This window comes from Chelonia mydas, chromosome 9, assembly GCF_015237465.2.
Source record: "Chelonia mydas isolate rCheMyd1 chromosome 9, rCheMyd1.pri.v2, whole genome shotgun sequence".
NCBI classification, from domain to species: domain Eukaryota; kingdom Metazoa; phylum Chordata; order Testudines; family Cheloniidae; genus Chelonia; species Chelonia mydas.
The window spans coordinates 96,869,974-96,934,531 of NC_057855.1; the positions used below are offsets into that span (position 1 = coordinate 96,869,974).

Here is a 64,558-nt window from a genome sequence, read left to right on the forward strand (position 1 = left end):
CATCATCCGCTATAAGGTGGGGTGGGGGGCTGAACCCTAGAGCTGTGCCAAGGCGCCAGCTGGCTGTTCCCTGGAAGCTGCTGGGGCTCAAAAGCGCCTGCAGGGGCAGCCGCTGCGTGGGGCTCCGCCATCAGCCCTGGGCGCAGTGTCCCGGCCCGCTGGGGAGACTACCTGGGAAAACGGGGCTGCGCGCTCCCCCGGAGCCGCCCCGCAGCTGGGGGGATGGTCCGTACCGGGATCGGTTCCAGGGCCGGGCTGCTAACGCCAAATGCCCCGAGCGGCCGGGGTGGCGGCTACGCCCCCGGCCTGGGGCCCCCTGGTCTCTCCGCGGGGCCCTGCAGCGCCGCCCGAAGCCGGCAGGGGGCCGGGCGGGCGAGCGAACGCGTGTCCCGGGGAGCTCGGCCCGGCCTCCCCGGAGCTGCCGGCTCCCAGCCCGCTCTGCCCATCAGCCGCCCTGGGGACCCCCGCAGCCCGGCCGGGAGCTCCCCGGCGCTGCGTCCTTCCGGCGGCACCTCCAGGGGTCCTGCCCCGGGGGCGCTCGGCCAAAGCGCGGGCCCCGCTCCCGGTGGGCGCCGGCGCTGCGGGCAAAGGCTCTGCCGGGGCGCCCCGCGCGGCAGTCGGGGTTCGGGCGGCTGGGCCGGGCCGGGCCGGGGCTCAGCGGCCTCCCGCCGGATGCGCGGGCCCCGGCTCCGCGGGAGTCTCCGCCAGCTGCGCTCTGCCCGCGGCAGGGGGCGGTCGCGCCGGCTCCGGCGGCAGGTCCCGGCTCCGCTGCCCGCCCGTTCACACTCGCCACGTGCTCGCCGCCGCCGGGCTTCGGCGCCAGGAGCCGCCGCTGCGGGGTCCCTGCGGCCGGGGGGCGGTCGGGGTGCGCGGCTCGCTCAGGCTGGAGCCGCGCTGGCGGGCAAAGCGGGCGGAGAGTTGAGCGGAGCCGGCGGCGGGTCCGAGGCAAAGGTGCCCCCCCTCCAGCCGGGGTGCGGACCCGACCCGACGCTGCGGGGGAGAGGCGGCGCCCGCCAAGCCGGGCCCGGGCGGTGGGAGGCCCCGGGCGTGGGGGAGACCGCGAGGGACGGGACAGCCCAGCCCCGATGGCAGAGACGTCGGGCAGCATCCAGCCCTAGGCGCTCAAATCTTGAACCCCGAGCCCCACGGTGCGGGGACTCGCTCCTCGCCCTGGAAGGGCTGAGCCCGGCGCAGGCTGCGACCCGCCCGCGGCTTGCTCCGGGCTACCCCGCTCTGATTTGCAGCTCCCAGGGGGGCTCTCGCCTCGCCTCTCCAGCCCCCGCGGGGAGCGGCCAGTGCTGGAGCTCCGACGGGCGCTGCGATCCCTGCTCCGGGCTGTTCTCGGAGCCCGAAGGTGGAGAGCAACGCAGGGGCCGGCGCTTCTGAGGTGCGGGCGGGTGAAGCTGGGAAGTTTCTGTCGAGGAGGCGGGAAGGCCCGGGGAGCGGAGGGTTTGGGTGAGCAGCGCGTCCGAAAGAAAAGGCAGCAGCCGCCTCCCAAGTGCAAGCCCTTAATAGCAGTCAGGGCTGCTCAGTGCCTCTGAAAATCGGGACCCCTCTTAGGCACCCGTGTTTGAAAATTTGGTCAAAGTGTCCAGTCCTAAGAGCCCGTCTCTGGCAAACTCCTATTCAAGTCCATGGACATTTTGCCAGTACAAGCTTGGTGGCTGGGGATGAGGCATAGGTAGAGAATAACTCAGCTTGGCTTTCAGACCCCAGGTAATATTTGCTGGGTTGGCAGAAAAATACCGTTTATCACAGAGAGTATATGAGATCTGGAGCCAGATCCTGCAACCTGCCTTCTCAAGCCCATTTTATGTAGCTGTTCTTTGAAGCACCCTAGCCATTCACCTTTCAGGAGCAAGTTGTTGCAGTCTTTCACCTTCAACACCTTGCCTAGCACCTCTCAACCCTCCATGGTTCCTAGGCTTCCCATCTGGCATGATGCTTTTACCTGTAGCCAGCAGGGCAGCAGCTGAGCACTTCCCATGAGTGCATTAAGTAATGTGAGTAGCACCTGTGATTGATGGTTCTTTCCTCTCTTTTTCCCATCCTGTCTGTCGGAAAGCGATTGGTCACAAGAGGAGCTGGTCCCCTTGGTGGTTTGCGGCTCTGAGAAGGGATCTCCCCTTGCTAGGGTGGGGAAAATCACAACTAGCTTTTTAACCTCAGGGCTGGGGTCAGCAGACAGTTACCAGTGAGAGGTCCAGCCGCTACAGGACTCCCGCTCTGTGCAGTCGCCCACTTGTCCTCAATTAATTCATTTGTCAAAGACAAATGTTCCCTGCTTCTTTGCTGCAGCGTGGGTACATCGTTCCAGCAGAGCAGCTTTGCCATTCTAACTTCTCACAATTCAACCATTTCTTTCTCAGGCTTTAAGATGGGTTGGCTAAGTTCTAGCTTTGCATATTAACATGAGAAAGAGAACAGGGATTTTCTAAACCTCCCGCAGCTTCCAACAAACACACACTTATGACAGTTTTGTAAATTCTCTTTGCTTTTTCCTTTAGTCATTTCTATAGAAACCTAGCCACATACTAATCATGAAAGTCAAGGTAAGCAATGCAGTGGGTTCCATAAGTGAAATTGCTAAGGCTGTTGAATATACAGAGGATGGCTCGTCTTAACTGGGTCATACTTTCTTGATGTGTACCACAGTAGCACCCAGACATCACCATCAGGGTTGGGGCTTTGTTGTATTTGCTGTTGTACAGACGGACAAAAGAAAGAGCCCCTGCCCTGAAGAGCTTATGCAGTCTAATCTTTCCTGCTGGATTTAGATCTGTTAGCCACAGTTTACATTTGGTTCCCTCTGCAGAATACAGCCCTGAAGCCAGCCAAAGAACCCATTCCTACAAATTATCCATATTTATATTTAGTGCACAGGAACGCAGAGCCTGCAGTGTAGCTGAGAGCTAACTGGTGATGTTACCCCTCCAAAGGAAATGGTGATTTGCTCAGGGTCCTCTTTTGTGGGAGGGTAGTTGCTCTTTTACGTTGGCTCACAATCTGAGGGGCTTCTTGGATCTCCAAATCCTATGCTCAGACTAGCATTTGCTGGAGCTGCTCTTTAATCACCTGCACTTGGCAAGGAGGTTGCAGCCTTTTCTTTCAGAGGCACCGCTCATCCCAGCCATCCACTCCTTTTGGGAGCGTGAAGCTGAAATACAGCAACCTTCCAGTAGAGAAACGGCAGAGGGCACGGGTCTAGTGGCTTGAAGGGAGGGCCTGTGAGCCTGGATAGGACCCAGTTTAAGTTCCACTGTGGAATTGGCTCATGGGTCTGAGGGTAAAGCCTTTCTAACCCTTTAAGAAAGTGTATGGACGTGTCGTGCGAGAAGACGGATCTGCCGCTCACCAGCAGATGGAACGCTGAGATCATCACTAGATGAAACTTGTTAGATGCGAGGGCCAGACCTTGTTCCTTCAGATGGAGCAGGTTTTCCAGCATAGATTGAAGGGAAGACTAAACGGAGAAACGTTTCCATTTAGCCAGGTAAGTAGCCCTGATGGACTTGTTCTTAACAGGCTTGCTCCTCTGAGTTCCACATGGTCAGGTCAGGGCCAAATTAATCTTTTATGGGCCCCAGTGCCCACCCCCTGCTTTGCCCAAGCTCTGTCCGTGCTCAGTCTCTTCGCCCCAGAGCCCCGCCTGCTGCTTGCCCAGGAGGGGAGGGTGGGAAGAAGTAAGCACAGGAGGGGGCAGAGCAGAGAGGGTTGGCGCCACAGTCTGGGTGCTGCGGCCCCTTCTTAGTATTGGCCTGGCACCACTGTAAACTCGGTACTGGGTCAGGTGAAAGGCCCCGAGGTTTGGGTGAAGTAAACGTCTGTGGTCTTGTGAGATCAGATCTGGGTGGGGCAGGAGTGGTAGCGGGGGTGCTACTGAAAAGTCGAATAGCCGTCCGAACCAGCGCAGACAGCATGGTATAGTTAACTTTCATGTGTCCAGCGATTTTGACAGTACTGATGCAATTCCACTCCTGGAGAATCACTCTGGAAAGTAAGAGATAAATGGGAGAATTTTCAAAGGCATAAAGGGCAGTTAAGCACCCATCTCCCAGTAGAAGTTGGTGGGATCTAGCTACCTTACCCTTCTGTGACTTTTGAAAATTCCCTTTCAGTCCAAGATGGGGCAAAGTTGTGGTATAAATGTAGCTCTATAATGATGTTAGATTATTAATCAGAAACTGAGGGAGCTGCTGTAATATAATCAGTACTTGTAAGGCTTTCATATGAAAGCAACAGCTTGATTGTTCTTCATAACACCCACCTCTCAGGACACAGTTACCGGGGGGGTATTTAAGAAGTGCTTGTGAGAGAGTCTAAATATTTAATTTTCTGTAAAATAAAGTTGAAAAATGCAAGTAGTTCTAACTGGAAGACCACAATCACTAGACAAAAAGCAAAGGAGTACTTGTGGCACCTTAGAGACTAACCAATTTATTTGAGCATAAGCTTTCGTGAGCTACAGCTCACTTCATCGGATGCAATCACTAGACAGGTTAGCAGTTAAAATTCAACATGTCAAACATTGGGTTAAAGCTATGCTGATAACTTTAGAATCCAGTTTCAAAGGCAGAAAATGTGCTGGGAGCCATGGCAGGTACCGTTATGGTAAGAAATGTGTAAGTGTAGTAGAGTGGTTGGCAGTGATTTCACAGTAGGTGAATCATGCCATAAAGATAAGGGGGTTGACTCTTCCTTCACATGGGAGAAGTCAACAGGATTACTTGCATGAAGTAAGTGGTCTTTAGTCTAGGCTGTAATAATCTTTAGATATATTTTCCTACTCAGATTTGTGGTTGAAGTGAAATAGCTTATTCTTTACATACAATGTCTGACTGACAGAAATAACATAATACCACATTCATTATTTAAAAGCTTCAGTTTAAAGCTTGTAAATTACCACCCTAAAACACTTTTCAAATATGTGGCATAGTGTTAATAAATCAAGTTAAATAATGGATAAGCAGAAACCTTCATAACGGTAAGGGGGGATGTAATTCTCTTCTTTACACACACACACACACACACACACACACACACACACACACGCTCTTCAAGTATTATAATTTAGTTTAACTCTTTCACTTTACATTGCTAGTCTTAATACTATTGAGTGTAAACTCTGGTAATGCCACAAAGCTGTAAGTAATGCTTACAGTACAATAGCGAATCAAAATAAATGCACACATTTGGGACTTGATTTTATAGAGGCCTCACCTGACAATTTTGCAGGCACAGTTTTGTGCCCCAAATTAGTTATAGGTACAAATTGTAGTATTTGGACATCTAGCTATCTAATTACAACAGCAAATCAGGCAGATTTGTCTAGCCTTTAATTTGCATTTGCAAAATAAGAAACTTTTTGAAAATCAGTCACTGTGAAAAACGTATTTCCCTGCTAGTCATTTCACTTGAACATAGCAAACAGAACTGACCAATTTAAAGTGGAATTAGTCAGAAAAGTGATTAAGTAATTCTGAATTTCCATATTTCTTCATTACTTGCACATCAGATTTGTTTGGTTTTCAGGTCAAAGAATGTTTTGAATTGGTAGTCCTACCTGTTGGGTCCGGATTTCTTAAATAATCACCAGTGATAAGATTCTGCAATCAGAACTTGACAATTTTGTTCAACATGTAGGAGGTAAAATCTGTTTGAGTCTTCTACAGCTGTAGTTGTTTCACAGCATTAACTCAAGCAACAAATTTATCAGCAACTGTGACAAACACAGGGAAGAGTGTGGTGCCATTTTTATCGTCACTTTTCTGACCATGGCCAAACTTTAACTGGTAAACTAAAGCTTTACATTTTAAAGTTAACTCACATGGAGTCTAAATGTTACAAAATATAAGGGTCCTTTTAGGTCGCTACGTCCACTTGCTGCAAACACTCAATGTAGTCTACCCCTAGGGGGATGTTACAGGGTTAAAGTGATATTACACTTGTGCTGAACAAAAAGGAGAAGAAGCTGTAAGAACTCTGAACAAGCAGGCAATTTTAGTGGATAAATCAAGCCACCAGGAAATATTGTACCATAGTTAGTACACTACGGCCCTCGTAAAAACCAATTTAACGGAAGATGTTTACCCAATTAACATGGCAAGTCTCTATCTAAAAGAATAGTGCATAATTGAGTGGAAGCATGATTTGTCAGAAATTAGATGTTAGCTATTGTCAGAGTGGAGGTGTTAGCTGCCGTGAGCACAGCAAATCAGGGGAACTGTTACATCAGGATAGCTCACTCACGGGTATTATTTATATACTTGTAACTTCACCGTGAAGTAGGCACTGTACAGACACATAGGACTATATATAGTACCTGCTTCAAAGAACTGAAGGTATTTCTAAGCATAAGAATATTTGTGCATTCACAGCAAGGGGAACGTAAGGATGTGTTTCTGTGCCTTTGTTCTGTTGAAAGGGATGGAATGGAAACCCTTACCCATATTTCTGTAAAAGAGTGTTTTTCAATCCATGGGTCACGACCCAGTAAGGTGCTGGGTCCCTTGCTGTGAGCAGCTCCGCCGACTGGGCCGTTGAAAGTCCCGTCGAAGGTGCTGCCCAGCTAAGGCAGGCTAGGGCCTACCTGTTCTGACACCGTGCGGTGCCCTGCAAGTGGCCAGCACCAGGTCCGGCTTCTAGGTAGGAGGGGCCACGGGGCTCCATGCGCTGCCCCTGCCCCAAGCACTGGCTCCACACTCCCATTGTCTGGGAACTGGCCAATGGGAACGGGGGGGGCGGTGCCTATGGGCAAAAGTCACACCGCACTGCTTGCGCGCCTCCACCTAGGGGCCAGACCTGCTGCTGGCCGCTTCTGGGGCCCAGCGCAGTCCGCAGTGCACCCTGGCTGAGCCGCTGGAGGTAAGTCCGTGCCTGTGCCCCAATCCACTGCCCCAGCCCTGAGCCCCCCCCAAACCCAGAGCCCCTCCTGCACCCCAACCCCGTAACCCAGCCCAGAGCCCTGTCCCCCCCCACACTGCAACCCCCTGCCCCAGACCTGAGCCCCCCCCAACCCAGAGCCCCTCCTGCACCCAACCCTCATCCCCAGACCAGAGCCCTGTCCCCCTCCCACACTGCAACCCCCTGCCCCAGGCCTGAGCCCCCCCAAACCCAGAGCCCCTCCTGCACCCCAACCCCGTAACCCAGCCCAGAGCCCTGTCCCCCTCCCACACTGCAACCCCCTGCCCCAGACCTGAGCCCCCCCCAACCCAGAGCCCCTCCTGCACCCAACCCCTCATCCCCAGCCCAGAGCCCTGACCTCCCTCCTGTACTTCAACTCCCTGCCTCAGCCCTGAGCCCCCCCAAATCCCAAGCCCAGACCTCTCCCACACCGCAACCCCCTGCCCAAACCCGGAGCCCCTCCTGCACCCAACCTCTCATCCCCAGCCCAGAGCCCTGACCCCCCTCCTGCACCCCAGCCCTGAGCCCCCCCAAATCCCCAGCCTAGACCCCTCCCACACCCCAACCCCCTGCCCCAGACCTGAGCCCCCCCCAAACCCAGAGCCCTGACCATCTCCTGCACCCCAACCCCCAGTCCTGACCCCCTGCATCCTGGAACCCCTTCCTGCACCCCTGGCCCCACCCCAGAGCCTGCACCCCCGGCCCAGAGCCCTGACCCCCTCCCACACCTCAACCCCCGGCCCAGAGCCCCTTCCCACACCCTGAACAAAGTGAGAGTTGATCCAGCATCATGTTTATGAAGAGCTCATGGTCACAGTGCTGCAGCAGGCTGAGCTTATATAAGAAAAGGCCTTGCCCCAGGAATCTTTGCTTTTATACATAGTTTTTTCAATACTTGTCTTTAATGCACATACGCTCATTAAAATCAATCAGGTGGAACAGTCCCAATACAGGTTTATAAAAAATAGTAAGTCTGATGCCATGGAAACGTCATAAACTCATGCAATTGTATGGCTGTGGAATAAGATTTTTCAATTTGTCTTAGTGATCGGTTTATAAAGTTGCAAACCTGAGGTTCTTTATGATAGGTTAATGTACATCCCACTACGTCACTTCCATTTAATTGCTGGGTTTAGGATGTAGGGTCTAGACAAGATGATCTGCCACTCATGGTTTCACTAGTCTTTGATCTAGACCGAATACCAAGTGACACCCAGCGTCCGCTGCTGCTTATTTTAACAAGGTTATGTTCTGAGATCCATGTTAGATTCCCGCCCCCATGTGCCAAGCTGTCTCATTGTTCTCCAGTTCCTTCGATAATACTCTCCTTTGCTGGGATACCTATAACCTTCCCCCCGCCCACCCCACACACTTGACTGTGGTTAGGCTCCTGATGCACTGATACCGTTGTCTATCATGCTGACCTATCTTGTCTCATTGCATTCCCCCATCTACCTGTCTGTATCCATCTGTTATCTCTTGTCTTATACGCAAGTTTGTAAGCTCTTTGGGACAGAAGCGCTTTTTGTTCTGTGTCTGTGCAGTGCCTAGGATGCTGGGAACTTGGTCCATGGCTAGGCAATATGGGAACACAAATAACGATTATTAATTGGGCCTTATTCCTTGCACCAGTGGGGCTGGGAGTGCTGCAAAAGTGCTTGGAAAGAGAGTGAGGATGCAAGAGGTGCCTCCTTTTACTAACAGTACCACCTCTGCTGAGACCAAGAGGGCATCCTATCCAGTATTCTCTGGCTGGCATGACAGTGTCCATGACATGAAACCATGAGAGCTGCAAAGTGAGATACAGCATCACGGCTTAAAGATCTGGAAGGCCCACAAGCATCAGGCAAAACAGAATGCAAGTCAGAGCTAATAACAATAAAGCCGAGCCCCCTATAGCAAGACTCCAGTGAACTATTCACAGAGTAAGTGGTGAAGGGTCTGCTGGATGCAGTGGTAACTGAAGGGGTCTTGGAAATTAACTCACTGTAAGAAAAAGAAAAAAAAAGTACAACTTGAAACCTTACTTTTCTGGATTGAAAACTGTCAAGTATCATGAAAGCAGCAGACTGCACTTACCTTACAGAGTCCCGCACGTATGAGGGAATGGTTTTCATGCTCAAATAACAAAGGAGGGTATTAAAAACTACTCAAAATACAATTCAATATTCAAGTTCAATATAAGTCTCTATATAAAAACTATCCAATATCTCGGGTCTCAATCTATGCTGTGCTAAACCAAATAAGAGCATGCCTATAGCCTTACCCATAAAATGAAAACAATTACTTTTGAGTGTGCATAACTGTCAGGAGGTGTATCAGACATGCAGAGAGGAGAGTATGGAAGATGCACAAAGGCTGGTGCTCTGTAGCAGACAGAAAAGCTAACTAACTTGTGCTGTTACTAGCCAAAAAAGTTAGTCATATAATGCACACGGCATTCTAATACTAAATAACCTTTCCTTGTCAAATCCCTGTAAGTAATTTTTGGTGTGTTTGGAACAGGGAGGGGGGAGAGAAGGAAGAAATGCCAAGAAGAGATGTTTAACGGACAAATGTCTGATAAATAAATATATTGCAACATTTTTTAAAGGCGACCCTTAGCACCTGAGTCTGCCGGAGGGTCTGCAGTGCACAATGAAGCCTACTTGTCACTGGGTGGCAGCAGCAGCTTCTAAAGTGGAGTGGTTAGACACCAAATTGAAAATTACTTGGCAGCCAATGTTATCTGGGGGAGAATCATTCCTTGGAAGGTAAATAGCCTCCGTTTTGCCCTAATGCTGTTTGCAGTTGTACACTGAAGATGGGCTTTTCAGAGGGGCTCCGTGTTGGCCTAAATCTGTTCCCATTTCAGTCAGTGGGAGTTTCACCCTCTCTCGAGCAGAGTTAGGTGGACACGGAGCCCTGTGAAAAGCCTGACCAAATGCTTGAGCACGTTTACAACAGGCACTGTTCAGCAGAGGGCGATCTCCTCTACCAAATGCAGGGTCAAGACGAAAACCTCCGAGACCAGGGATCGGCCACCTTCCAAAGAAGAGCCATTTTTTGGTTTTTGCCTTTGATCAAAATATTTCGAGAGCCACATCACACGCAAAGCTACTTGTAGAGTTAGAATTTATCAACTAATAATAATTGAGCATATTAAAGTTATTTCTACTCACCAATCCTTTTTTTTTTTGATTGAAGGTATTTATCTGATCTATTTTATTTCTGGCGTTAGACTTTTTACACTGTTGGACGTTGGAACATACTAGTAAAGGCAGAGCACATCCAGTTCCTTTTCACAAGAAATTCCAAGAGTTTTATTGGTAGACAACAGTTGCCTTGGTAATGAGCTGTTTGAATTTGATTATAAACAGGAGGCGGCTCTGGGCTGAGGCAGCGGATTGGGGTGTGGGGTCTGGGGTCTGGGAGGGAGTTTGGTGCAGGAGGGGATTCTGACCTGGGGCAGGAGGTTGGGGTGCTGGAGGGGGTGCAAGGCGCAGGCTCTGGCCGGGAGGCACTTACCACAGGTGGCTCCCATCTGGCAGTGCAGTAGGGCTCAGGCAGGCTGCCTGCCTGCCCTGGCCCCACACTGCTCCCAGAAGCGACTGGCATGTCTCTACGGCCCCTGGTGGGGGTGGAAGGCAGCTCTGTATACTGCCCCAACCCCCAGCACTGTCCTCACAGTTCTCATTGGCTGGGAGCCAACCAATGGGAGCTGCAGGGGTGGTGCTTGCGGGCACAGACAGCGCATGGAAACTCGCTGTCCCCCTCCCCTCAAGGGGCTTGCAGAGACATGCCAGCAGCCAGCCAGCCGCTTCCGGGAGTAGCATGGGGCCAGGGCAGGTGGGCAGCCTGCCTGAGTCCTATTGTGCTGCCGGCTGGGAGCCGCCTGTGGTAAGCGCCTCCCGGCCAGAGCCTGCACTTCGCACCCCCCTCAAAAAACGGCTGCCCATAAGGTTGCCGACCCCGTCCTAGACCCTAAACAGTACGGTTCAAAAAGTTAACAGCATTTACTGCACCCACGCAATTTAATAGACTCTGGAGTAAAGGTGTTTAAACATCTGTCATATAAAATAGAAAAAGCTACCACAGAAATAATCAACATTCCGATGGAAACCGGTGACCGGTTACCACTGACAGAGCAAGAAAAAGAAATGGGGCCAAATTCTGACCCCACTGATATCCTGTGGCAATCCCAACAACAGAAGGTGTAAACTGGGCAGTGGACAGGTTGGGGACTAATTAGCTAATTGCAGAGGCCAATTTACCATGGATACGTGTGGTAAAAGTTGGACATAGATGTGGAGTTAAAAAGGGACCTAGCAGGACACTTGCTGTGTATTTGGTTCTTTTTCTGCTGCAGTTGTGAAAGGAAAAAAAAAATCAACACCGAGCCCTCTCACAGGAAGTGGCTCTCTCCTGGGAAGAGGCCCTTCCTAATGCCACAGTTTATAGTTCACCAATAGGCAACTGATTGACAGCAAACTGAAGACACTTGACAATCACAGCAGGTTTTTTTCTGATTGTAGCTGGAAGGGAAGAAGCCAAGAATCACTTTTTGTTACTTAAATAATAGCAATTGCAAGGAAGGGGAGGATCCAGCTACATCTGAACTAACAGACGCTGGCGGCCGAGGGCCCGCTGCCAGTCCTGCATTCATTTTAGTGTAATACTAGAGAGGTTTTTCAGCATCAGTGACTGATTAACTCAGAGCGGAGTCAAGTTTAAAGAAACCTGTCCACCCTAGCCATCCAAAGTAGCTTTTTCTTCACCAGCCTGACAGTGGCAGCAGCTACTTTTGTTACCTGACCACTGTTAGTACATTCTGTCCCACAGCAGCTCCCCTTGTAAAAAATCCCTCACCTTTGTCTCTGTCCTTTTCTTTGCCCCACTCTTCACATGGCTCCTCCTGTCTTCATTTTCAGGCCTGCATCAGTTGTGACCATGGTGGATCCTGGTACCTTTACAGAGTCAGGAAGCTATCGCAAAACAAAAGTGCTACCTTCTTCTTTCACTAATAAAAGAGGGCACCCACACTTTTGAAACCTGATCCTGCAAGGTGCAATTGGGAATAAGCAGTTTGCACCACACAAGAACAGTCCTTTGGGGAACCCTGGGCACCTACTTAGTAGCGTCAGATAGCACCGTTGATCTACTAATATAGAAACATAAAGGGACTTTAGTGCACAATTTAAGATGCAATGCAACGAATGTCTAGTTAATCAGTGAAATGTACAATTACAAGGCAATTTAAATGTTTTTGTTTGGCTGGATCCTCAGACAGTAAATTTTCTATTGCAATATTATACAAAGATGAAACTGAATGAACTGCAAGCACTCAAACTATATCAAGGATTTTAGTCAAGCTTCATCGATGTATTCTCTAGAATACTTTTAGTTCAGCCTCATTAATGCTTTATTTATCTAGACTACTTTAAGCTTCACTTAATAACAAAGATGCTGAAAAAACCAAAGTTCCACACAACAGAATTGTAATTTGTAGAATTTAGGCAGCTAAAATAAATATGTTCCATGGTTTGAATTATCCAGTGTAAAATTACAGATGCATCAGGGATTGCGTATCACCTTCTGTAAGCATTCAAAACCAAGCATTTCCCCCCCAGTAAAGACATGGCTCCTGTAAATGAAGCAGGTCGAGTGCCCCTGTGCCAGAACAGGTGCTCCCAGTTTGGCCAATTCAAGAGGATGGGACAGCATCTGGGGCTGTAATAAAAATCAGGGAGACTCTAAGAAAGGGAGACCTGGAGAGTCAGGGCTGTCTGAGGGTCAAGTCAGGAAAGAGGCAGGTGAGAGCTGCCTGGGAGTGAGTGGTTGGCAGCTGAGAGCTGCCAGAGCCAGGAGACAGTATGTGGCTCCTGGGGGAAAGCAGGAGAGCAGCAATGGGGATTTCCTGCTGACCTCCCCAATCCAGGGCCAAAGGGGTGGAGAGCAGCAGAGGGGCTTATCTGCTGCCACCTCCACCCTGGACCCAGGTGAACGTGAGAGCCAAGGGAGTGAAGGATGCTTCCCTGGTAAGAGGATCTCCAAGCACTGAGACGGGGGAGGGGGTTTCCCCACTGGGAAAAGTGGGGTTTTAAGGACTATGTACACTGGCTGTGAGAAATGGCCTTTTGTTGGAGATTATTTGAACTACGTTTTGGGACTAAACCAGCCCCAAGGAGGGGTATTAAGCAAGAGAGCCTGAAGTGGAATCCCAGGGAACTCAAAGTGGAATCTGATGCAGCTGAGCCTGCTGTACCACAGCCACCCATAGGAGGGCGCTCAAGGCAGGGCTACCCTATGACAAATGTATATTTGACTTACAGAAAGAGAGAATTTAACCTAAAAAAAATGCAACTCAACCCCCAGTCCTTTATACCAGGACTACACAGTAAATGATCTTCTATTTCTTTTCAGGCGATGACTATGTAATTTGTATCAATGTAGTACATTTTAATGTTTAAAATTAGACTTCAGTAATTCAGAAGTGTTCTGAATTATTGCAGTCTAACCTAGCTAGGACACAATAGTGTACAATGAAGTTTCTTACTGTGAACAATATTTTTAATATAAATAAACTTTTAAATCAGAGCACTGCTTCTGAAGGGTAAACAAAGTTCATCTGTGATGTATACAAGATTTTATATATGAATTGCAAAAAAGAAGGGTCTCTTCCTTCCCAGAATTTTACATACTGAGAAACTAAACAAAGCATTGTTCAGAACAAAATGTTTCACAACCGTTATAATTTATCAGTCCAAACATCACACTGTTTTTTAAAGCCTACAGGCTGTTTGATCCTATGGAAGAATGGTTTTGTGGTTAAGACAGTTTAATGGAAGTCAAGAGAACTAGAGCAATTCCCAGCTTTGCCACACCTCCTGCATGACCACGAGCATGGCACTTAAGATACATCTAAGCTGCAGCCAAGGGTATAGATGTACCCAGGCTTGCTTTACCCCAGCTAGCTTGCCTAAAAGAGTGGTGAGGATGCCGTGGTGCCAGTGTCAGCTTGCTTGACCCTCTCTGGATACGTCCTTGTTTATGCAGCTTGCGCCGCCATATTCTCACTGCTATTTCCGGGGAGCTAGCTGGATTAAAGCCAGCGCAGGTACGTCTACATGAGCTGCAAATCCCACCCCTGGCTGTAGTGTAGGTGTACCCTTCATCTTCCTATGGCTCTGTTCCCCATCTGTTAGGGGTATTGTGAGGATAGGAGATTCATCAGTTTGAGGCACTCAGACACCACAGTGATGGGGTGTGTACAAGTACCTAGAGAGACAGAATACTTCAGGGCCTAATCCTACAATGTGCTAAACATCCTTGACTCTCATTTTTTGTCCTTTATCAAGGTAGGTACATCTATGCCCCTCCAGCCCACCATTGTAGTATCTGAATGCCTTAGACACATGAATGGATTTATTCTCAGAGCACCCTTAGTGAAGTAGGGAACTATTACTCAAGTCAGTGGGTCCTCAGTATCTTGAAGGATCAGGCCCTAAATGCAGCCAGACTGAGGCTTTGTCTACGCTAGCACTTTTGTCGGTCATAGGTGTGAAAAAACTCCCCCAATGGTATAAATTTGGTATAAAGGTTGGTATAAATTTCACCAACAAAAGTGCTGCTGTGGACAGTGTTATGTCGGCAGGAGACACTCTCATGCCAACATAGCTGCCGCTGCTTGTTGGAGGTGGTTTAATTATGCCGGTGGGAGAACGCTCTTCTGCTGGCATAGAGCGGCTACACGGGAGACGCTGCAGCAGTACAGCTATGTCGCTGCAAAGTCCATAGTGCAGACATAGCCTAAGTCAAAGGCCAACTAGGTGAACTGATTTTGGAGGGTTTTACGCATTTCTCTCTTCAAATATTTATTTTGCTCCTTCTCTCCTTTTCTTGGCATTGCCAAGTATACCAGATACCACGTATACTCAAAAGTAAAGTCCAAGGGCCAAGGCCTGACCTTGAAAAGACATATGCAAACACCATTTTAGAACCTAAGACAAAATGCTAAATAGTCAGCTACTGCATCGTGGATTTAGAGGAACTCTTTGGAATATTAAATATAAAACTCATAATGCTAAAAACATTTAAAAATGCGGTTCAGTCACACACGACCTGTATACTATTCTGTAATGACAAGATTCACAAACAAAAGCCTTCTACTGATTATGACTATTAAGACTAAACTAAATTTTGTAAATAATGCATACTGTAGTTAGGCCAATTACCTATACAGCTGTACCAGAGCACACTAGGCATGGACAATATATCTCAGAGAATGTGCACTACTAGGAAAAATTATGGAAACAAGTTAAACTTCAAAAAGAAAAACAGAATGATCCAACATATGCTCATACAGTTAGAGTAGCTTGCCTGGCAAGAAAACAATATGTATTACGTCCTGAATTATGTGAAGTCCTGAAAAACAAGGCAGGAATCTAAGTATGTTGTACAGGAACTGTGAAAGTCAAGAGACTAAAAAATGTGACCAAGATGGACTCTGTGTGAGGCACCATGTCCAGAATAATACCAGCATTCTTCAAGGTATCTCCAGAGCAGAGACAAGTCAACAAGACAAAACATAAGGATCACTCACAAAATATTTGTATATTTCCATATGTATGTGTTTAATAAGCAATTATCTTCACTATTTACCTTGTCAAAGCAGATCAAACAACCAATATATAAACACTATATTCTGTGAATCTAGTTTGGTATAGTGCATGGAAGCATTTCTATATTTTTCCCCCCAGTGCAGTATTTTTTCTACATATGGTATACTAGAATTTACTGAAGTCTTTGAGAAACTTGCAAAGGCAGAGAGTCTGCCTTCACTGTTAGAAAGACTTAGGACCAAATATCATTAGGAAAAAGCACATTTCAAGAGCATTTTAATGTATACCATGAGGGTGCAGGTGAATAGGTTTTATTTTAAAGAAACAGTCTTTAAAGTACTTTGCTTTGTGGCTCTTATAAACATTACCATATTTTTTCACAAATGTAAAATATATTATAGCTGTTTAGATTTAAAAGGCAATTCCCACTGGGTGATAAATATTTTGAAGAAAATATTAACCTACAAGAAAGGGGCAGCTCCGTGAGAACTAGTTTTTAAACATTCAGTTTTGTCAGTCCATCTCCTTTTGGCCCAAACTGACATTTTTCACTCAGACTTCCTTTAATGGCAATAAGGCTGCTCCACGAGCCGTGGTTAACACCTTGGCGATGACAGGTACTATAACTGGCTGCTCCTCATGCTTTCTAACACCCCAAGAGTGCAAGTATCAATAATCACAATTGTGCATTAAAATATAATTTACACATTTCAAAATATTGTTAATAGACTTCCCTATCTTAAAATGGCTTACATTAACAGTACTTTGAATTATTTCAGGGTCGATTAGGTTTAAGCAATTCACCACTTCAAGAGTGCAGCTCACAAACAACACAACCCACCGAGGGGTAGCGATAGATTCATAGTGCAGATAAAAATCAGAACTGCACTAATTATTTGACATTTCAAAACTATAAATGAACAAGACAAGTTTCTTATACTGTACATGCAATAAGCTATAGTGAGCATATGACAACGAGGCTGGGACATTCTACACAGTTAGCTGGTGTTTCAGACTTGAATCTGTTAAAACATAGGACTCAGGAAATAAAATGTTGCAAAGCTCTGTTGTCACAGCACTTGAACTATGCTCTCACGCTTTTGTATTTCTGTTTCCCAGTCTCACTGATCACACAAATATGCTGAAACGAAACAGAAAGCTAATGTTAGAAAACTAACATCTATGAAGTTTTAGACATTTATTCAATAATGCAATTCTACTGAGAAAAAAAAAAGAAAGGGTATCACACATTTCCATGTTATTTATCGCTAATTTCATTAGTTGATTTATACAGAATAATTTTAAAGTCTGTTTTTTGTATCAAAATGTTAATTCCCCCATATCCCACCTGATCCCTGCTAAGAGACTTGTGCCACCCAGAGAACAAGACTCAGGAATGGGTGGGAACTCAAGGGCAATTCATTCTTTATTCCAAATTGTCCTTCTGTTGTTAATTGTGAAAAAACCTGGAAAGACAAGACCACTACAGCTGTTCCATTCTTTCCCATCTAGTCAATAAGGAGCATGTAAGCCTCCTTTCTCCAGAGCTAAGCAGAAGATCCATGTTGGCCTGCCTAATGAGAGTTGAAAGGTTGCTCTGCTGCTAAAGTTTTTCCCTGGTCACTACATCACTAACAAAATGATCAGGCTTGTATATGAAAGTACAGTTTAAGTAGGAAAAAAATGAATTATCCTATTTCCTCCTCCCTAGTTTTGAACGAGTAAAAAGTATTAAGGAAAACATTACTTACATTCAAATCTCGGAAGTATTCATTATAATCAAGGGCATAACCCACAACAAACTTGTCCGGCACTTCAAATCCAACAACTGAAAAGGACCATAATTCATTGTCTTGTTAGACTTCATGTACCAGTGGTTTTTTTGTTTTTTTAAAAAGCACTGTCATATTAGCATATTTTTTTTAAAAACCCAAATGTCCTTATTTGTTCTCCTCAAGCATCCTCAGTTTCTAAACTATTTTACAAATCTAATTTACTTTTCACTATCTAGTCCATTAACTTCATTCATTTCACTTATCTTAGAAATGAAAACAGACTCGTTAATTTCATTTTCTGGTTTTCATGCAGTAGCACAATGCTGCAATGTATAGCTTACAAATGTTTGCTCCAAATAAAATCTATTTGTATTGAAATTTTTGAAATTCATGAATGCATTTCTACTAATTTAGGTTTCATTTTAAAAGTTTCACATGCAAAAGTTCCTTACTCTATCATAACCATGGTTCTTCAAGATGTATTGGCCACATGGATTCTACTTCTGGTGCATATGCCTCCGGTGCAGACAAGATCAGATTTTTTTGAATAGCAGAGTCTGCTGTGGCCAGGCCTGTACCCCCGCACTCAAGGGCATAAAGGGCAGAGTGGGTCAAACCGTCCCTCAGTTCCTTCACCCATACAGAATGCACGTAATTAAAGGATTCCATTGTAGTGGGGAAGGGTGGGTCATGGAATACATGAGGTCAACACATCTCAAAGAACCACAGTTACTGTACGGTAAGTAACCGTTTTTTCCTCCTCAAGCAACAGTCCATGTGCAGTCCACTTCTGGTGACACTCAAGCAGTGCCATGGTAGATAGGAAGTGGGTGCTTAAATTGCATCTGAATAAAGACGACTGGGCAACGTTGCCGAAGTGGGCATCGGATCTTGATGCCTCCACGCGGGAACAGTGCTTTGTAAAACCATAGACTTTTCCTGCACTACTTCTACAAGGATCTCAAGAGTGTCTGCCATTCAGCACAGAAATTCCTGGAACATCTTATGGCTGTCAGGCTGTGAAGAAGGAATGTGCCTTGTCTGGTAAGGACAAGGAAATAGCTGCTGTTCTTCATTTTCACGTTCCTGCTGCTGACAGTGTGAGCCACCTGTGCCTTTTTACAACCCTAGGGGATCTCGTAGAGGAGGGAGACCTAGCCTTAGAAGCAGCAGTAGAAGTTGGCTTTCTTGTTAGCTGTGCCCCCAGGGGCCCAAGCAGAGCCAGGTATGACCCTGGTAAGAGTAAGGGGCTACAGGGGTGGGCACCATGGAGAATGCACTTCCCTAGATCCCCGAGGTTTGTGTGTGTAATAATAGGTTCTAGATGCCCTGTCTGACAAATAGGGGTCATACGAACGGGACCAGGGTTGGTGGGCAGAGGATGCCTCCCTGCTGTGCTCAGAAGCTGAGGAAGTGAGTACTCCTCTTCTAGATGTGGGGCTGCTTTAACAAGATTCCCAGGGTGAGCTATGGGCTCCGCTCTTGCCAGGATTGAGAAAGTGCTCTGTACTGTAATGGCACTAGCGGTCAGCACTGCAGAAGGCACTCTCGCACCACTGAAGACAGTAGTGGTGATTCAGGCTGAGCAGTCAGTTAGATCACTCGCTACCAAAACTGGCTTCCGTGCTCAGGTCAGTACCAAGAAGAGCTGTACTGTGGTCATCAGCACGGGAGTCGTAGATGCTGACACTGTCAGCACCAGGTGGACCGAGATCAGTGCTGGGCGAAGCACAGAGCTCTGCTTGAGATAGTACTCTTGCTTGGTGATTGGTCTCTGTGATGGATGTCAGAGGGATCCCTTCTGGGCCATAACCTACCCTTTGAGGAAGCAGGTTGAGGTGATCTCTGCCTCTTTCTACTCGGTCCCTCTGAAGGTGACCAATATCGGGGCTCTCTAGAGCCTAGAGGAGCCATGTTCTTCCCTACCTCTCTCAGATGACTTAGCTACTTTGCTGGTCTTGGCTGACACTTTCTTAGATCAGTGAGCCTGGGAACTAGGAGCTGAGCCGGAGCATACAGAAGTGCTGCAAGATGACGGCTGTTCAGACCTAGCAGGGCCTTTTTCTCCAGATACAAGGAGATCGTTCTAACCCAAGGCAAGCCTCTTGCCTTGTGCGTTCTTTTAGGAAAAAATGGCCGATAATACACAGTACATCAGATTTACCCCTCCCTGAGGCACAGAGACGCCTCGGGTGTCTATCCTGCAGCGGGATAGCTGCATTGCAAAAGGGGCGAGTTTTGAAGCTGGGCTAGATCCTTGTACTTGGTAAATCCCTAACTCTAAGAAGACTTTTTTGTTGCTTTGTTTGTCTTATAGTCCACAGGTATCAAATACTACTACTAACTCCACTAACCTGTCACTACCCTGTCTATACTAATTATTTATAAAATAAATCAGGTTTTAGGTTGCACAGTATGCAAGAGAAGCAGACCCTATCTAGGGGTCTGGCTTGTGGCTACAGGCACCAAGCAAGAACTGAGGGATGGTTGGACCTACTCTTCCCTTTATGCCCTTGGGCACAGGCATGATCCCAACAGACACTGCTGGCCAAAAGAATCCAATCTTGTGTGCATCGGGCACGTGTGCATCAGAAGTAGAACCTATATGGACAATCGCTGGAAGAACCACCCGTATTTTGGACATACCTACTAGACAATGTCCCTTTAATATAAAAAGGGTGTCAAAATAAGGTACATTCTGCCCATATGTATTGTAATGCACTAGATAAATCAGAGTACATTGCCCAAGAATCATCAGAAAAAAGTGAACTGGAGACAAACATTCCGAATATTCTTACAGTTTGATTAAAAACATTCTATACACTTTGATAATGTGTTTCTTTGTTAATTTCAAAATATTTATTGATGACTGGCAAAAAGGGGTCACTTACAGTCAGGCCGATATCCCACACTTCGGGGAGTTCTTTTTACCAACAAGCTGTCAATTAAAACCAGTAGAAATTTGAAATATGGAAATCAGCAGCTACAAGATGATCAAAAAAACTAGACAGAGAATTAATTACTAAAAACCAAGCCAGTCTTGGACTTCACTGATATTGAATGGGTGTAACTGAAGGCAGAATTTCATCAATTAAATATATCCTGTATTGCACCTCCCAGCAATCAATCAGATTGATCGGATCAAGACTTCTGGTTGAATCACGAACAGTTGACAGTCTAGCTAAAAGGACAAGAGTCAAACATGCGTGTGACGCAGAGAGTAGAAAAGTCAGCCAGAAGTTATAGTATAATTCAGTTCCGAAAAGTGATTCTGTAAACTGGCATAATGAGACTCCATGTTCATTTTGTCTAAGAAACCTCAGGTACAGTGCTCTGTTCACAAGAAAAGAGACAGCTTTTCTAGTTATCACATCTGCAAATTCAGCCTGTGAGCTGAGAGCCAAACTGGGTTCCTTCCTTCTTATGCACCATCACCAGTAAATAGAAGTTCTGCAAGCCAAATTGCATTCACCTTTACAACAGTATGTCTTCAACAGGTTTGCACAGGTGCTCCTGATTATCCCTGTAAGTGGAATTTAATAAACATTCCTGTTGATGAGGCCCACAGGGGCATGGAATCCAGCTCCCCCTTTCTCAGCTGCGTTGATTCTGCAGAGCTAACAGTATTATCACTAAAGTCAGCAGATGTAACAGAATACAAACATGGAGCAGATTTGCCAGGTTAAGACAGTGCCATTTTTACTGTCACTTTTCGGAACAAAACTGCACTTTCCAGGAAGTAGAGAGAAAGGAGAACAGAGTGAGTGTTCTCATACTTTTTGTCCATCACCATATATTGAGGTATCATTCCAATGACTCAAGGTAGTCCATGGATGCTCCTACACCCACATAAGGGCCATTGTGGTGTCTCGTGTTTGGCTGCAATTGTTTGGGGAAGGCTTTGTGTGGAGAAAAGGAGAGAGAAAGTCCCGTGTCTGATGGATGAACACTGGAGACAGCTCAAGCTGATTATGTACTCAAAAGTGTCACCTACTTAAGGGAAGAGGCTCTCTGAGAAGAGAGGAAGAAGAAGAAGCCCTGCTAAGCCCCACTGCCTGGTATCATGATGCCTTTTGTCCTTTCTCTCAGGGATACTTGCCCTCTGGTCAACTTTTCACAACCTCTCTGTATTCCCCCATACAACTTTCCCTACCTGCAAGACAGCCACATCCCTTAAGGGTGGAAGAGGATCTGCCATTGCCTATCAACATAACACTAAATCCCTTTGTATCTCTGAACCCAGCATTCAGCTGGGTTTCTGGAAACTTGTCAGCTTTCAGACTTTGTTAACATTTGAGGTTTACGGAAGTTTTGGCTGAATGACTTAATTTTTGGGGGCTGCTACCAGTTTGGGATTTGACCAAGGAACCTCAAATCCATATTGGGATCTGTTGGAACCTCTGCACAACAGCTGCAACACAAAGCAATGGAAAACACACAAACAGGCAAGTGTTTACAGGTACAAAAATGTACAGCATCTTCACCTTTATGCATATTTATGGCTTCGATCTTTTGACAAATTTTCAGTATTACAAAAAGCTTTTTTCAAAGTTACATAATGTGACCAGAATGTCGTTTACTATTACGTTATATGTATATGATGTAAAATGTAATGGCAGGGCCCACATGCCCCGTAAAAAAGGCCCCTATCAGGGACATACAGCCCTTTGACACACTCTTTAAACTCCCCAATGTGTTGTCGTGACCTCAGAGATAACAAACCAATAAGAAGTCTGTAACCGTCTCACCCTCGACATGTCACTCCAAGATTACCAGCAAAAGGAGCTACCTGAGACACGTCTAACAACTGTTTTAGTATTGGTATGGTAACACTGCCTGACTAGACGCCACCTCCACCCCCTACTTATCTATAATTCCTATAAGTCAATATATCTTTATTGTAAAATGCAAATAAGATTCAGTTTCATAATGAAAGAGAACAAGCGATCTGAAGTGTAAAAACCATTAGGCTTGACAGCTACTTTGTTAGTAACATTAAATCGTCATCAGTTTTGGTTGTTTAGTCATAAGTTTTTTAAACAAAATAAGTGTTTTAAAAATATTTTGACTAAAAATGTTAAAATCCTAAAAAGTAAAATCCAGCAGATGATATGGCCAGATTATTCTTGGACATTTGATTGTTATAGCCGAGTTGCACACAGTTACTGCAGGCTAATGGCAATTTTAAAAATTGCTAACCAGGGTTCCAATTTTGCAATCAGGCTTGCATCCAATAATATTAAAAAATACCTCTTAAGATTACTGAGAAAGCTCAGAGCAGAAATATTAGGAGGCTTTTAAAAAAAATCATAGGGTAATCAAGACAAAATGCATGCCCAACACACTCATACACACAGAGGCAGCCCCCACATCGTTCTTCACTACTAAATCCCTTAAGCAGTCGGAACACAAATGATAGAAAAGTGCTCCTGTCAGTCTAAATAAATGCACCTTTTCACAATGAACAGACCCTATACTAGAGAAAGTGTGACCACGTACAATACTATGAAGGGTGTTTTCACCTTTGAGTCAAGGGGAAAAAAAATTTCCTTTCAAATATAAAAGTATTCTATAATCCTATTTCACTATTTTTATAGTTCTTAAAAAAGTAATACACAACACAAGCAGCCATAATAACAACTCACCTGACTACTTTTACCATCTTTGGATTGTACTGCTTCAGCAGAGACAGCAGTGTTTTCATTGTTTTACCAGTATCAATTATATCCTGATGATAAAAAAGCCACGTCAGAAAACTATATAAAAGCTGTTAAAGTAGCACTTCCAGATTCTAATCAAAGAGCCCATGTCATTCTGAGTTCAATAATATGAAAATAACTCATTAAGTGGAAATCAGGCTTTTCCTGCACATAAACAAATATAGGTGTTATTCCCTATTGCACTGTTGTGGCTATCCTTTATGTGTAAGAGATAATTTCTATCAGCAATAGTCATATTAATAACCACTGCAATGAAAGCGTTAGCACTGAAGCATCAGAATCACTCTTAATTTCCTAATTTGGGATGGATTAACACAAAGCCTTCAGCGGAACATTCTTCTATCTGGTCTGAAGTCTGGTGTACATGAAATAAAGAAGTGGGTGTCACTGAAAGGCAAAATTGATTGCTGCATCTTATATTTATACAGCTTCCCCCTAAAACACCCCAAACCACCTAAGGATTATGCCAGGTTGTATTTAGCCGTTCAGCGCTTCAAATCATGGATATTAACACAAGTATGAACAAGGGCTGTGGGTATGCACACTAAATAGATCGATGCATGGACAAAGGCAACCAGGCCTAACTGCCATGTCAGTAGCTTTTAAAGTCAAGGCAGAAATCAGCCACATCACTGACCTATCAGTGTTTGACCCTGTGGTTACAGGTGACAGATCTGAGTTTTCTAGAGTCTTTTTTGCCAGTCACAGGAGGCATCATATGAAAAATGATGGTACTATCATACATAAGGAGATAAGTTATAGTAAAGTTATTTTTATTGTTTGATTGACAAGCAGAATGGTGATTTGTATTGGGGCTCATGTTTGACAAGAACCTGCCATGTAGACGATATAGGCCATTGAACAGATGAGAAACTAATTTATTTAGCTGCCTGGTACTCAAAAGACATAAATTAATTTCAAATGGGACCCATATAAAATTCAGTATAGTTGCCCTTCAGAAGTAAAATCCACTTCAAAGGAGACAATGATCACATAGGTGACTGAAATATTTGTGTGGAAAAAAAAGTAGGGAAGTAAAAATTGGTGCACACATACTTTGACAATGGGTGCACTAAAATAGAATACATAAATCACAGACTAGACTAGCTTTCTTGGATCAAAGCAGGATCCTGTGTAAAAACCCAGGATTTCCAATATAGGAACTTTGGGATGACAAAAGGAAGTTGTCACTCCCTTGTGCCATAATAGGACCAATTTCAGGAAATGCCTCTTACTGACGTAATCATCATAGTTTATTTAAGTGAAAAGAAGTTAATATGATTTTAGGTTTCAAAATACTGTTTGTGTAAATAGGAAGTTGTTTAATTGTTTATTGCCACTACTTCTCTATCCTAGGGTTAAAAAATAAGGCCCTACTTAATTTGCGATACTGCGGAAATTACGGATCCCATAATATTGGGCTTCTACCACAATTCTGACATCTGACTGGGGCTGACAGTGGGAGCCCTGGTTGTCAGTCCTGGGTGGCTGGCAGTCCGGCTGTTAGTCTCGTGCATTAATGACTGTAATACAGTTGCAGCAAAATATCTGTTTATCAAAAAAATTAGCAGGCATAACATAATACTTGAATGCTTATATTGTTCCAGGAAATTTTTCTTAAACAAATAGGTCTTCTCTGGCTTTTCCAAATTACTGCAATTAATAAAGGACCTTTATTACTTTTCCAAGATTTTGCATGTCTTGTCCGCAACTCAGCTGCAATTATTTTACAATCATCCCACGCTGTAAGTAGGGCCTTAGTTATAAACCTTGTTCAAGAACATTATCTGCAAATGAATCAATGTTTACTCCTGGGGGACACTCTGCAGAATTCTCCAAATTTTATTTGCCAAACAACACTACATAATCACACCAGTTTCAATTATTTTGGTAATTTATTTCAAAATACCTGTCAGCAAGTATGTCTGTAACAATACAGAAACATACAAAAATTCCCCCAGGAGGAGAGAGTTTAAAAAAAAACCCCTACAACAACCCAGTTCCTGTTTCTCTGCCCTCCCCCCAAGCCCAGCTCAGCAGGCCAGACACCCAGAACCCATTCCCCCCAGAACCCAGCTGCAGGGCCGCCCATCAGCCAATACACCTAAATCTACCCCCTCTCCTCCCCCCCCCCCGAGCCCAGCTGTGGGTTCCCCCAGCCCAGATACTTGCACCCCCTCTTCCCCAGAGTCCAGCTGCGGGGCTTCCCCTGGCCCAGATACCCACCCCCTTCCATCCCAGAGTCCAGCCGAGACATCCGCCCCCTTCGCCCCCAGAGCCCAGGGATCCAGAGGGAGAAACAGTCTGATGTTCAGTCCCAGGCTTGCATGGAGTTTCCTGCGTGCTGCCCAGTCCTTCCCTCAGGGCATGCTGGGAATTGTAGCTGCCAGGAGCCCTTTATCTCCCTCCCCCTCCCCCTGGCAGTGTCTTCTATGTGTGAGCTGGGCTCTATTGGGTCCAGCAGCACCTAGAGGCAGCCAGCAGCACTGCAACCTATTTCTGTGGGGAAAAGGAAATTCGGCATGTATAACATTAATTTCTGAAAAATTCTGCATTGCGCAGTGGCGCAGAATTCCCCCAGGAGTTAATATTGACTGGCTAGAACAAGCCTCCATCCATCAATAAAAGGAGGTATCAATGTAAGAACTAATTTATCTTAACAGCTAGGAAGTCAGATTAAATTGTATTCTGCATATTAATATCCAGAGGTGCATGATGAGCCACAGTGGTAAGTGAAAAGAACAGGAGGACTTGTGGCACCTTAGAGACGAACAAATGTATTTGAGCATAAGCTTTTGTGAGCTACAGCTCATCCGATGAAGTGAGCTGTAGGCTCACGAAAGCTTATCCTCAAATAAATTTGTTCGTCTCTAAGGTGCCACAAGTACTCCTTTTCTTTTTGCAGATACAGACTAACACGGCTGCTACTCTGAAACCAGTGGTAAGTGAGACTCTTTATGCAACACAAATGTATTTATTGTTTATTTTTAGTATATAAATGACACGTGCAAACATCAGACACTGTTGAGTGTTTTATATATTTCAAGATATTCCCAATAAGAATCTTTTTCTATAACTATTGCAGTTTAAATTCTTGTCTGTGCATTAATAAAGTGACAGAGATCCTTAATTTCATTTAGTGCAAGTTCCTTTAGTATATAAACCAGTATGTTTAAATAGGATCCCAGCAAATTGAAAGTAACAATTGCAAAACTTTGACATGGACATTCTCTCCTTGCAGCTAAGTAAGATGAGATGGGGCCAACCTGAGAATTCAGATCCGGACTTCACATATTCCTAACTTTGAGGGTATGTGGGTCAGCTCATTATGAAAATTAGGGGCCATTTGCAAAATTCAGGCCTAGATTCAGGTTTCACAGTTCGCTGAAATATAGAGGTGTTCAGATTCAGGACCATCTCCTGTGAAAATGTTATCACAAATCACACATTACAGAACCCAAAGCGAAACATAATACTTACTTCTACAATCAAGACGTTCTTGTGGGGGAAAAAAAAGAAAAAAAAATCCATGAATATTTAGTTGGCGATTATGTTGATTCCATTAGCAGTTTTCTGTTAAATTACTTATATTATCAATGCAGTGACATATGCTAATGTCACCATTTACAGAATTTCACATTCTCAAAAGCTGAAAACTGTAGAAAAAGAATTTGTAATATTATTACATCCAACTCAAAGACATTATGCAACAATGCCAATTCTATTTAATTAACATTTCTGAAGTGCTAGCAAGAAGATTCTCATTGATAACAGTCTATTGGCACATGCAGAATACTAACTGGTCTGTAGAATTCTTACAACTTTGAAAAACAGCATTATAAGTATGCAACAATAGATCAAAATATAAGAGCCTACACATTTTTGCGTGCTTTTAATGAAATATTCATCATTAAAATGATGACCTGCTACTCACAAACGGGGAAGAATTAGTAGGGGAAGCAAAAGTGGATGGGAACCTGGGAGGCAGTGACCATGAGATGGTCGAGTTCAGGATTCTGACACAGGGGAGAAAGGAGAGCAGTAGAATATGGACCCTGGACTTCAGAAAAGCAGACTTCGACAACCTCAGGGAACTGATGGGCAGGATCCCCTGGGAGAATAATATGAGGGGGAAAGGAGTCCAGGAAAGCTGGCTGTATTTTAAAGAATCCTTATTGAGGTTACAGGGACAAACCATCCCGATGTGTAGAAAGAATAGTAAATATGGCAGGCGACCAGGTTGGCTTCACAGTGAAATCCTTGCTGATCTTAAACACAAAAAAGAAGCTTACAAGAAGTGGAAGATTGGACAAATGACCAGGGAAGAGTATAAAAATATGGCTCGGGCATGCAGGAGTGAAATCAGGAAGGCGAAATCACACCTGGAGGTGCAGCTAGCAAGAGACGTTAAGAGTAACAAGAAGGGTTTCTTCAGGTATGTTAGCAACAAGAAGAAAGTCAAGGAAAGTGTGGGTCCCTTACTGAATGAGGGAGGCAACCTAGTGACAAGAGGATGTGGAAAAAGCTAATGTACTCAATGCTTTTTTTGCCTCTGTCTTCACAAACAAGGTCAGCTCCCAGACTGCTGCATTGGGCAGCACAGCATGGGGAGGAGGTGACCAGCCCTCTGTGGAGAAAGAAGTGGTTGGGGACTATTTCGAAAAGCTGGAGGAGCACAAGTCCATGGGGCTGGATGCGCTGCATCCGAGAATGCTAAAGGAGTTGGCGGATGTGATTGCAGAGCCATTGGCCATTATCTTTGAAAACTCATGGCAATCAGGGGAGGTCCCGGACGACTGGAAAAAGGCTAATGTAGTGCCCATCTTTAAGCTGGCTAGATTGTTGGGCTCAACAGGTAGTGATCAATGGCTCCATGTCTAGTTGGCAGCCGGTATCAAGTGGAGTGCCCCAAGGGTCGGTCCTCGGGCCGGTTTTGTTCAGTATCTTCATTAATGATCTGGAGGATGGTGTGGACTGCACCCTCAGCAAGTTTGCAGATGACACTAAACTGGGAGGAGAGGTAGATACGCTGGAGGGTAGGGATAGGATACAGACAGACCTGGACAAATTAGAGGATTGGGCCAAAAGAAATCTGATGAGGTTCAACAAGGACAAGTGCAGAGTCCTGCACTTAGGACGGAAGAACCCCATGCACCGCTACAGACTAGGGACCGAATCGCTAGGCAGCAGTTCTGCAGAAAAGGACCAAGAAGGCCAATGGCACTTTGGGATGTATAAGTAGGGGCATTGCCAGCAGATCGAGGGATGTGATCGTTCCCCTCTATTCGACACTGGTGAGGCCTCATCTGGAGTACTGTGTCCCGTTTTGGGCCCCACACTACAAGAAGGATGTGGAAAAATTGGAAAACGTCCAGCGGAGGGCAACAAAAATGATTAGGGGACTGGAACACATGACTTATGAGGAGAGGCTGAAGGAACTGGGATTGTTTAGTCTGCAGAAGAGAAGAATGAGGGGGGATTTGATAGCTGCTTTCAACTACCTGAAAGGGGGTTCCAAAGAGGATGCATCTAGACTGTTCTCAGTGGTAGCAGATGACAGAACGAGGACTAATGGTCTCAAGTTGCAGTGCGGGAGGTTTAGGTTGGATATTAGGAAAAACTTTTTCACTAGGAGGGTGGTGAAACACTGGAATGCATTACCTAGGGAGGTGGTAGAATCTCCTTCCTTAGAAGTTTTTAAGGTCAGCCTTGACAGAGCCCTGGCTGGGATGATTTAATTGGGAATTGGTCCTGCTTTGAGCAAGGGGTTGGACTAGATGACCTCCTGAGGTCCCTTCCAACCCTGATATTCTATGATTCTATGGAAATGGCATCACACTTTTCAAGGGCTTATGATTCTGGCATTAATATCTCCTCTATTTTGAAACTTTGCATGCGTTTTCATTTAAAACACACACATGCCTTGACGACTGATTTGGTTATATGTCAGGCTGTATGGGAATAAATGTGTTTTGACACTCAGAATATTTTAACCTTTTTGGCATTCCACTAATTTGCCAGTTCATTTTTAAATATGAAATTTTGTAGATGATTAATCCATACACCTTTTGGGTATTAAAAAACACTTTAAAAGACCACTATTGCAAACATGGAATACCTGCATTACAAATGCAAAATTATGGAACTGGTGTGACAACAATAATGCTAATGCCTCATGATTTCACAACTAAATATTGCATATTGTCATGGTACCAGCTTCACAATAGGTAATGCACAGTATCCTGATTACTGACCACATACTGTAGCTGCTATGGGGTATACATGAAGAGGATACTAGTTTTAATCCAGCTACAGTATCACATAGAGTCTGTGCTGATGTAAAATTGAGTACTGGAAAGCTGCTGGGCAATAATCTCTGCCAATGCCAGAAAACACAGAACTGCCCTTGGAACAGGTCATAATACAAAGCAATTATACAGTGGTAGCCTTTGGAACGCCATTACCTTAAGTTAGACCATTAGAATAGTACTATATGAACATAGATAAGTCTTAAAAATAAAGCCATCTTGCAAAATTTAGTTAGAAAAATGATGCAGAGCAGCTTAAAAATGTGTTGTGTACTTCTTTTGTTTCACACTAAAAGACATACCTTTCCAGTCAAGGTTGAGAGGTCATCCCCACCAATTACTTTTATCTCTCCAGTTGACTCATCGTTCTAGTTAAAAAGGGGAAAAAACAAAGTATTAGTGTGATTAGAAGTAATTAAAATAGGAACCAGGCTCCAGCAGCCGTGGAACATCCCCACCAGACGCCGGTTGGTAGTAGCCCAAGGAAACGAGATACTGGTCCTACTGTGTTGCTGGGAGGACCTGGGTTGGGATGCGGTGGAGCAGGTGGGCTTGGGTCACCCTGTCCCCAGCCCTGCACTGGGGGCTGGATAGGGTTACCAACATATTTCGAAAATAAGGGACTGTTTTTTTAGCACATCCTGCCCCACTCCTCCTCCCAATATTAATATCATCATCATCATTAATAATAATACTACTAAACAGTACCCACCTATATCTGACAGGGGTATTTCTCACTGCTTTTTGCAGCACTCAGTAACTCCAGATTTTGTTGTACAGAGAGGAAGAAATAAGGGACGTCCCTTCTAATATGGGACTGTTGGCAAGCCTAGGGCGCGATGAGCACTAATGCTTAGACCAGAAGGCCTGAGCAACTGGTGGTTTATTTTCTCAGCCATCAGTCAGGGGGCCAGAGCTACAAACTGTGGATTTGCGCATCCCTCAACCAGGGAGCTGGAGCTACAGAGTATGGATTTGCTCAACGCTTACCCAGAAGAACTGAGCCACTGACTGTTCACTTGCTCAGCTGTAAGCCTGGATGCCCAACAGACTAGCCAGCCATGAGCACTGATTCCCTGAGGCTGTCAAAGGGGGGCACCCCGGCCCTGAGATGCAGCAATGTTACACTTTCATTGCAACAGTTATTAATATATTGTTGATAGTGATTTAACTGTAACACTGGGTATTACCATACTAATTAATTACGGAAACAACTGAACCTCAAACTACAAAAAGAACGTACAACCTAACATGAAAACTGGCAGGTGCTCAAGAATGACCTTTGAATTTAATTTTGGGCATCCAACTGACTTTGATCACCTTCAGTTTTCCAGCAGCCAGCATTAAATGTGTGTTACTCCCATTATTGTGCAGACTACAAAACAGACTTGCCATCATAACCCATCACTGGGGGGAGGAGGGAGAGGATGGAGAACGGAACTGAAATAGTAAACATGGACTTCCCTTTTTACTTTAGCTTTTCTGTTTTTCACTAGCCTCAAACGTTCTTACTTACAATTCATCCATCAAAAGAGTATTTGAAAGGTGTAAACCCAAAGGAGGAAAAGTAATTATTTAGGGACACACAATGGGTTATAAATTAGAAGTATTGGGATGAAGTTAAGAATTAAGATTATTTGAAAAACTCTCTGACACTAAGATCTGTTAGGCTCTGGAATATTCTCCACAAAGAAATGTTGAAAGTTCAATAGCTGGGGATGTGTAAAATGTGACGGGATGATCTAATAGAATCATCCATCTCTAATTTTTAGGATACAGTCTCAAGCCAAGAAAGAACAGAAACAGTCTCACTTTTCAAATATTTTGATAGATTTACTTCATATATTTTAAGGGAAAACAGTAGTTATGCTACCTTGAAAAGCTACATGTTTACTGAATAAGAAATCTAGAAATACCAGTCACTGTCTCAGAAACTCCATAACTGACCAGAGACAGTGTTGCCCGACGAGAACAGCCATTTTACTGAAACGGTCCAAAAACGATGCCCAAGATGGTGTGGCTTAAGACAGAGGATATTCATCTTAGTATCTGAATGTTTGAGAAAGTGGATAAATTAAACCACAAAAACATGTTTAAGTTTGTGAGAGCACTTGAAAGACTTCTATATTCAAAATGCTGAGGTGCATTTCCTGTGTTCACCCCGCGTTAGGCTATTAAGATGATAGCTTCTTCTTGTCAAGTTTTCTTTGACACATTTTTAGTATATTTTATACTTACAATTGTTTATCTTCTATTATAATTATCTTTTCATCTATTCCTATACTAAGGATTTTATACTCCTTCCAAAAAGAAAGATGAAAAATTTTCACTCTTTAGAAAAGGAAGGGCGGGGGGAAGATATTATCAGTATTTGTTCCTTTAAAAAAAATGAAAGCATGTACATGTGTGACAATTATTACAAGATTTTTAAATGTCCAAAAGCAAGCTATCTTGCCCACTCATAAACTACACCAGTGCTCTGGCAACTAACGTAGATTTTGGAGTTCACCTTTAGAAAAGAATCTTAGGTGCACCTACAGAAATTCTTCCATTTCAAGATACAAATAGCTCTATTCTTTGCGGTTTCTCTCTTAGCCCCTCGCTCTTCCCTTTTTAAATGTTAGGTCACAAGGAGACTGCTGAGCATCAACCGCTGATTGGAAACTTTCCCTCAGACTGGTATTCTCAGCACATGTACAAGATCAGGGTCTTGATGCAGAAAATACTATGTTGGGGTACACAGCAGCACACAGCCCATCAAACAGGAACATCATTCATCACATATTACGAGGAACTTCTGGCTTACCCCTGCTGAAACATGACAACCAGCAGAGCACACAAGTGTTTTAACAGTTTCTCAAAAGCTTTGTCTTTCAATCCAAATATTCCTACATTTTAGAATGCTAAGTACAAATGTGAACCAGCATGTAAACCAGTATTCTTCACTACGCATGGACTGAATTTCTAAACAACCTAAGGATAAAAAAGCTAAAGCATTTGAAACACTGGCAGTATTGGTACCTAGTTTCAGACTATAAACCAATTTCCAGTCTTCTCCAGTGTTAAGAACTTTGTTGTTTAATAATTAAACAATGAGTTTTCATTTCACATAAGGACACTATTTGTGACATTAGTATCAGCAAGGGCCCAGTGATGGACAATGAAATCAGTTTCTACCTTGTTTCAAAATTGATTTAACATTCAGTAGAGATTTACTCTTTAAGACTATCCCCAGACTCCATTCTGGCCACTGCCAAATGATAGCAGTATTTTATATGATGGAGGCCACTAGCTCATGGCTCAGAAATAACTTTAAATAACTTAATTTTAAACAATTTAAAGTATATGTGCTGTAAAATACTTACCATGAACTGTTTTTCAGAACAATGCACTAAGCAGACTGCATTCAGTTTTAAAGCCATTTTAACCTCCAAGATGAAACCCTGACAGTTTTCCTAAAACACTGATTGGTAGTAACGGTAACACCCCTCCCGCCAAAACATCTAGTGTTTTTGGCTCTTCTTCGCCCCTATGCAACTTTTTTTTTACAGTCTGTTAGGAAGGAAGAGTTCTTATTTCTTAAATGCTGCCTTTCCATCCCATGATGGCATGCCAGCTCATTCTGGAAGCATTCATTTGTAAAAACTGTGAAAGCAGAAGTTGCAAGTGAAGTTTAATTGCGATCACATTATGTGCTTCCTGTTCCAACATTCAGTAGCTGTATACTTCTAAACACTGAAACAGTCAATGAGACATATAAGAAAGTGATCTCAGAATTCCAGAATAGTTATACAAGGTTCAGCTGTCTTGCCTAGCTAATCATGGCACTTCTGATTCCTTTTTTCCAGATTGTAAAATCTGTATAATGAGGAAGGCTGTGTGGTCTAATAATTGTATCCAAGAACTCGGTGTCAAGAGACCGGGGTTCAACTAGCAACTCTGCACTAGTTTGTTATGTGACCAAGGGCAAGTTACAGAGCTCATAGGCCTCAGTTTCCCCATCATCAAAATATGGATAGTATTTATTCATTTTTGTATTTGAAATCACTGGAAAAAAGCACTCTAAGTCCTGAGTAGTAGCAGTATTAATAACAAAAAGTCTAGTCAGCCAGTTCCATGGATGTCTGTGTTAGGACAATCTTCTCCAGTCCATAGTGTTTTAATCTAAAGACCCTAGCCCTGGATATTAATCACCATCTTACAGTGCTGCAGAAGTAAAATGTTTGTAAATTTTGTATTAGTCCTGTACATCAGTGACCAGACTTCTGCACTTATACAGAGCGGGACATCATTTTTTGTATGGTTGCCTGATAACCCCCACCCCATCCCACAAAGAGCCAACACCCCATGAAAGCATTCTGTTTAGAAAGCTTCCCATCCAGGATATTCTCTGTACTTCTCTTTCCTTATTCTTTATTACTAAGAAAATCTGCATAAAAATAGGATCTTCATTTATTTAAAATTCCTCTTGATGCTTTTCCCCTCTTAATGTCAAAGGACTGATATAGCAGAATTCCCTAAAATTCTGGAGCGGAATAAGCAGAAGGAACAGAGATACTAAAGAAATTGATGTAAATATGCCCAATAAACTAGGAAAGCGAAATAAAGAAAACACACTATGTAAAACCAACCATCTTTCAACAGATTGTTTTTGCAGAAGCTTTCCAAGTGGTGTTACTGACTCTCGCTTTTTCAACTGCAATCTTGTTTTTTAAACAAACCACAGAAATTTACTGAAACTGTCCCTTGGACTAAGTGTAAAATACAGAGGGTTTGTTGCTGGTTTTTGCTCAGAAGAGCTGAGAATCATTATTTTTTTTTGTCTTTTATATGTCCTTCTGTAACTGCATTAGTTCAAGGAAATTAAATTATTATAGGCTGAGCGTGTGTGTTGGTGGTAGTGGTGGGAGAGCCAAAATCTTTCCATGGGCACTGGGAGAAAAGCATATAAAAGCAGCTTGTACACTACTTCATTCATTAAGGGGCAGGGTGACAAGGAGGCACATCCCCCACTTTCCCAGCCATGCCTCTCCTTTGCTTCCCTGGCTGAGGAGTCCACCACGCCTCATGTTCAGTGAGGGCATATATCCTGGCTAATGTTCTGGCAGCCCCCTGCATGTGCGCACAAGGTGGTGGAGGGGAGCAGTCGGGGGCCCGGGGGGGGGGGGGGGGGGGGGGAGAAAACACCTTGTGCTCTCTCACCCAACTGTATAACCTCATGGGGCAAATCCAGAATCAAGCACTTAGATCTGGCTTTTTAAAAAATAAGATGTTAACGGATAATGCCACATCAGTGTACAAGTTCATAAAGTCCTTCCACAGCCAAAACTCCTAATGTTGCAGTTTAATCTCTGGCTTCATGGTCTAATCAAATGAATGGGAAAGTTATGTTTTCAATTTAATAATCTCCATGGGTTTTTTTCTTCTCGTTTACTGGAATGGGCTCTCATCCATGATAAATAGTTTGGACTACTAATTGGAATGCAAAGTTCGTTGGACACAGAGCTAACAGAAAAACCTCTTGAAATAATTTATTTTTAAAATGATTTTCGGAGTCTCATAATTTTATGATTTTATTTCCACACCAACTGCAGTCTTGTGGAGTCAATCCAAAAAGCACTTTTTTGATTTATTTTGAAGAAACAAAACCAGCCTTTCGCTAAGTCAGAAAACACCTAGCATTTGTGGATGTAGACGCCTTCATTAGACCTATGTAGTTTAGTCTTATGCTTTCTAAGGTTTAAACATAATCTTGTGCAGCGCTGCAGTCTCCGTTTTCTAAAAAACTTAAACGCTTAAATGTCAGTAGAAAAACAGTCTTAAAAAAAAACAATAAAAATCAGCTACAGGGCAGAGTACCCTTCCCAAGCAACTGATGGCAAATTAAGACTTATAACCCTAACATTTTTCCAAAGCTAAAAATGCTACTAGTTTTAGTCCTATTGGTTGATTCAGGTAAATAAAAGATGGGCAGGTGATGGTGTGGCTCTCAGTATATTCAGTGCAAATCAATGGATATCAGATGTAAATATTTTTGAAAAAAGAAAAGGAGTACTTGTGGCACCTTAGAGATGAACCAATTTATCTGAGCATAAGCTTTTGTGAGCTACAGCTCACTTCATCGGATGCATTCATGTAGCTCACAAAAGCTTCTGCTCAAATAAACTGGTTCGTCTCTAAGGTGCCACAAGTCCTCCTGTTCTTTTTGCAGATACAGATTAACACGGCTGCTCCTCTGAAACCTGTCATTATGCAAGGCACTAAATATTTTTGAAGTTTTCAAATATTCCCTATCCAGTCAGTAGGGTCCTAGCCATATACAACTTTCCGTAAACGATGCCATAACTTGAGGGAAGATTATGTTATAACCACGGCTCTGGATTTTGGATAGCAGCGGGGCTCGGGGGGAAGGAAGTTGGATAGCTGGGAGTTACATAAGGAGTCACTTAGCTCTGGAAGGAGATTTTCATGAGCTGGCGTGTTGGAGACAAGGGGGTTGTACATAATGGAACATTTTTAGCAAGATGTGTGAACAAATAGCCACATAACCTTATTTTTTAACTCTTCTCCACCTTCCTTCCTATTTCCCCGCTGTCACCATGTTGCAATATGTTTAAAGAGACTGAATCTGTAGCTTTAAACACACACAATACCTAGCACATTTAGGCAATAATAATAATAATAGATTTAAAACTACCTTTGTTTAATAAAAGCCGCAACTAACACGGCTACCCCTCTGATATTTGTTTAATAACTTCAAGTTAATCAATTTTATACGAAGTCATGTTGTGTCAGCAGATATACTTACACAATAGCTCTTCAGCCTGATGAAGTCCACAGTCATAGGGATAGATTTGTCACTATTTCTATTCAGTGCTTTGATATAATCCAGTAAGTCAGCAAAAAACTTATAGCCACCCTTCAGTACACAGAGGGCTACAATATGATGTTCCCCCATGCTCTTCATAATGTCTCGTGCCAATCTTTCTGTCCTGTAGAAAGAAAAAAGTTACTTACTACTCTTCTGTTTTGTTTTCTAACTACAGCAGCAGAAGCATTTGGTATTGGCGCCAACAGTGGGGAATACACACACACCAAATTGGAAAACATCTTCCTTGCTCCATGTAATACTTGCATACCACTTCACAGCCAATTTTACTGTTTACTGGTCAGCAAGGCTTTTCTCACTTTTCAAGGTTAATGTAACAATAACACTGCCAAACTTCCTCAGTTTCATAGGTTACTATAGCCAAAGCAAATCTTAATCAATTACTGGATGGCTGCCAGAGATGTGAATCACACATTGGGGGTTTTTTGTTTGTTTTGTTTTTTAAGTAAGATAGGTTTGGTTTCTCAGACACAGAGCAGTATAAACTTATTTCCTAATACACCCAGCAGATACAGCAAGTCCTTGACAAATCAGGAAAGATCAAGACATTACTCAGATTTTAAACTAGTCCTTTATAGCCAGGTTAAAACACTAGAGAGAAAGACTTTACATTAACTCCAAAATGAAAGACAATACAAAGAAGCCAGATCACACAAATGATACCTTCTTTGAAAAATTACTGCTAAAAGTAATGTAATCTTCATTCATAATTTGTCTTCTAATTTGTTTTGGAAAGTGCTCTGTATATTTACAGCACACCATCCAGCAACACACTTCCTAGGAAAAGATTATAAATTCAGCACTTCATTTAATAAAATATTACTCAAACGACATGTATTTTTTCTGGCTTTTATTTCATATTGGAAGCCCATCAGTAATGTTAATGTTAATGCTGGGGACAGATATTAAAAAAACCCAGTCACATCACTGAGAATTCAAAACCACAATGCATACTACAGGTGCATCCCTGCCTTCACTTCAGTCTTTTAAATCAGAAAGATCTTTTCAGAACTACAAACTACTTATTTAAAGATGCCTTTTCTGGTAGTCACTCCATTGAATCTGTACTCATTGAAACAAAATGCTTCATGATTATACTACACCCTTCTCTGATCGGATGCAAGATACAAACTTCATGAGCTCACCATGGATTTTCAGGAAGTACAGAAATGAAGAACTAGTATTTTGCATTTCATAGCAAGGAAGAGAATGGAGAATGTTAAGTTTGCCAACAATACTAATTTGCAAGAAGATCTGAGACAACAAATGTCTTCAATAACTTATGTTCATGCGGTTAGATTAATTTTCTGATGAAATTCAGGAGGCTACAACACTTCCAATTTTCAGTCTAAACTAACGTGATAAACATAATGTGCCTTTTACTTAATTCTTTAGACTGCAAAGGGCCCTAGAACTATTCTGAAGGAGGTCATGTACCACTGTATATTGTATAGGATCTCTTGATAGCTATGCTGTCGTTTTGAAACAGAGTACAACAGCAAATGTGCCAATTCCTAGGGTCTGCCATAAGAAAGTAATTTAAATATTTCTTAGTGCTTGCACGTCTCTCTAGAAAGGAGCATGTGGGTCCCAATTAAAGGTCTTCCATGTGGTCCTGCACTTACACCATCTCCACCACTAGAAATCAAGAGAGCTACAATTCTCTTAACGGCATTCTGACTGTTACGAATAGAAACATTTTAAAAACTATGATTTTCACGTAATCAGTTGCTGCAGTGTATTGTTTGAAGTCAAACTAACCTGTCCATAATAAGTCCATGAGGAATATAGACTTTTTCCAAATCATCTACATAATGTTTAGGTATGCAGAACAAGTCCAGGTCATAACCTTTTTCATGATCACCAATCTAAAAAAGAAATACAGAAGATGAGATTGGGTACAATGCAAAAATCCTTGCAGAGAGAAACATGATCTGGAACCATTCAGGCACTACACTGATCTGGATCATTTTATCCTTTCCTCACTACAAAGACACCTATCATATTGAACACAATGCAATGTATAGGTTAGTAGTTATCATCTATGGTGCATGAGAGTCTCCTCAAATATTGCATGAGCAGTGACTTAATAAATCAAACATCAAACATGGGGAGACATTTATTTAAAATTATAGTAATGTTCCTCTGGATCAGAGAACAGGAAATGAAACTATACCCTGAGTTGGGTCTCAATTCCCTGCAAACCCAAAATCATATCTTTTTGGAAAAAAATTCTTCATTTCTAACAAGTTCAGTATTTCAACAATATAAGCAACAGATCAAGTACACTTTATAAGACGGGCAGCTTCCAAATCTGTACACTACCATATCTACACTACGAAATTAGGTCTAATTTATAGAAGTCAGTTTTGTAGAAAGTGTTTTTATACAGTCGATTGTGTGTGTCCCCACACAAATGCTTTAACTGCATTTAGTCAGCATTTAGTCGGCGGAGTGCATCCACAGTACCGAGGCAGCCGTCAACTTCCAGAGCGTTGCACTGCGGGTAGCTATCCCACAGTTCCCACAGTCTCCACCGCCCATTTGCATTCTGGGTAGAAATCCCAATGCCTGATGGGGCAAAAACATTGTCGCGGATGGTTCTGGGTACATATCGTCAGGCACCCCGTTCCCTCCCTCCCTCCGTGAAAGCAATGGCAGACAATCATCTCGCGCCTTTTTCCCTGGGTTACCCGTGCAGAGGCCATACCACGGCAAGCATGGAGCCCGCTCAGCTCACCGTCACCATATGTCTCCTGGGTGCTGGCAGACGTGGTATTGCATTGCTACACAGCAGCAGCTCACTGCCTTTTGGCAGCAGACAGTGCAGTATGACTGGTAGCCACCATCGCCGTACTGTAGGGTGCTCCTTTAGCCAGCCTCAGTGAGGTTGGTCAGGGGCGCCTGGGCAAACATGGGAGTGACTCAGCCAGGTCATTTCCCTTTTAAGTTTCGTCTCATGGTGATTCAGTCCTGCCAGCAGTCCTACTGCACTGTCTTCTGCCAAGCACCCAGGAGATGATGATGGCTAGCGGTCATACTGCACCGTCTGCTGCCAGCAAGATGTATAAAGATAGATGAAGTGGACCAAAACAAGAAATAGACCAGATTTGTTTTGTATTCATTTTCTCCTCCCTTCCTCCGTGAAATCAACGGCCTGCTAAACCTAGGGTTTTGAATTCTTCCTTGAGGGGGCCATTCTGTTTCTCCTTAATGCAAAGCCACCCCCTTTGTTGATTTTAATTCCCTGTAAGCCAACCCTGTAAGCCATGTTGTCAGTTGCCCCTCCCTCCGTCAGAGCAACGGCAGACAATCGTTTCGCGCCTTTTTTCAGCGCAGACGCCATAGCACTGGGAATACGGAGCCCACTCAGATCACCGCGGCAATTATGAGCACTATAAACACCATGCGCATTATCCAGCAGGATATGCAGAACCATAACCTGCAAGAAAAGCAAAACCAGGCGAGGCGGAGGCGAATGCAGCGCAGTGACGAGAGTGATGAGGACATGGACACAGACTTCTCACAAAGTACGGGCCCCTGCAATGTGCACATCATGGTGTCAGTTGGGCAGGTTCATGGCGTGGAACACCGATCCTGGGCCCGGGAAACATGCACAGAGTGGTGGGACCGCATAGTGTTGCAGGTCTGGGACAATTCCCAGTGGCTGTGAACCTTTCGCATGCGTAAGGGCACTTTCATGGAACTTTGTGACTTGCTTTCCCCTGCCCTGAAGCGCAAGAATACCAAGAGGAGAGCAGCCCTCACAGTTGAGAAGTGAGTGGCGATAGCCCTGTGGAAGCTTGCAACGCCAGACAGCTACTGGTCAGTCGGGAATCAGTTTGGAGTGGGCAAATCGACTGTGGGGGCTGCTGCGATGCAAGTAGTCAACGCTATCACTGAGCTGCTGCTATCAAGGGTAGTGACTCTGGGAAATGTGCAGGTCATAGTGGATGGCTTTGCTGCAATGGGATTCCCTAACTGTGGTGGGGCCATAGACGGAACCCACATCCCTATCTTGGCACCAGAGCCCAAGACAGCGAGTACATAAACCAATAGGGGTACTTTCAATGGTGCTGCAAGCACTGGTGGATCACAAGGGACGTTTCACCAACATCAACGTGGGATGGCCGGGAAAGGTACATGACCCTCGCATCTTCAGGAATTCTGGTCTGTTTCAACAGCTGCAGCAAGGGACTTACTTTCCAGACCAGAAAATAACCGTTGGGGATGTTGAAATGCCTATAGTTATCCTTGGGGACCCAGCCTACCCCTTAATGCCATGGCTCATGAAGCCTTACACAGGCACCCTGGACAGTTGTCAGGAGCTGTTCAACTATAGGCTGAGCAAGTGCAGAATGGTAGTAGAATGTGCATTTGGGCGTTTAAAAGCGCTGGCGCAGTTTACTGACTCGGTTAGACCTCAGCGAAACCAATATTCCCACTGTTATTACTGCTTGCTGTGCACTCCACAATATCTGTGAGAGTAAGGGGGAGATGTTTATGGTGGAGTGGGAGGTTGCGGCAAATCGCCAGGCCGCTAATTATGTGCAGCCAGACACCAGGGTGGTTAGAAGAGCACAGGAGGGCGTGGTGCGCATCAGAGAAGCTTTGAAAACCAGTTTCAGGAATGGGCAGGCTATGATGTGAAAGTCCTGTTTGTTTCTCCTTGATGGAAACCCCGCTCCCAGGTTTCACTCTACTTTCCTGTAAGCTAACCACCCTCCCCTACCCTCTTCAATCACCACTTGCAGAGGCAATAAAGGCATTGTTGCTTCACATTCATGCATTCTTTATTTATTCATCACACAAATAGGCGGATAATTGCCAAGGTAGCCCGGGAAGGGTGGTCGAGGAGGGAAGCACTGGGTGGGGTGGGGGAGGTGGGAAGGACAAGACCACACAGCACTTTAAAACTTATTGAATGCCAGCCTTCTGTTGCTTGGGCAATCCTCTGGGGTGGAGTGGGTGGGTGGCCGGAGGCCCCCGTACCGCGTTCTTGGGCGTCTGGCTGAGGAGGCTATGGAACTTGGAGAAAAGGGCGGTTGGTTACACAGGGGCTGTAGCGGCGGTCTGTGCTTCAGCTGCCTTTCCTGCAGCTCCACCATACGCTGGAGCATATGAGTTTGATCCTCCAGCAGCCTGAGCACTGACTCCTGCCTTCTTTCAGAAGCTGACGCCACCTACCATCTTCAGCCTCCCACCTCTCCTAGCGGTCATATTGTGTTTTCCTGCACTCTGAGATTGTCTGCCTCCGTGTATTTTGCTGTGCTCTGTCAGTGTGGGAGGACAGCAAGAGGTCAGAGAACATTTCATCATGAGTGCGGTTTTTTTTGCCTTCTAATCTTCGCTAGCCTCTGGGAAGGAGAAACATATGCAGCTGGTGGAGGGGAAAAAAGGGAGAGTGGTAGTTAAAAAGACACATTTTATAGAACAATGGGTACACTCTTTCACGGTAAACCTTGCTGTTAACGTTACATAGCACATGTGCTTTTATTACAAGGTCGCATTTTGCCTCTTATTGAGGGTATGTCGGTTTGGTGTGAGAGATCACTCACGCAGGGCCGGGCAGCAGAATTTGACTTGCAGGCAGCCAGGTAAACCGCAGTCTTTTGGCTTCTTTAACCTTCATAACGTGGAAATGGCTTCAAACAGCAGCATCCTCATTTCCCATACGAAGTAGCCATTGGGTTGGCCATTAAAAATGGGTTGGCAATTTAAAAGGAGGGGCTGCGGTTTCCGGGTTCATTGCAGCAGAAACCCAACTAGCCTCCCACCCCCACACACTTCAATTCTCTGAGATGATGGATTCACCCCTTCTCCCACCATGTGGCTAACAGCAGGGAAGATTTCTATTCAGCCACAGGCAAATAACCCAGCAGGAACGGGCACCTCTGAATAAAACCACCCTATTTCAACCAGGTGACCATGAATGATATCATTCTCCTGAGGGTAACACAGAGAGATAAAGAACAGATGTTGTTTGAATGCCAGCAAACACCGGGACCATATGTAGCAAAGCTTTGTTCTGCAATGATTCCCAACTATTTGCTACTGACCTTGCGTGGTAAAGTGTCCTACCATGGAGGACGGAATAAGGCTGCCCTCCCCAGAAACCTTTTGCAAAGGCTTTGGGAATACATAAAGGAGAGCTTTATGGAGATGTCCCCGAAGGATTTCTGCTCCATCCCCAGTCATGTTAACAGACTTTTCCAGTAGCTGTACTGGCCACGAATGCCAGGGCAAATTAATCATTAAACATGCTTGCTTTTAAACCATGTATAATATTTACAAAGGTACACTCACCAGAGGTCCCTTCTCCGCCTTCAGGGTCCGGGAGCCCGCCTTGAGTGGGTTCGGGGGGTACGGGGGCCAGGTCCAGGGTGATAAACAGATCCTGGCTGTTGGGGAAACCGGTTTCTCCACTTCCTTGCTGTGAGCTACCATCTTCCTCGCCCCCAAAACCCGCTTCTGTGTTGCCTCCCACTCCTTGGACGGAGTCAAAGCACAGCGTTGGGGTAGTGGTAGCTGCACCCCCTAGAATGGCATGCAGCTCATCATAGAAGCGGCATGTCTGGGGCTCTGAACCGGAGCGGCCGTTTGCCTCTCTGGTTTTTTGGTAGGCTTAATTTTGGTAGCCTTAATTTTCACGCGGCACTGCTGCGGGTCCCTGTTATAGCCTCTGTCCTTCATGCCATTGGAGATTTTTTCAAATATTTTGGCATTTCGTCTTTTTGAACAGAGTTCTGCCAGCAAGGATTCGTCTCTCCATACAGCGATCAGATCCCGTACCTCCCGTTAGGTCCATGCTGGAGCTCTTCGGCAATTCTGGGACTGCATGGTCTCCTGTGGTGATGAGCTCTGCATGGTGACCTATGCAGGTGAGCTCGCCATGCTGGCCAAACAGGAAATGAGATTCAAAAGTTTGCGGGCCTTGTTCTGTATACCTGGCCAGTGCATCTGAGTTGATAGTGATGTCCAGAGCGGTCACAACTGAGCACTCTGGGATAGCTCCCAGAGGCCAATACTGTCGAATTGGCCCACTTTGATTTTCATGCAGGTTGTAGGGAGAGTGGTCACTTTGGATAGGCTATTACCAGCAGGAGAGTGAGTTTGTGTGTGTGGTTTTTGGAGGGGGGTGAGAGAACCTGGATTTCTGCAGGAAATGGCCCACATTGATTATCATATGCATTGTGAAGACAGTGGTCACTTTGGATGGGCTATTACCAGCAAGAGAGTGAGTTTGTTTGTGGGAGGGCGGAGGGTGAGAAAACCTGGATTTGTGCTGGAAATGGCCCAACTTGATGATCACTTTAGATAAGCTATTACCAGCAGGAGAGTGGGGTGGGAGGAGGCATTGTTTCATGGTGTCTGTGTATAAAATGTCTTGTGCGATTTCCACAGCATGCATCCGATGAAGTGAGCTGTAGCTCACGAAAGCTCATGCTCAAATAAATTGGTTAGTCTCTAAGGTGCCACAAGTCCTCCTTTTCTTTTTACTGTCGAATTGCGTCCAAAGTACCCCAAATTCGACCCGGCAAGGCCGATTTCAGCGCTAATCCCCTCGTCGGGGGTGGAGTAAAGAAATCGATTTTAAGAGCCCTTTAAGTAAAAAAAAAAAAAGGGCTTCGTCATGTGGACGGGTGCAGGGTTAAATCGAGATAATGCTGCTAAATTCAACCTAAACTCGTAGTGTAGACCAGAAGTCACACCAAATCCAGGACCCAACTTCTAATATATGCAAAACAGCTTTACAAATATGACTAGTTATGCTTACATAGAGAAAAACTTTGGCAAGTTTCTAAGGTTCTGCAGGTGCTCAGTGTTTCTCAGGATCAGATCCTAAAGCCCCAATTTAACAAACTGTTTTTCACAGGCAAACTGTTGTATGGTATTGATTAGGATTTGGGATTAGTATATGTATATCATTAGACCAGACATTACATTTAGGTTCAGGATATATCCTTATGACAGCATCAAGATCTGGGCTTTCACAAGTCTCACCCCATATGCATCTTGAAGTTAATACAGTTAATAAAAGTTGAAGGTACAGTTTATTATCTCCTCATTTTTGTTTTCACAATTTAACACCATTATATGTAAAGCATAGGTAGGAGCCTACTGAGGAAATGGAATCCTATTGCTGGTAATTCACCAGTGTATTCATTTGCAGGATCCATCTTCACTACTGTTATTCCTATGGAATACCCAATATCTTTTCAATGCCAGATGAAGCTGCAAGTTTTTGCTGTGCTACCATCTGAGGATCATTTCACACAGGAATTAGTACAGCTTATAAAAGAGTAGAATTTGTATGACTAACCTGTACACCAGACTCAACATTTAGTTACTGGATTACAGACGTCTGGAAACATTAGTGAGCCTGTCAATTAGTGAGATAACTCTCTTTAAAAAGCTACGGACTTTTCCTAGGGTTCAACCCTTAAATTTTATTTAACAACTTATTTGACAATCCCCTTTTTTTTTGTATTTAGAGAAAGAATAGGTCGTTCCTACAAATTTAGCATACAGATTCTTACTAAGATAGCAAATTATGTACAGTTGGGTGGAGAGGAGTGGTCACAACCCCTACGGCTAAGCAGAATTTTAAAGCATGGAACAAAACACAAGCTGCAAAGTACTGTAGTCATTCATGGACATCAGCAGTTGTCTTTTTTTAAGAATCTGTAATATCCTGAGCAGAAATACATTCCAAATGGACAAGATACTCCTAGAGTCCCTTCAAAATAAAATAATTAATTTCTGACTATATTATATCATTATAAGTAACACACCACCCTCCAGCATATTATACCAATATATGTTAGTTTCCATATTACAAACAGGGAGGGACACCCGAAATTATTTCATTGTATAATTTGGGAAGGAAAGAAGAGTTTGACTATCCTCAGGAGGCTACTCTTGTTTTTGGTTTTTTAAGGTCTCTAGCAAAACACCTGTCTGTAACTGAAAACAGGCCATTCCTCATGTCAGTGTGGGTTACCTCCACCTCCAGGGTCCCTTTTGCCCTACTGGCCACAGAGCCTCCCCGATCTCCAGGGTCCCCCCAATCTCTGGGGTCCCCTCACCCAGACACTCTCCATCTCTGGGGTCCCCACTGGCCCGAGAACGTGCCCCCCCCATCTCTGGGGCCCCTTTCCGGCCCCAGACACTCTCCATCTCTGGGGTCCCCTTCTCCCCACCGGCCCCAGAGCCCCCCCATCTCGAGGGTCTTTCCCCCTCCCAGACCCTCCCCCCATATCCGGGGTCCCTTTCCCCGCACTGGCCCCAGACCCTCCCCCCCATCTCCGGGGCACCCCCCGCGACACTCTCCATCTCCGGGGCCCCTTTCCCGCCCCAGCTGCGGGGAGGCCCTGGCAGGCGCGCGGCAGGGTGGGCCTGCCGGACTCACCACGACGCAGGGGGTGGAGGTCGCCATTGAGCTCGGCTCTGCCGCGCCAGCTGCGGGAGGCCGGGGGCGGGCGCGGGCCGCGTCGCTCGAGGGAGGAGCCCCGGCGCCGCTTCCCGCTTCCTCCCTCCGCCGGCCGGCGGGCCACAGGCGGGAGCCGCGCCGCCGCGCCGGGTAACGGCCCCCCCCGGGGTCACCCCACCCCACCCCACGCCGGGTAACGGCCCCCACACACACACTGGGGTCACCCCACCCCACGCCGGGTAGCGGCCCCCCCGGGGTCACCCCACCCCACGCCGGGTAACGGCCCCCACACACACACTGGGGTCACCCCACCCCACGCCGGGTAGCGGCCCCCCCGGGGTCACCCCACCCCACGCCGGGTAACGGCCCCCACACACACACTGGGGTCACCCCACCCCACGCCGGGTAGCGGCCCCCCCGGGGTCACCCCACCCCCATGACGGGTAACGGCCCCCCCACACACACTGGGGTCACCCCACCCCACGCCGGGTAACGGCCCCCCCACACACACACTGGGGTCACCCCACCCCACGCCGGGTAGCGGCCCCCCCGGGGTCACCCCACCCCCATGACGGGTAACGGCCCCCCCACACACACTGGGGTCACCCCACCCCACGCCGGGTAACGGCCCCCACACACACACTGGGGTCACCCCACCCCACGCCGGGTAACGGCCCCCACACACACACTGGGGTCACCCCACCCCACGCCGGGTAGCGGCCCCCCCGGGGTCACCCCACCCCCATGACGGGTAACGGCCCCCCCACACACACTGGGGTCACCCCACCCCACGCCGGGTAACGGCCCCCACACACACACTGGGGTCACCCCACCCCACGCCGGGTAGCGGCCCCCCCGGGGTCACCCCACCCCACGCCGGGTAACGGCCCCCACACACACACTGGGGTCACCCCATCCCACGCCGGGTAGCGGCCCCCCCGGGGTCACCCCACCCCCATGACGGGTAACGGCCCCCCCACACACACACTGGGGTCACCCCACCCCACGCCGGGTAACGGCCCCCACACACACACTGGGGTCACCCCACGCCGGGTAGCGGCCCCCCCGGGGTCACCCCACCCCACGCCGGGTAACGGCCCCCCCCCCACACACTGGGGTCACCCCACCCCACGCCGGGTAGCGGCCCCCCCGGGGTCACCCCACCCCCATGACGGGTAACGGCCCCCCCCCACACACTGGGGTCACCCCACCCCACGCCGGGTAACGGCCCCCCCCACACACACACTGGGGTCACCCCACCCCCACGCCGGGTAGCGGCCCCCCCGGGGTCACCCCACCCCCACGCCGGGTAACGGCCCCCCCCGGGGTCACCCCACCCCACGCCGGGTAACGGCCCCCACACACACACTGGGGTCACCCCACCCCACGCCGGGTAGCGGCCCCCCCGGGGTCACCCCACCCCCATGACGGGTAACGGCCCCCCCCCCACACACTGGGGTCACCCCACCCCACGCCGGGTAACGGCCCCCCCCGGGGTCACCCCACCCCACGCCGGGTAACGGCCCCCACACACACACTGGGGTCACCCCACCCCACGCCGGGTAGCGGCCCCCCCGGGGTCACCCCACCCCCATGACGGGTAACGGCCCCCACACACACACTGGGGTCACCCCACCCCACGCCGGGTAATGCCCCCGCAGGGTCACCCAAACCCCACGCCGGGTAACGGCCCCCCCCCCACACACTGGGGTCACCCCACCCCACGCCGGGTAACGGCCCCCCCACACACACTGGGGTCACCCCACCCCACGCCGGGTAATGCCCCCCAGGGTCACCCAATCCCCACGCCGGGTAACGGCGACCCCCCACACACTGGGGTCACGCCACCCCCACGCTGGGTAACAGCCCCCCCCCGGGTCACCCCAGCCCCACGCTGGGTAACAGCCCCCCACCCCCACCCTGGGGTCACCCCACCCCCACCCCACGCTGGGTAACGGCCCCCCCACACACACACTGGGGTCACCCCACCCCCCCCAGGTAGCAGCCCCTCCCCACACACACACACTGGGGTCACCCTATCCCCACCCCGGGTAACGGCCCCCCCCCGGGGTCACCCCACCCTCACGCCGGGTAACGGCCCCTCCCCCACACACCCTGGGTCACCCCACCCGCACCGCACGCCGGGTAACAGCCCCCCCACACACACACTGGGGTCACCCCACCCCCACGCCGGGTAATGGCCCCCCTGGGGTCACCCCACTCCCCCCCAGGTAACAGCCCCCCCCACACGCGCACACACTGGGGTCACCCCACCCCCACGCCGGGTAACGGCCCCCCCCGGGATCACCCCACTCTCACGCCCAGTAACGGCCCACACACAGACACTGGGGTCACCCCACCCCCACGCTGGGTAACGGTCCCCCCACACACACCCTGGGGTCACCCCACCCTCACCCCATGTCGAGTAACAGCCCCCACACACACACTGGGGTCACCCCACCCCACGCCGGGTAATGCCCCCCCCCAGGGTCACCCCACCCCAATGCCGGGTAATGCCCCCCACACACACACTGGGGTCACCCCACCCCAACGCCGGGTAATGGCCCCACACACACACTAGGGTCACCCCACCCCCACGCCGGGTAATGGTCCCCCCACACACACACTGGGGTCACCACACCCCCACACCGGGAATGGCCCCCACACATACTGGGGTCACCCCACCCCACCCCAATGCCGGGTAACGCCCCCACACACACTAGGGTCACCCCACCCCCACACCGGGTAACAGCCCTCCCCCCAAAGAGGTTATCCCCCCATGCTGGGTAATGGCCCCCCCCCACAGGAGTCATCTCACCCCCACACCGGGTAATGCCCCCCACACACACAGGGGTCACCCCACCCCAGGTAACGCCCCCCCGCCGCACACACACAGGTCACCCCACTCCCCACCCCACGCCAGGTATTGCCGCCCTCCCACATGCACACGGGGTCACCCCACCTCGGGTAAAGACCCACACACACACAGGGGTCACCCCACCCCCACCCCATGCCAGGTAATGCCCCCCACACACACATGGGACACCCCACCCCCCCCCAGCCTGGATAATGCCCCCCCACACACACAGAGGTCACCCCACTCTGGGTATTGGGTAATGTCCCCACACACACAGGGGGCACCCGACTCCACGCTGGTAATGGCCCACACGCACACAGGGGTCACCACACCCCGGGTATTTGGTAATGTCCTCCCCGACTTACACACAGGGGTCACCCCACCCCATGCCGGGTAATGCTCCCCCCAGGGGTCACCCCACCCCGGGGAATGGCCCTACACACACAAAGAGGGGTCACCCCACTCCTCTCTGCGTGATGCCCTCCACACACAGGGGTTACCACACCCCCACACTGGGCAACGGTTCCCCACACGGAGGGGTCACCCCACTCCCACCCTAGGTAATGGCCCCCATGTGGGGGGTCACCCCACCCCACCTCGGGATGGTCCCCACATACACACGCACAGGGGTCACCCCACCCCACGCTGGGTAGCAGCCCCCCACACGGAGGGGTCATCCCACTCCAACCCCTGATAATGGCCCCCCACACAGAGGGCTAGCCCCACCGGGTAATGGCCACCCACGGGGGGGCACCCCCACACCCACCAGATAATGGCCCCCCACATGAAGGGCGCACCCCTACCTCTACACTGAGTAATGGCCCCCCACATGGAGAGGTCACCCCACCCCCCACACTGGGTAATGGCTCCACACACACATGGAGGGGCAGTCCACCCCCAAGCTGGGTAATGCTCCCCTCATGCAATGCCCCCCCAGAGGGGCACACCCCCACACCAGGTAATCCCCCCCCCCCCCAGAGGGGTTACACACTCCACTGACGCTATGGGTTGTACCCCACATGCACATTACACATGTGCAGGGGAAAAGTTCCACCAGTGTTACAATGCTGGGAGCCCTAACGTAGGCTACTAGCTGCGGACACTGTTCTAGTCACTGGTGAGTAGCCCAGCTTGGAGCAGCGTTATATGCCACAAAAATGGTGATGGCAGCCAGCAGCCGAACTGCACTGGAAGACCTCCCACTGTTGCTAACACCCTAATGTAGACACAATCATATATTTTTCACATACACACACAGCCAGAATTCTTGTAAAGGCAGAAGCATTACTGTCTCAGGCTTGGTCTACAGTTAAAACCTATATTGGCATAACTATGTCAGTAAGGGCTGCAGGAAAACCATCTTTCCTTGTTTACGTTAAAGGTTTGTATCTGTGCAGCTACACTTACTACTGGCCACCAATGGCTGAATTGGGCCTAATTCCTAGCGTAGAAAAGGCATTGGTTCACATCTTCAAGGTTATTTTCACAACCAGGAGAGCAAGACAGATAGGGCTTTTTTTATTTTATAATAAACATGTACCTTCTGGAACACAATTTTGTAGCAAAGGACAAATTCGGTGGCTGCAGAACATAAGTAGGGCCCTACCAAATTCATGGCCATGAAAAACGCATCACAGACCATGAAATCTGATCTTCCCCCGTGAAATCTGTATAGTATAAGTTAAAAGCACACAAAAGACCAGATTTCACAGGGGAGACCAGCATTTCTCAAATTGGGGGTCCTGACCCAAAAGGGAGTTGCGGGGGGGGGTGTTGCAAGGTTATTTTAGGGGGTCACTGTATTGCGACCCTTACTTCTGCGCTGCCTTCAGAGCTGGAGCAGCTGTTGGCCAGGTGCTCAGCTTTGAAGGCAGCGCCCTGCCAGCAGCAGCCTAGGTGTAAGCCTGACAACGCCATACCATGTAATCCTTGCTTCTGCGCTGCTGCCTTTAGAGCTGGGTGGCCGGAGAGTGGCGGCTGCTGACTGAGGACCCAGCTCTGCAGGCAGCAGCACAGAAGATTTTTTGGAAAATCTAGAGGACAATTTCCTGGTGCAAGTGCTGGAGGAACCAACTAGGGGCAGAGCTCTTCTTGACCTGCTGCTCACAAACCGGGAAGAATTAGTAGGGGAAGCAAACGTGGATGGGAACCTGGGAGGCAGTGACCATGAAATGGTCGAGTTCAGGATCCTAACACAAGGAAGAAAGGAGAGCAGCAGAATACAGACCCTGGACTTCAGAAAGGCAGACTTTGACTCCCTCAGGGAACTGATGGGCAAGATCCCCTGGGAGAATAACATGAAGGGGAAAGGAGTCCAGGAAAGCTGGCTGTATTTTAAAGAATCCTTATTGAGGTTACAGGGACAAACCATCCTGATGTGTACAAAGAATAGTAAATATGGCAGGCGGCCAGCTTGGCTTAACAGTGAAATCCTTGCTGCTCTTAAATACAAAAAAGAAGCTTACAAGAAGTGGAAGATTGGACAAATGACCAGGGATGAGTATAAAAATATTGCTCGGACTTGCAGGAGTGAAATCAGGAAGGCCAAATCACACCCAGAGTTGCAGCTAGCAAGAGATGTTAAGAGTAACAAGAAGGGTTTCTTCAGGTATTGTTAACAACAAGAAGAAAGTCACGGAAAGTGTGGGCCCCTTACTGAATGAGGGAGGCAACCTCGTGACAGAGGATGTGGAAAAAGCTAATGTACTCAATACTTTTTTTGCCTTTGTCTTCACGAACAAGGTCAGCTCCCAGACTACTGCACTGGGCAGCACAGCATGGGGAGGAGGTGACCAGCCTTCTGTGGAGAAAGAAGTGGTTCGGGACTATTTAGAAAAGCTGGAGGAGCACAAGTCCATGGGGCCGGATGCGTTGCATCCGAGAGTGCTAAAGGAGTTGGCGGATGTGATTGCAGAGCCATTGGCCATTATCTTTGAAAACTCATGGCGATCGGGGGAGGTCCCGGACGACTGGAAAAAGGCAAATGTAGTGCCCATCTTTAAAAAAGGGAAGGAGGAGGATCCTGGGAACTACAGGCCAGTCAGCCTCACCTCAGTCCCTGGAAAAATCATGGAGCAGGTCCTCAAGGAATCAATTCTGAAGCACTTAGAGGAGAGGAAAGTGATCAGGAACAATCAGCATGGATTCACCAAGGGCAAGTCATGCCTGACTAATCTAATTGCCTTCGATGACGAGATAACTGGCTCTGTGGATGAGGGGAAAGCAGTGGACGTGTTGTTCCTTGACTTTAGCAAAGCTTTTGACACGGTCTTCCACAGTATTCTTGCCAGCAAGTTAAAGAAGTATGGGCTGGATGAATGGACTATAAGGTGGATAGAAAGCTGGCTAGATTGTCGGGCTCAACGGGTAGTGATCAATGGCTCCATGTCTAGTTGGCAGCCGGTATCAAGTGTAGTGCCCCAGGGGTCGGTCCTGGGGCCGTTTTTGTTCAATATCTTCATAAATGATCTGGAGGATGGTGTGGATTGCACCCTCAGTAAGTTTGCGGATGACACTAAACTGGGAGGAGAGGTAGATATGCTGGGGGGTAGGGATAGGATACAGAGGGACCTAGACAAATTAGAGGATTGGGCCAAAAGAAATCTGATGAGGTTCAACAAGGACAAGTGCAGAGTCCTGCACTTAGGACGGAAGAATCCAATGCACCGCTACAGACTAGGGACCGAATGGCTAGGCAGCAGTTCTGCAGAAAAGGACCTAGGGGTTACAGTGGACGAGAAGCTAGATATGAGTCAACAGTGCACCCTTGTTGCCAAGAAAGCCAATGGCATTTTGGGATGTATAAGTAGGGGCATTGCCAGCAGATCGAGGGACATGATTGTTCCCCTCTATTCGACATTAGTGAGGCCTCAGCTGGAGTACTGTGTCCTGTTTTGGGCCCCACACTACAAGAAGGTTGTGGAAAAATTGGAAAGAGTCCAGCGGAGGGCAACAAAAATTATTAGGGGACTGGAACACATGACTTATGAGGAGAGGCTGAGGGAACTGGGGATGTTTAGTCTGCGGAAGAGAAGAATGAGGGGGGATTTGATAGCTGCTTTCAACTACCTGAAAGGGGGTTCCAAAGAGGATGGCTCTAGACTGTTCTCAGTGGTAGCAGATGACAGAACAAGGAGTAATGGTCTCAAGTTGCAGTGTGGGAGATTTAGGTTGGATATTAGGAAAAACTTTTTCACGACGAGAGTGGTGAAACACTGGAATGCGTTACCTAGGGAGGTGGTGGAATCTCCTTCCCTAGAAGTTTTTAAGGTCAGGCTTGGCAAAGCCCTGGCTGGGATGATTTAGTCGGGGATCGGTGCTGCTTTGAGCAGGGGGTTGGACTAGATGACCTCCTGAGGTCCCTTCCAACCCTGATATTCTATGATTCTATGATTCTATAAGTAAGGGTGGCAACACCACACCAGGCCATCCGCGTTTCTGCTGGCAGTGGTTCTGCCTTCAGAGCTGGGCTCCTGGCCAGCAGTCACCCCTCTCCAGATGCCCAGCTCTGAAGGCAGCACTGCCGCCAGCAAGCAGTGCGGAAGTAAGGGTAGCAGTACCGCAGCCCCCCCTACAATAACCAGCTCCTTTTTGGGTCAGGATCCCTACAATTACAACACTGTGAAATTTCAGGTTTAAATAGCTGAAATCATGACATTTACTATTTTAAAAATCCTAAGTCCGTGAAACTGACCAAAATGGACCGTCAATTTGGTAGGGCCCTAAACATAAGGGTCTGTGCCAACATGTAATGATAAATATATGTATTAGATATTGTAAGCCTTACGGATGTTTTTGCTAATACTTGGGTGTATGTGTCTCAGATCATTACTTGGGTGACCAAGGTAAGACAATGCTATGCTGGAATGACAGAACTATGGTGGATTATCCCAGTGAAAAGAGCATGGGGACATTTGTGTACCCTCCCTGCCTCCCCAGTAATACAGGAAATGTCCGTGACTGGCTGGTGGGAAGGATCTCTTGTGAATATCGCATCTAGTGCTGAATAGAAGGCACAAGTCATGAGTGATGCATCAGATTTTGTTTCTGTTCCTAAGATGCTGGCACCCTGTGTCAGCTCCTTTCCCTTTGAATGGCACTGTGTGTTGTCTCTTAAATAGCCCAAAGTGAGACACCATCTACTCTGAGAGGTGCTTTTAGATATCCTGATTCCTGTGTGAATTTCTTAGGCCAGATCTACATTACAAACTTTTGCTAGCATAGTTATGTCAGTCAGGGTGTGATGAGGTATGGTTTGAGACTGACATTGCTGTGCTGGCAAAAGCCACTAGTGTAGACACAGTTATATGGCAAAACTATGCTTTTACCAGTCTAGCTTATTACATTCAGGGGACCGGAAGAAGTTATCTCAGCAAAAGCACAGTTTTGCAGGTATGTTGTATCTACACGAGGGATGCTTTGCCAGTATCATATAACAGGATAGCTACACTAGCAAAGCCCTCGAATGCAGAGCTGGCTTTAGTTGTTTCTGCACACACTCCTTGCTTCAGAAACAGCAAAGTCAATGGCTTCCCTTCAGACCAGGTAGACGCACAGGGCATTAGTGCACCTTTGGTAAGAAACAAAATGCTTTTGAAAGCTTGTGAGTAGTGTCAGTAGCTTGCTTCTAAAGCACGTGTCTTAGCAAGACCTTTTAAAGCGAGGGTGGACTTCAGGTCAGTATGACCCCAGGGCAGTGGAGTCAACGGTTACCAGACAAGTCGACTTTTCATGGAGCCATGCAACAACAGTGGATGTAGGTGTCCACATTAGTACTCTTATGACATAGCTCCCACCAGTGTAGAGTTGTGCTGGTTAATAAAGGGGAAACAACTACAGGTGAAGCCCATTTGTCTGAATTTCAATGATCAGCCTGGATCAAGTGTGTGTCCCCCCGCCCCCTTTTAGGCCTGTGTTAGTTAATCACCTGCTGATTAACAAACATTAAAGCTGTGGGAACTGTGATTGGGAAGAGGAAGGAAAGAACAGGGAGTAGCTATAGGAGACAGGAGCCTCTTTGGTAGCACTTCACCACTTCTTGGCACTGTCCAACCCAGGAGCAGGAGCTAGCTATGCCCCTCGCTATTTGTACTGGTGCTTGCAGAGCACAGGGCTGCCAGTGCAGGTGTCTGTTCCCCCTCTCCCATCATATACAGGGCTTACTGCTAGGCCTAAATAACCTGACATTAAAGTTAATTTTACTTTCTAGTCCTGAACACCGGCCAAGGGGAAGACTGTTTTGGCCTGGCCCCAGTCTGCTTGAAAATGGGATGGCATAGTGCTGGGTACCTAGACAGAGTGGCTGAAGTTCCAATATAACTTCCCTTGTGGATGCTCTTATTCCAGAGTAGGAGTGTTCACAGGGGAAGTTATATCAGAACAACAGTCTAAGTATGCAAGTCTGGTAAATGTCCCCACGTAGACAAGCCCAAGGATAAAAAGCTGTTTGTTTGTTTTTTTGAGAATGACATGGTAGCTAGCCTAAGTTTTCAAGAAGGGGATGGTTGGTGTGAGTAATGGTAACAGCACATTTACTTTAATTGCACTTTTCAGTTCACACTTTCAGAACTAGTGTTTCAGGCTGTCTGCAGCTAATGGGAGGTGCGGGATCTCTGTGCTGAGCTTAGCCCAGAGCCCACCTCGATGGAGAACTGCAGCCCCCATGACCAACAGAATAGGTATTTGTTATGTCTTATTAAAGTCTATCTGGACACTAGGTGCATGAACAGTATGAGGCCAGAGCAATGCCTCCATGAGAGCAGGGACAGAGCAGTGGCTGTGCCATCCTTGAAGAGGTTGTAACCTGCCCTGCATCCTTTATGAGGGGCAGTACTGATGAGCTGTGAGGGGGCAGGGCACGGACATGATTCCCTCTGTCCCCAGCAGAGGTTAGCAAAACCAGTTTTGCGGTCAGGGGAATATAAGGACTGAGGCTGTGCCCATCCCTGCACAGGAATCTTGCACCCCTTTGTAGAAGCTGGGAACAATTACACCCTTAATTCCATAAATGTGAATTTGACAGAAATGGTTTTGGTCCCCGTGGAAGAGCTGGTATGTTGTACTGCCCAGTACAGGCTCAATCTGACCCCTTGCTCTAAATGGTTGCCATGTGCCTCTTGCGACAGCATACCACATAGAATGAGTTACTTGGCTTTTGTTATCACTTTCCCTTACTGTATCATTGGGGTGGGGATGAGGATGGGAAAGCCACAAAATTGGTCCTCTCGGTCCCTCACCATTGCATAAGTTTTAAAATGACATTTGTCATTGCATCTTTGTGAAGATTCTGTATATACACATGTATTTCCATAGCATCCTTGCACGAGGGAATTACTGTTCACATTTTTAAGTGTTTGAATGAAAATTCTGCTCTTGAAGTAAAGCAACAAAGATTAAAAAAATTGTAGGGTTCCAGGGTCTGAAATGAGAATGGATTTTGGAAATGCAGAGCCAATGCCAATTTGATTCAGTGGGTCTGGAAATAAGTGAGGGATTGGTTAAGAACCGTGCAACATGATGTGGAAAAATTACAATTTTTTAAAAATACTTAAACAAACTATCATGTACCCCTCAAAACCTTTAATTGTATTCCTTTTATTGGTGGAACAGAGTCCAAGTATTATGTTCTTGCAGAGTAAATGCCAGTGCAGAGCACTGATTTTCAAATTTTTATTAACGAATTGCCAAAATAATCCTTCACTCCCAAGCCACACAAAAGGAGAACATGTAGTGTATCCTCAGCATTATTACTACGTCTATTCATGAAAGATGATGGCTGCATGGTCTTGAGTCAAATTGGCTGTAACTTTTGTTGAATAACCAATTTAACCAAACCCGCTGGACTTGGACCCATGTTCCAGTAATGTTAATAACAGCTACATGTCCAGTAACTATTTGTGTGGGTGACTGTGGCCTGACAGGGGTGAGTATTTGTAATAAAACAGCAGAACGAAGTGGGCCCTGTAGCTGACTAACACCGGGGTGTATCATGATTGGCTCATTGCCAGAGCAGTAGCAGCAGCAGCTGCCCTGGCAAGCTTGCCTAGTGCTTTGACTGTGCTGGAGAGTGGGTGTTAGACATTTTTCTCTCTAATGCCTAGGACCGGACTGGCTACAACTACACTGGAAAGTGGGTGGCATTCATAGAGTGATCATTAAACCACAAAAGGACTTCAGGGGCTACTTTTATTTTAGTGACTGATGAAGTTTTCATTAATAGCTAATGTGTCACTTATTAAAAAAAATGTAAAATGAAACTATTGTGATTGCATGTAAAATTGTTGGCATTGGTTCTGTGGAATTTCTCTCGAGTGGACAAAAGAGTTAGTTGTCTTTTGCACTTCTGGTTGAATAATTTCTTTGTTTTTCCTGCCAAAGAGCAAATTTCCAGATCCCAATCATTCCTGGTGCTGCTGGCTCAAATTTGGGAGGAAAGGACGGATATACAAAAGCAGAAATATGTGCTAAAGTTACAGGGAGTTTGTTAGCCTACGCAGTAAGGGGATATTTACCGCTCATGGTCCAGTCACACCCATGTAGAGGCGAAGCTGCTTTATGATGACAGAGCGCTGTGGAGATAATTGGTGTGTATATCTTCTCCCCAAGGGCCTCAAGCTCTGGATGTATTCCATATTCATTCACCACTCTCTGGAACTAAAATTGATGGGCATTGCAGAGGTAATAGAGGTAGGTTGTGTGGAGACAGAAGTATACATTACATCTTGAAGCCTGCCCAAGGAGCACTACATTTGAATCAGCCCTGATACTAAGATTGAAATCTGAGCGATTTAATTGTCTGGAAAGCAATTATCTATTTGTTTAAAATAGTTCTTTTTGAGCTTAGTGTTTTCCAACCGGAATCCAGCATTTAGCAGATCCATTGTGACTCAGGCTATGTCTGCACTGTGTACCTTGCAGCCGCAGCGTTGTAAGGTGCTCTGTGTAGCCGCTCTTATTGCTGGGAGAGAGGTCTCCTGGCGACAAAATAAAACCACCTCCAAGGAGGATGACCAAAGTTTTAACAACAAAAGTGCCAGTGTGGACAGCCTCAGTCAACTATTGGGCCTGTTTGGGTTGCTAGCTTCATGCTTGCTGTATATTAAAAGAAAACAAGACAGTTGCTTTTATAATATGAAGGTAAATTTCATGGGGCTAGTTATCCTTCACAGTGCTAACTCTTTGCTGTAAGTCTGTGCAGAACTCTTGCTGACTCACTTGCTGGAGCTGCCAGCATTTAGCAGAGAGATCATCATGTAGAGTGCTAAACTCTGACAAATACAAATGAATAGTAAGGCTAAGACTGAGCATCTTACCCACCCAACTCATCTCACTTCACATAGTCTGGTTTACCCTTCCATGAGTGGCCCAGAGATCCATTCCAGTGGGCAAAGCAGCTGGGCTGAGATCAGTTATGCAACGTGACAAACAGCACCCCACGTTCACCACTTTTACAAGACTATGATAAATTTTGTACAAAGTATGCCTGTGAGGTATCACTAGAACATGTGAAACATTATTGTCCTTCTAGAACGTGTGTAACAACGTTGTATGTAAAGTTATAAATGTATAGAAAAGTTATACATTTCTGCTGTATAACATGGCTGTAACCTGCTCCAAGTTAGAAAGGCATGTCCAAACCAGTTCTTCTGAGACAAAAGACAGCTGGCTGGGGCATCAGTGTATCAGCATAATCAAATGGACTGTCATGGGCTATTTCAGGTGAGGTCTTAAAGTCATCCTGTCTTTATAAAAAAACATATATGGGGGCCCTGCCATGAGACCTTGTATCTCTCCTACCCGCCTGGCAGGTATTATTGCTAGAAAGCCTGTTTTGACAGAGATAATCGGAGAACATATAGCTAGTAGCTCAAAGGGCAGGCCCATTAACCCCATCAGTACAATAGTTAGATCCACAGGGCGTGGAGGTTCCCCAAGTGGGGATATACTTGCATAAAGCCTTTCTAAAGGGAAATTATTGTAGAGCATGGAAATCTGGAATACTTCTGAACTAGAGGGTGGAAAGCCAAGATGGTTGCTAGGTGGACCCTAAGGGTGCTCGCAGAAAGTCCAGAGTTCTTTAGTGATAGAAGGTACTATGAGTCAGAAACAGAGAACTGGTGGTGTGGCCAGATGTTTAATCTCATCCACTTGGCAGAATACTGTAAGTCTCATAAAATTCTTTCCACAGTGGATGGAAAAGTGCAAGGAACGTGGAAGATGAAGGAACTGACCATCTCTCTGAGATATCTCCTCTGGCTGGAGAGGCAGTTCAACGGGAGGTGGAAGAGACAGATTCATTCTTCAGGTCCAAAAATCAGAACTGTCTCCATCATACTGGAGCTGGCTGAAATCTCCCTGAGCTTCCTGAGTACTCTTGATTCAATGGAAGTGGAAGGTATGAATACACTGGATCAGGGGAACAGAAATGCATTGTACGGGAATCCCCAACTCCACCCTACTTTGGATCAAAACTTTTGACACTTCCTGTTTTCTTTGGTGGCAATGAGATCTCTGGCTGCATGACCTCAATTGAGGAATGTGTCTTGGATAATAGTGTCCTTTACTTCCTATTCAATGGTCACGCAGATTGTCTACTGAGGTGATCATCTGCCAGCAGATTTTGTAAGCACGGTAAGTGCACTGCTCTCAGAGTAATGCCATGCCTGACACACAAGTTCCACAGATGTACACCTTCCTGACACAGAGGGGTAGATCTTACTCTCCCTTGTTTGTTTATATAAAACATGTCTGCACTGCTGTCTGTCATGATTTGAATGGTCAGATCTTTCAAACCTGCGAGGAAACCTGTGCTCCCCTGACAACTAGACCTTAGCTCCAAGACATTTATATTTCGTATATGAATAGTCCACATGCTCTGAGTTTGAAGGTTGTCTAAGTGGGCTCTCCAACCCAGTGTAGTAGCATTTGTCACCAACATCTTTGATCATAATGGTGAAAAGGGTATTCTCTTGCAAAATTTCAGAGCGTCTTTGCCACCAGTTTGGTGATGAGACATCTGGAAGAAAGTGCAATGTCATATCCAGGTGATGCTTGCTTGGCTGACATACAGGCTTCAACTATCCTTGCATAGGATGGAAGTGAACTCTGCGTGCTGAATTATGTATGTGCAGGAAACCTAGAAGTCTGATATAAGTCCTTATTGATACTTTCAAAAGCTGGGGGGAGGAAAAAACAAAGGGTCTGTCTGTGTGATGCTTTTGCCGGGGACAGAACAGGAATGGAGTCTTAGAACTTAGTAAGTAATCTTCCCCCAGCTTTTGAAAGTATCTTGTCTCCTCATTGGTCATTTTGGTCAGGTGCCAGCGAGGTTATCCTAGCTTCTTAACCCTTTACAGGTGAGAGGATGTTTCCTCTAGCCAGGAGGGATTTTAAAGAGGTTTACCCTTCCCTTTATATTTATGACAACCCCCCTTCAGGTAGTTGAAGGCTGCTATCAAATCCCCTCACTCTTCTCTTTTGCAGACTAAATAAGCCCAGTTCCCTCAGCCTCTCCTCATAAGTCATGTGCCCCAGCCCCCTAATCATTTTTGTTGCCATCCGTTGGACTCTCTCCAATTTGTCCACATCCTTTCTGTAGTTGGGGGCCCAAAACTGGACATAGTACTCCAGATGTAGCCTCACCAGTGCCGAATAGAGGGCAATAACGACTTCCCTTGATCTGCTGGCAATGCTCCTACTAATACAGCCCAATATGCCATTAGCCTTCTTGGCAACAAGGACACACTACTGACTCATATCCAGCTTCTCGTTCACTGTAATCCCCAGGTCCTTTTCTGCAGAACTGCCACTTAGCCAGTCAGTCCCCAGCCTGTAGCAGTGCATGGGATTCTTCCATCCTAAGTGCAGGACTCTGTACTTGTCCTTGTTGAACCTCAGATTTCTTTTGGTCAATCCTCCAATTTGTCTAGGTCACTCTAGACCCTATCCCTACCCTCCATCGTATCTACCTCCCTCCCCATCTTAGTGTCATCTGCGAACTTGCTGAGAGAGCAATCCATCCCCATCATCCAGATCATTAATGAAGATGTTGAACAAAACCAGCCCCAGGACCGACCCCTGAGGCACTCCACTTGATACCAGCTGTTCAGTTGTCTCAGGTCCAGTATAAGGGACCAGCACTTTCTTTCTGGGAATCTAAGTAATGACAGTAAAACGAGTTCTCCTTGTGTCTTTGAGGTTCTTCTAACACTGCTCCAAGATTCAGAAGTGATTGCATCTCCTGATATAGCAGGTTTTTATGAGAGGCGTCCCTGAAAATGGATGGAGAAGGTGAGTGGAGATCAGGGAAGGTCTGGAATTGGATGGAACAGCCCAACTCTATGATTTTCAGGATGCAGCGATCTACAGTGATGGTGTGCCAGGCCCTATGAAAATGAAATAAATGATTCCCAAGTAGAGGGGATAACCAGATGAACAGAATTTGTACTCCGCTTCTGGCCAACAAGTCAAATCTGCTGCCTTGAGGGTGATGAGGGCTCATGACCAGACATGGTGTTGGATGCAGAGGACTTCCTCCTATGGAATGTTTTGGTGCTTTGTAGATGGTTCAGGTTGCCTACATTGTGTACAGAATGAGTTGAGACTTCAAATGTTCCCATTTTGGTGCAGGAATATTGACTCCTAAGGATCTCAGTGTCCCCGAGAGTCCTTCAGAGAGTGTAAAACTTCATCTGTTTTCACATTGAGAAGTTCATATCCTTCAAATGGAAGATGCTCAATTGTAACTTGTACCTCTTTAGGGATTCCTGATGACTGAAGCTAAGAGGATCTCCTCATGGTAACTGAGGTAGCCATGGATATAGGGCTGCTTGGAGAGATGCATGTGTCACAAGCTGACCTTCAGCAATCAGATAAAATTCTCTCCATTATCATGAGGAAGACTGTCTGTACATTTAGATATGGAATCCCAATTACAATAATCATACTTTACTAGCAGGACCTGGCAATTGGTGATTCTCATTTGCAGACTTGATGCAGAATAATTTTTCCAGTCAGACAATTGTAATTTTTTGGGCTCCTTGTCTTGAGATGTCATTTTCTGTTGACTTCTCCTTCCTGCAGTCATAACTAATGACCCAGGCACATATAAAATTGCTCAAAGCCCTTGAAGGGCACTTGGTAACGACTGTGCTCTTTTTGATGTTGGTGCCAAAAGCAGCAGGTGTCTCCCAGTGCAATTCAGCTGGCTCTAAAAGACCCTTGTTGATGGGCATTGTGGGATGTTCAGGAACTTGGCAAAATTTTCCTGGACGACCTCTAGTGGAATCTCTATTGTGTCAGTCATTCTGTGCAACATCTTGTAGTCAGCTAAGGTTGAGGTGGATAAGACAAATACCACAGCCTCATTAAGAGGGTGATGAGATGGTCCTCTGCTTGTGACCATTAAAACCATGCCCAGCCTGTTCAGCTGGCAGTGGAGCAGAGTGGTTTGGTTGTGAAGTCTCTTTGTGAGGTGAGGATGAAGAGAATCTAGCCCTGCATTGGAATGCAGTGACTGGTCTTCTAGCATGAGGCCAAGGGTGTTGGTATGCATAAAGGGCAGGTGGGCAAAGAATACCAGAGAGTACTATCCTTCTTTGAGCTCCTAAGTCTAGAGTAATAAAACTCAGCCCGCAATTGCCTCTCAGGTGTGTACTGGCCTGAATACCTAGACCCCAGGGAATGCAGTGGTGAAACCTCCCTCTGCTCCTCAGAGCAAGAAGATAAGAATTAATAACCTTCTAGAAAGGCACTCTCATTGCTACCATCGATGTGCTCGGTACTGGTGTAGGAACAGCAGTCGCTGCCGGTGATGGTACCTTCACTACTGCCAATAGCGAGGAGTCTGGTACCAAAGAGACCAGGAGGTTTTTCGATGCTGCACAGGATTTCAGTACTGAGTAAGCTGGTGCTGAAGTCAGAGGACTACATGCTGTTGACTGTCCCAGGCATATCTGTATGGTGGTTTCTCATTCCTAAACGGTTGGCACTTGGAGATTTTTGTGGTACTTAGGAAACCAGTTTAGAGGCACAGTGACCAGTGCCTGTCTGGGTGCCACAAGGACTGTTTGGGTTTTGTGCTACACTTTTCAGCTTACGTTTGAGAGACTTTGTGCCTCACTGAGGAACAACCTGATGAGGACGACCTAGATAGTCTCCTCCTCTGGCCCCAGTGCTCTTTCCTCCCCCATTGCCAGAGGATTTACCAGGTCAGGACGACAGTTCTTTAGGAGCAGCCATCTCAACTCCACAAGCTGAGGAGACAGCAAGAATACTTCTTGATGACGAGTGCTCAGAAATCTCTGCCCCAGGCATTCTGATGTCTGAAGAAGGATGCATTGACCTCTCCAGCAGGAACATTTTTAGACAAGACGCCCTAGTTCTTTGGGTTCTCTTAGAAAAGCATTACAGGTGGCACATTATCTTTTGTGCGCCCTCCTCCATACACATGCCTTTTCTATACTAGGGAGGGTTTTCTGGTAGAGCTCGACAGGCACTGCTCTACGGGCAAACCCTCCAAATGGAGATGCAGCTTACACTGGGAAAAGAGCACCTCTATGCCGTGTTATTATGAGTGTGATTTTTTTCCCCCACACACTCCAAACTGAGACAGCCATACCAGCAAAATGTAGGCCACGCCACAATAAGCTGCAGGTTTCCCCATCATTAAGAAGTATTGCTGCCTCCTATGATAAGCAATTTTTAATTTTGCAGATTTGTGCTCAGTCATTATGAATGATCCTGGTACCAGGGCAAACTCTCAGGCAATTTGAAAAAAAAAAAGAACGAACGAACCAAGGGGTGGTTGGGGTCACCCCATACCTTATGCCAGTGTACCCCATTGGTCACAGGCCCAGTGCAGAGGGAGTCTCCAGGGAGGGTTTGGAAAGCAAGCCCCCCCTCCTGCACGCAGCAGCTCCTGTCCCACGGCCCTGAGCCTAGCTCTGTGCTTTGCAACCTAGCGCATGGGGTTGCAGTGCCAGTCGGGTTTGGTTTGGATGCCCCTAGCCCCATGGGACAGGAGCCACCCTTGTGGGGTGGGCTCCCCCCCCCCCCCTCCAATCTCCACTGCACCAGGCTGGGATTAGGGTTACGGTGCCAGGGCTGAGCATGTTGCTGCAGGAGGTCGGTGTTCGCTTTGTGGGGCGAGGAGGCAGGAAAGGGCACTGGCCTTTGATTTTGGGCCCTCCCTCCCCCAAGTTTGGGCCCAATTTGTGTTAATCCAACCCTGGCCACTCTCAGGGTGCCTGGATGTGACAGCAATGCTCAGACTGCTATCCCTTAATTTTGTGTTAATATTGTGTTGCAGTTCCAGGCTTAAAAAAAAGTGAATAGTTGCCACAAGGCCACTCAGGATGTGGCTTCACTGCAGCTGCAAGGTGTGATTCGCAGCATGGATAGACTCACACTAGTGCACTAAAAATAGCAGCGTGTATGTAGCAGGATGGGTGGCTAGTCTGAGCTGCCACCCATCAAGCTTGAACCCAAGGGATCAGGTGGGCTCGACTTCAGAGGCTAGCTTGAACCACCTCCCATGTTGCAATATCCACATTGAGCTAGTGCAAGTCTATTTGCATCGGGACTCATCCTTCCAGCTGCAGGGAGACCTCTTCAGAGCCGATGGGCAGCCACAATGGATGCTGCTGGCCAGGAGAATCCAAACGGGAGTTCACTGGGCATACGTACACCAGCGGTAAATATTTAGGAACAAGCACCTGAACAAGTTTCGTTTGAAATATATTCAGCTTCACAAATCTGAATGGTAATTAAATAAACCACCAAATTTAAACACAATGGATAGATATTGTTGGGCTAACCCTGAAGTCCACAGGAGTAATAGTTTCTACTTGGATTTAAGTCAACAATTGCCTCAGTAAGGACTTCATGATTAAGCCTCTTTTTCCCCCCATTGTGTACTTACCACCTGTTTTGGCAGCTTTTGAACATTTATTTTCAGCAAAATCATATGCAATCATTGCATCTAGCAAATCACCCTCATATGCAATTTGCCTACAACAGCCTAATGCGAGGATGACCACTGAACACTCTTGTCATCTTACTCCAGGCAGTTATAA

The 64,558-nt window shown here is 46.4% G+C and overlaps 1 protein-coding gene and 1 long non-coding RNA gene across 2 annotated transcripts; one reads left to right on the forward strand and one right to left on the reverse strand.

Moving 5' to 3' along the window:
* The first annotated feature begins 7,567 nt into the window (after positions 1–7,567).
* Positions 7,568–16,374, forward strand: LOC122461757. The gene is made up of 2 exons (XR_006283919.1): positions 7,568–9,656; positions 11,814–16,374. It is a non-coding gene; the product is annotated as an uncharacterized LOC122461757 (long non-coding RNA).
* On the reverse strand, positions 15,495–45,761 carry HPRT1 (hypoxanthine phosphoribosyltransferase 1). The gene is made up of 9 exons (XM_037909366.2): positions 45,608–45,761; positions 37,957–38,063; positions 36,115–36,298; positions 29,609–29,674; positions 26,479–26,496; positions 22,924–23,006; positions 20,170–20,216; positions 17,255–17,331; positions 15,495–16,644 (listed from the first exon to the last, which is right to left on the reverse strand). The coding sequence occupies exons 1-9, from the start codon at positions 45,632–45,634 to the stop codon at positions 16,588–16,590; spliced, it is 666 nt and encodes a 221-aa protein (XP_037765294.1). The 5' UTR covers positions 45,635–45,761; the 3' UTR covers positions 15,495–16,587.
* Positions 45,762–64,558: the final 18,797 nt, after the last annotated feature.

Bases quoted from the DNA above. Each gene is read 5' to 3' on its own strand.
- HPRT1 (XM_037909366.2), bottom strand. From the start codon at position 45,634: ATGGCGACCTCCACCCCCTGCGTCGTG. The intron at 36,299-37,956 runs GTTAGTTTGACT...TTCTTTCTACAG, and splicing joins CATGGACTTATTATGGACAG to GACAGAAAGATTGGCACGAG. The intron at 16,645-17,254 runs GTAAGTAATGTT...GTTTCGTTTCAG, and splicing joins AATACTTCCGAGATTTGAAT to CATATTTGTGTGATCAGTGA.